At 48.4% G+C, this 71,041-nt stretch overlaps 2 protein-coding genes and 1 pseudogene across 4 annotated transcripts; 1 reads left to right on the top strand and 2 right to left on the bottom strand.

The window, feature by feature from the left end:
* Positions 1 to 16,323: 16,323 nt before the first annotated feature.
* Positions 16,324 to 16,456, bottom strand: LOC115893416 (annotated as a pseudogene).
* A 12,356-nt stretch (positions 16,457 to 28,812) lies between these two features.
* Positions 28,813 to 31,654, top strand: LOC104655181 (40S ribosomal protein S27-like). Its single transcript, XM_010354583.1, has 2 exons — positions 28,813 to 28,855; positions 31,343 to 31,654. The coding sequence occupies exons 1-2, from the start codon at positions 28,820 to 28,822 to the stop codon at positions 31,652 to 31,654; spliced, it is 348 nt and encodes a 115-aa protein (XP_010352885.1). The 5' UTR covers positions 28,813 to 28,819.
* Positions 31,655 to 37,775: 6,121 nt separating this feature from the next.
* Positions 37,776 to 45,124, bottom strand: NMUR1 (neuromedin U receptor 1). 3 transcript variants are annotated; one of them, XM_010354581.1, is made up of 3 exons: positions 44,993 to 45,124; positions 42,749 to 43,643; positions 37,776 to 40,047 (listed from the first exon to the last, which is right to left on the bottom strand). In XM_010354581.1, the coding sequence occupies exons 1-3, from the start codon at positions 44,993 to 44,995 to the stop codon at positions 39,665 to 39,667; spliced, it is 1,281 nt and encodes a 426-aa protein (XP_010352883.1). In that variant the 5' UTR covers positions 44,996 to 45,124; the 3' UTR covers positions 37,776 to 39,664. The 3 variants fall into 3 exon arrangements, with proteins under 3 accessions (XP_010352883.1, XP_030771833.1, XP_030771834.1); XM_030915973.1 differs by having other exon boundaries at positions 37,811 to 40,047; positions 42,714 to 43,643; XM_030915974.1 differs by having other exon boundaries at positions 37,811 to 40,047; positions 44,989 to 45,067.
* Positions 45,125 to 71,041: the final 25,917 nt, after the last annotated feature.

The following is a 71,041-nucleotide window of genomic DNA, read 5'->3' as shown; positions in this document are numbered from 1 at the left end:
AGGTTCAAACAATTCTCCTGCCTCAGCCTCCTGAGTAGCTGGGATTACAGGTGCACACCACCAGGCCAGGCTCATTTTTGTATTTTTAGTAGAGACGGGGTTTTGTCATGTTGGCCAGGCTGGTCCTGACCTCAGGTGATACACCTGCCTCGGCCTATCAAAGTACTGGGATTACAGGCATGAGCCACTGCGCCCGGCCAGATTTTGGTTTTGAATGCTGTTCTCAATAAAAGGCACCAAGACTCTGGGAGAAATGAATATTTCCAGGGCTATGGCAAGGAAAGTACAAGCTGAGCTTCCAACATCTTGTGGAGCCAAAAGGCAAAGCCTCTGACAAGCTGTGGGGAAAGGCATCAGAACATCAGCATGGAGGGGACAGCCTGCGAAGCCTTCAGAGAGGAGGGAAATGAGAAGAAGGAGACTTCAAGGGCGAGGAAAGGGTGGTGGTGTCAGATGTTGCTGAGAGTAAGATCAGATCTAAAATCCATCTTTCTAGAAGCTTTTGCTGCAGATGTCCCTGGTGTCCTTGAGAAGAGAGTTTTCATGGGGGGTGAGGAGGCACAACAGGTGTCACAGGTGCACGGAGTAGCTGTAGATGAAGAATGGCAGTCAGGGAATTGGGGGACTATTCCAAGACCTTTGGCTGTGAATGGAAGGAGAGGGCAGGATTGGAAGTGGGCACATGCTCAGGGAGAGTCTTGGTTCTGGATTCTCTTGAGAACATGGCAGCCTCAACAGGAGCCAAGAGCAGTAGAGACAGGCTAGCTGCTCAGCCAACCCATTCCCTCTTCTTCCTGGATGTGTAGCTGCAGCGCCTGCCCAGCCTCCTTGGGACTAGAGGTGTGGCACAGGACCATGAGTGGTGAAAACATATCTAAGCCTGGCGTGCACCAAGTGCTCCCACTTGTTCTCTCCTATCTACTTGCTGTAGTAGTAATTGACTCAGGGTAGAAATTTCTAGGGAGCAGGTGACAGATGGGCTGGGAAGACCAGAGATTTAGGGACAGTGGCAAGAGTGGTAAGTTGGTCCAAGTGGGATAGGATGCATCCTCCTTGTTCTCTCCTTTCTACTTGCTGAATGAGGATCTTTCCAATGACCCAGAACAGGACAGAGGAGCAAAACAGAGGAAGCCTGGGTCCCCAGATGACCACACAGAAGGCTGCCTGCCCAGGAATACCCCACTCTGAATGTAGCATGAGTGAGAAATAAACACTTACTGTGTTGCACTGCTAAGAATTGGGGTCCATCCACTATAGCAGGTAGAGTTAACCTAATAAACTGGTTAAGGACATTCTTGTACATCCATGCAATGGAGTACTACAGCTATAAAAACAAAGGGAGCAGCTGTTCATTACAGATACGAAATGATCTCCAAAATACTTTCAATGACAAAAAGCCAAGGTATAGGAAAATGTGTTATAGCTTGTTGCTTTGTGTCAAAAATCGGTAGGAAGCCAGGCATGGTGGCTTATGCCTGTAACCCCGGCATTTTGGGAGGCTGGGCCAGGCGGATCACGAGGTCAGGAGATCGTGACCATCCTGGCCAGCACGGTGAAACCCCGTTTCCACTAAAAATGTAAAAAATTAGCCAGGCGTGGTGACATGCACCTGTAGTCCCAGCTACTTGGAAGGCTGAGGGAGGAGACTCGCGTGAACCCGGGAGGTGGAGGTTGCAGTGAGCAGGGACTGCACCACTGCACTCCAGCCTGGGTGACAGAGCGAGACTCTGTCTCAAAACAAAACAAAACAAAATCGGTAGGAAAAGAATACATAATTCCTTGTCTTGAACAGTGGAAGACAAGAAGCCGCCAATAATATTGGCTCCTTCTATACAAAGGAACTGGGTAGCTAGATGATGAGTGGGAGACTTCCATTTGCACCCTGAATTTTGAATAGTGTCAATTTTATACATTTTTAAAAATAGAAATGTAAAGGGAGTGTGCCAGAGATGTGGGCATTTTATTACAAGAGCCAGTAGAAACAAAATTTCTAAAAACACAGAGAGAAAGCAGACAGCTGATAGAGGGAAGTCCTTGAGCCCTTGAGGGCAGGGGATGTAGAATGCAGCGTAGGCAGAGGGAGCTGCCATGGCCAGGAGGAAGGCCACTGAGGACAGGAGGCAGGCAAGCATGTAGGGTGAGTATATGGGAGCGGGAAGACGGTGGGGAGGTTTCTCTCAAATGGCTTTTATCAGGAGATAAAGTTATCTAATAAAAATGAGATGGTGGCTCTGACTCCAGGGAAGAACAGGAGGACAAGGGAAGTAGAAGCTTGTAGGGGAGCACTGCTGGCCCAGATGAGACTGGAGCTACAAGCTTAGAATGAAATCAAGCTGCCCCTGAGGTGGGGTATCTGCCAGCACCCCAAAATAGGGGAGGAGCATGGGACATATATTAATTGACTCAGGGTAGAAATTTCTTTTTTTTTTTTTTTTTCTGTGATGGAGTCTCGCTCTGTCGCCCAGGCTGGAGTGCAGTGGCCGGATCTCAGCTCACTGCAAGCTCCGCCTCCCAGGTTCGCGCCATTCTCCTGCCTCAGCCTCCAGAGTAGCTGGGACTACAGGCGCCCGCCACCTCGCCCGGCTAATTTTTTGTATTTTTAGTAGAGACGGGGTTTCACCGTGTTAGCCAGGATGGTCTCGATCTCCTGACCTCGTGATCCGCCCGTCTCGGCCTCCCAAAGTGCTGGGATTACAGGCTCGAGCCACCACGCCCGGCCTTCAGGGTAGAAATTTCTAGGGAGCAGGTGACAGAGGGGCTGGGAAGATCAGAGATTTAGGGAGAGTGGCAAGAGTGGTAAGTTGGTCCATGTGGGATAGGATGCATCCGAAAGGAGATTTTGAAGGGGACCGATAGATTTGGGAGAAAGTAGAGAAATCAGAGAGCTGGAGATGTTATTGAGGGGAAAAGAACCTAAGAATAGGGCAAGTAACTGAGTGAGGAGTTCCACGCACATTGTCACGGGAGAAGGAACACTTGTTCCACGCACGTTGTCACGGGAGAAGGAACACTTGTTCCACGCACGTTGTCACGGGAGAAGGAACACTTGTTCCACGCACGTTGTCACGGGAGAAGGAACACTTGTTCCACGCACGTTGTCACGGGAGAAGGAACACTTGTTCCACGCACGTTGTCACGGCAGAAGGAACACTTGTTCCACGCACGTTGTCACGGGAGAAGGAACACTTGTTCCACGCACGTTGTCACGGGAGAAGGAACACTTGTTCCACGCACGTTGTCACGGGAGAAGGAACACTTGTTCCACGCACGTTGTCACGGGAGAAGGAACACTTGTTCCACGCACGTTGTCACGGGAGAAGGAACACTTGTTCCACGCACGTTGTCACGGCAGAAGGAACACTTGTTCCACGCACGTTGTCACGGGAGAAGGAACACTTGTTCCACGCACGTTGTCACGGGAGAAGGAACACTTGTTCCACGCACGTTGTCACGGGAGAAGGAACACTTGTTCCACGCACGTTGTCACGGGAGAAGGAACACTTGTTCCACGCACGTTGTCACGGGAGAAGGAACACTTGTTCCACGCACGTTGTCACGGCAGAAGGAACACTTGTTCCACGCACGTTGTCACGGGAGAAGGAACACTTGTTCCACGCACGTTGTCACGGGAGAAGGAACACTTACAGACTTTTTTTTGTTTTTTTTGTTTTTTTTGAGAGAGAGTTTTGCTTTTGTTGCCCAGGCTGGAGTGCAATGGCACAATCTCAGCTCACCACAACCTCCACCTCCTGGGTTCAAGTGATTCCCTTGCCTCAGCCTCCCGAGTAGCTGGGATTGCAGGCATGCACCTTTATGCCCAGCTAATTTGTATTTTTAGTAAAGACGGGGTTTCTCCATGTTGGCCAGGCTGGTCTTGAACTCCTGACCTCAGGTGATCCACCTGCCTTGGCCTCCCAAAGTACTGGGATTACAGGTGTGAGCCACTGCACTCAGCTCCACCTATGGACTTCTTAAGGCAGGTAAATACCTGGGACCTGAGTATCCAGGACCAGCTGGGAGGTTGAGGTCCCAGGAGTAGGGATGGAGAGAAGCCCATAAGCCAGGGGTCCAGGCTCTTTAACAAATGCCAGATAGGGGGCCAGGTACAGTGGCTCATGCCTGTAATCCTATCACTTTGTGAGGCCAAGGCAGGAGGATCACTTGAGTCCAGGAGTTCGAGACCAGCCTGGGCAACATAGCCGGACCCCATTTCTACAAAAATTTTTAAAAACTAGCTGTGGAGGCACATACTTGTGGTTCCAGCTCCTTGGGAGGCTGAGGTGGGAGGACTGCTTGAACCTGGAAGGTCAAGGCTGCAGTGAGCTGTGATTGCACCATTGCACTCCAGCCTGGGCAAGAGTGAGATCCTGTCTGGGGGAAAAAAAAAAAAAAAGCCAGATAGGGTTCTAGATGACCACAGTTGAGTGGGGAAGGGTAGGGCCAGATGGCATGAGCCTCCGAGGAGCCAGGAGTTAGATGTGTGAGAGTGCAGCTGTGACACTGACTGCTTCCACTCCTACAGAAGAATGCAGCTGAAAGCAGAGCTCGGGCCTGTACCTCACTCACCCAGAGCCGAAAGGCTCAATCATAATGACCTGAAGTTCAGAGGCCCCTTGCCTAGCCAGTCTCCCCGTCCTTAACCCCAACTTTGATCTCCATGCCTGGACCCTCTTCCCACTGCCCTGCATTGTCATCGGCTGCACTGTCATCCTCAAAGTCACTCTATAACTTTAGTCACTCATCCTTTCCAAAATAGTCCCCAAGTTTCCTCTGCAGAAGAGCCTGGCCCTGCCCTGCCATCTCACTCATCCTCCAGAGGCCTGTTGTGAGAGCCCCCTGGTCCTCACCACCACACTCTCACCCACATTTATAGTCAAGTCTCTCTTATTAAAGGAGGGAATCTGAATCTGGGTTTGCCGTCTAAGTTGGCTTTCTCAGAGGCTACCAGAGCCACAAGACCTCACTGCCCTGCCCTAAAGCCACTCCGTCTTCACCTCTTTGCTCTGCTGCAGCTGTTGGAACTCAGTCTCACTCATTAGCAGTCCCAAGACTTCCGCACTGAGGCTGTCCTGAGGATCTCCAGAGGTAAGATCTGCCTCTCCTTCCCGGAATAGCTAGGGTTTTTTTCCAGCCTTCTATGAGCCTGGCAGAAAGGAAGAGGGACCTTGCATTGAGAAATCAACTCAGCCATGCTCACATGTTGCTGAGAGAACTCACCAGCTAGCAAAGCCCATCAGTGCACTCCTTGAGGAATCAAATAAACACAACCTGAGCCTGAAGACTAAAAGCTGTTTAGGGCTTACTGTTGAGTGGGAGAGGGAGGGCAGAGAGCAGGATACACTATGGTCCATCCACAATGCATTCAACAACATAAAATCGCACATCGAAAATTGAAAGAAGGCCAGGCAAGGTGGCTCACGCCTGTAATCCCAGCACTTTGGGAGGCGAGGGGGGCGGATTACCTGAAGTCAAGAGTTCAAGACCAGTCTAGCCAACATGGAGAAACCTTGTCTCTACTAAAAATACAAAATTATCCAGGCGTGGTGGCACATGCCTGTAATCCCAGCTACTCGGGAGGCTGAGGCAGGAGAATCGCTTGAACCCGGGAGGCGGAGGTTGTGATGAGCCGAGATCGCGCCACTGCACTCTAGCCCAGGCAACAAGGGCAAAACTCCGTCTCAAAAAAGAAAAGAAAATTGAAAGAAAGCATGCCTAAATATTTACAGGACTTTTCTCTGCTGAGATTACAAGTATTTCCCCAAAATTTCATTTTTGTTTTTTTTTTTTTTTTGAGATGGAGTCTTGCTCTGTCGCCAGGCTGGAGTGCAGTGGCGCGATCTCAGCTCATTGCAACCTCCACCTCCCGGGTTCAAGCGATTCTCCTGCCTCAGTCTCCCCAGTGGCTGGGAATACAGGCGTCCGCCACCATGCCCGGCTAATTTTTTGTATTTTTAGTAGAGACGGGGTTTCACTGTGTTAGCCAGGATGGTCTCGATCTCCTGACCTTGTGATCCACCTGCCTTGGCCTCCCAAAGTGCTGGGATTACAGGCATGAGCCACCGTGCCCGGCCCAAAATTTCTTTATAAAAATAGCCAAATATTCTACAACAGTATACATTCATATTTTTTTTTTTTTTTTTTTTTTTGAGACGGACTTTCGCTCTTGTCACCCAGGCTGGAGTGCAATGCTGTGATCTCAGCTCACTACAACTTCTGCCACTTGGGTTCAAGCAATTGTCCTGCCTCAGTCTCCTGAGTAGCTAGGACTACAGGTGCCTGCCACCACGCCCAGCTGATTTTCGTATTTTTAGTAGAGACCAGATTTCACCATGTTGGCCAAGCTGGTCTCAAACTCCTGACCTCAGGTGATCTGCCTGTCTCAGCCTCCCAAACTGCTGGGATTACAGGTGTGAGCCAACACACCTGGCTAGCCTAATTTTTTAAGATACGGCTTCTACAGTAGTGAGTAGTCATGTCACTATGTCAGTGGAAAAACACCGTTTGAGTCACAGACCTAAGACTCTGCTGGCGGCTACAGGCCTTGTCCCTGGAAAAATGCTCATCTGCTCTTTCACACATCGACACCCCATTTTGCACTCCCCTGGGTGCCCCAATGTCATGGGAACAAGCATCCCTGCCTGTAAGAGGCAGAATGTTTCTGGGCCAGCCACACTGATTATAAGCTGACCAACAATGTTGGAACTTCAAAAGAAATGTGTAAATCCAAATAGAAGCACCACAAAAAAGTCCAGAGGCTAGTAATGGCTCTGACACCCAGCCTGTACAGGGAAGGGGGTTAGTTACCCTGGCCTGAACCCCAAGATGACTGTGGCAGGTCTACCGTGCTTAGGGATAGGGTCACACTAGGTGTCCAAATATTCAGTTCATCCAGCTGACTCCTTTGTTCACATCCCAGGCTCATAAGTGCCTTTAAGAAAAATGTGGCTTCTTTTAAGGCAGAGGTTTATAAACTTGAATAAAGGCCAGAAAGGTGAGGTGTGAAAAACCACCAAAAGTATAATCCAACTTTATTTTATATGGTATAAGATTTAACAAACATATATAATGCCATAGATTGTACTCTAAATTTCATATTGAAAAAATATAATTTGAAAATAGAAATAATTATCTCAAGTTTCACAGTTTATTACTTCTCAGATTTGAAATCCAAAATCTAACATTCCTTTCTTATGGCCCAAGGTGTCAATCAACGTCAGGTTGTGAATCTTGTATAGCAACGTGCAGCAGAGAATTCATCTTTCTTTTAACTGGGAGCAATATTTAGTTTTACTTAGTTTCATAAGAGAAAATAGCTGCTCAGCCGGGCGCGGTGGCTCAAGCCTGTAATCCCAGCGCTTTGGGAGGCCGAGACGGGCGGATCACGAGGTCAGAAGATCGAGACCATCCTGGCTAACATGGTGAAACCCCGTCTCTACTAAAAATACAAAAAACTAGCCGGGTGAGGTGGCGGGCGCCTGTAGTCCCAGCTACTCGGGAGGCTGAGGCAGGAGAATGGCGTAAACCCGGGAGGCGGAGCTTGCAGTGAGCTGAGATCCGGCCACTGCACTCCAGCCCGGGCGACAGAGCGAGACTCCGTCTCAAAAAAAAAAAAAAAAAAAAAAAAAAAAAGAGAAAATAGCTGCTCATAAACATAGGTACTTCCAAACATGCACAGAATCTCTGCACAATGTTTTTTATATTTAGGGTAACCATTACCTAGGTATCTGTAGCATTCTGGGATTCCCACATCATCATATTTAGTTTTCAGTATAGTGTGGCACTGCAATTCAATAATTTCCATTTGCAGCTCTTCATTCACATGATTAATACTCATCGAGAAAGGTGAACTGAACAATATCAGTTCATTTTCATAAAGTTTGAAATCAGAGAATCTTTTTTGGAATTCAGTCTTCAATTCTTTAATTTTTGGAATATAGTTCAAGCCATCGCTTTCTTTTTCAGAAACTAATTTCAGGGTAGGGAAGTGGGCCAGATTGTTCCTTGTCAAATGAGTTTCCCAAAGACATAATTTTGCTAGGAATTAGTAAATTGAATCATGCATTTGTGTAACCACTTGTGAACGCCTTTGCAGAGAAATATCCAATGTATTTAGATGTGTTGTCATGTCAATCAAAAAGGCTAAGTCTTTGACCCAATTTTTGCTAGTGAGCTGAGGCACAGATTTTCCTTTAGAAGACATGAAAAAGTCAATTTCTTCCAACAGTTCAAAAAACTGCTTTAGCACCATACCACGACTCAGCCACTTCACTTCCATGTCACAGAACAGGCTTCCATATTGTGCATCTAACTCACTGAACAAAGTGTTGAACTTTCTATGGTTTGAGCCATGGGAATGTATCCAGGTTATGCTGTGAATTACTGTGTCCATGACGGGATCCATTTTTAACTTTTTAGCACAAAGTGACTCCTGGAGAATGAGGCCATGCACACACTTAAGTTCTGTGTTTTTGCAAAGCCCTGCCACCTTAGATTTCAGTTTTGTACCAAGTTGTTTAACACCAACCATTGCAGAATTACCATCTGTGCTAACACTTACTAATTTTGACCAGTCTACATTAAATTTTTAAAGACTTTTCTCAACACATAAAAATATGTCATTTCCTGATGCTGTGCCTGTTATGAATACCATATCTAAAAGTTCTTTGGTCACATCAAAATTTCATCATGGCCGGGCACGGTGGCTCATGCCTGTAATCCCAGCACTGGGAGAGGCCGAGGCGGGTGGATCACGAGGTCAGGAGATCGAGACCATCCTCGCTAACACGGTGAAACCCCGTCTCTACTAAAAAATACAAAAAACTAGCCGGGTGTGGTGGGGGGCGCCTATAGTCCCAGCTGCTCGGGAGGCTGAGGCAGGAGAATGGTGTGAACCCGGGAGGCGGAGCTCGCAGTAAGCCGAGATCACGCCACTGCACTCCAACCTGGGCGACAGAGTGAGACTCCGTCTCATAAAAAAAAAAAAAAGTTTCATCAACACCACGAATGAACACAGACAACCAGGGAGCATTATTTATATCAGTGTTCTCATGAGCTGTGATAGAGAAAGCCACAAATGATTTCACTTTTTCTTGAAACCTGTAAGTTTTCAGCCATATCATCAACAGGCTGAGCAACAATATTACCAGTCAGTCTTATATTTGCAAACGCTTGTCTCTGTCAAGGGCACATAATTTCTGCTGCACTCAACAAGCATTCTTTTATCAACTCCCCATCTGTAAAAGGTTTTGATGCCCGGGCAATTTTCTCACTTAATATACAGCTACACTTCATAGCAGCATCACCTATTTTATTCACATTCAAAAGCAAATCATGTTGAAATCTCAGTCTTTTTCTCAGTTCGTTAAGTTTTTTTGTCACACATCTTTTCTATATATCTATCGTGGTTCTTGCTATGGTTTGTTTCACAATGGTGTCTTAGGGTATGCTCTTTCAACACAGACTTTGTTTGCATATTAAACATGTAGGAACATTCTTTACCTCCACAAAAAAATAGTCTCTCTCCCATTTTTCTTGAAAAGTGTGGTTGTCTTGTTCTATACTTTGTCTTTCCACTTGTGAAAGAGACAAATGCATAAGAAATATCAAAATGTCATCTTTTTCTCTTTTTCCCCGAGGCAGAGTCTCGCTCTGTCACCTAGGATGGAGTGCAGTGGTGCAATCTTGGCTCACTGCAACCTCTACTTCCCGGGTTCAAGAAATTCTCCTGCCTCAGCCTCCCGAGTAGCTGGGATTACAGGTATGCGCCATCATGCCCAGCTAATTTTTGTATTTTTAATAGAGACGGGGTTTCACCATGTTGGCCAGGCTGGTTTCGAACTCCTGACCTCATGATCTGCCCTCCTAAGCCTCCCACAGTGCTGTGATTACAGGCATGAACCACCATGCCCAGCCATGTCATCTTTACAATATATTTTAAAAAGGGCCATTTTGTAAGAAAAAACTATTAACTCTATGTTTAAAAGTGTAAGTGTTGTGCTGTTCCCACCGCTGTTGGTGTGGTGACCCTCAGGAACTGTGGGGTTTACCAGCAAACAAGAGCAAAGGCCACACCTAAAAGGAAGCAGCTACTTCTCATCGCCAGCCAACTGCTGCCATGGGAATGCAGCCACGGCGCCACCAGATTTTCTTTCCTTTTTCTTTGAGACAGATAGGGTCTCACTCTGTCGCCTTGGCTGGAGTGCAGTGGCACCATCATGGCTCACTGTAGCCTCGATCTCCCAGGCTCAGGCAATCCTCACACCTCAGCCTCCTGAGTTAGCTGGGACTACAGGTATGCATGCAACACCACGCCCAGCTAATTTTTTTTTGTACAGACGGGGTCTCGCCATGTTGCCCAGGCTCGTCTTGAACTCCTGGGCTCAAGTGATCCACCCACCTCAGCCTCTAAAGTGCTGGGATTACAAGTGTGAACCATTGCACCTGTGCAGATTTTCTGTTGTATCAAAAGAAGCTGGAAATCCAGTGTTTTATGTGAAATTTTTTGATTTTTTGAAATACTCATAACAAATCCAATGGTCTCTTACTGTATAAGCCAACATGTTTGCCGATTAGATAAGGCAAATTAGGGACACTGGTTTGGGGTCACTGGTTTAAACCTGCAAAAACACTACTTGAAGAAAATTAATATCTGAAGAGAATTAAATAACTAATTCTGAAACCACAGGTATAAGAGCTTATTCAAACAAAATCCTAGAGGGTGACCAAAAAAGAAAAAATAAACTGATGAGTTTCCTTTTTTTTGTTTTGAGACAAGAGGTCTGGCTCTGTCACCCAGGCTGGAGTACAGTGGTGTGATCTCGGCTGGGCGTGGTGGTGGGCGCCTGTAATCCCAGCTACTCGGGAGGCTGAGGCAGGAGAATCGCTTGAACCCAGGAGGCAGAGGTTTCAGTGAGCCAAGATTGTGCCACTGCACTCCAGCCTGGGTGACAGAGCGAGACTCCGTCTAAAATAATAATCATAATAATTAATAAAATAAAAAATAAAGTGTTGTGTGGCCTTCCCATCTGTAGTTCAGCTACTCGGGAGGCTGAGGTGGGAGGATCATCTGAGCCCAGGAAATTGAGACTGCTGCAAGCCATGATTGTGCCACTGCAATCCTGCCTGGGCGAAGGGAGTGAGACCCTGTCTCAAAATAATAATAAAAGAATAAAGTGCCGAGTGCCCCTAACCTCATACCAGCCCCTTCCTTGGGATCCCCCTGTGACAATCCTGGTAAATCTCAAACCACAGAGCTCTGGGACCCCTCACCTCTCCAGGTACTGTTTTTTCTATCTCTATTTTCTTGCCCCTGGCTTTTCTCTCCAATATGGTCCAGAACTATGGCAAGCCCATCAATCTCTGTTCCCTGCTTTTCTTCCAAGGCTCTCTCTGCCTCAGCTTGTAACTTGAATTCAATATATGCGATTCTGCCATTGTGGCGATGAGGTGAGGGAGAGAAGAACAGTTAGCATTTAGGGCCACAGACTGTTATTTGTCTTCTGAATCAGTAATATACGAGATTCAAAATCCAAAAAGTAGAAAAGGATATGGTTTAGAACACGTAGAAAAAGGAAAAAAAAAAAAAAAAAAAAGGATATGGTGCAGTCTTCCTTATATTCCTATTCCAGGCCACCCAATTTCTAACCATAGAGGCAACATTCTATATATACAAAAACAAATGTATATACACATACAACTTTTCTTAAAAAGCTTGAGATATAATTTACATATCATAAAATTCACCCATTTAAACTTTACAATAGGCCGGGCGCGATGGCTCAAGCCTGTAATCCCAGCACTTTGGGAGGCCGAGACGGGTGGATCACGAGGTCAGGAGATCGAGACCATCCTGGCTAACACGGTGAAACCCCGTCTCTACTAAAAATACAAAAAACTAGCCGGGCGAGGTGGCGGGCGCCTGTAGTCCCAGCTACTCGGGAGGCTGAGGCAGGAGAATGGCGTGAACCCGGGAGGCGGAGCTTGCAGTGAGCTGAGATCCGGCCACTGCACTCCAGCCTGGGCGACAGAGCGAGACTCCGTCTCAAAAAAACAAAAAAAACTTTACAATGGTTTCTAATATGTTTACACAACTGTATGATCATCATTGTAAACTAACTTTGGAACATTTTTTTTTTTTTTTTTTGAGATGGAGTCTCACTCTGTCACCCAAGCTGGAGTGCACCGGCCAGATCTCAGCTCACTGCAAGCTCCGCCTCCCGGGTTCACGCCATTCTCCTGCCTCAGCCTCCCGAGTAGCTGGGACTACAGGCACCCGCCACCTCGCCCAGCTAGTTTTTTTGTATTTTTTAGTAGAGACGGGGTTTCACCGTGTTAGCCAGGATGGTCTCGATCTCCTGACCTTGTGATCTGCCCGCCTTGGCCTCCCAAAGTGCTGGGATTACAGGCTTGAGCCACCGCGCCCGGCCGGAACATTTTTATTGTCCCCAAAAGTACCCATCGGCAGTCACTCCTCATTCCTCCCAACCCATTCTCACTCCCAGCCACAAGCAAGTACTGCTCTGGTTTCTGTCTGTATAGATTTGGCTATACTGGACATGTCATATATGGAATGACATACCACACTTTATCAATCCATCAACTGATAGACATTTTGGGTCATTTCTACTTTTTGACTATTAAATAATGCTGACATGAACATTTGTAGGAAAGTATGAACATATGTTTTCATTTCTTTGAGGTAGATACTTAAAACAATTGCTGGACCATATGGCAATTCTATGTTTAACATTTTGAGAAACTGTCAAACTTTTCCAAAGCAACTGAACTATTTTACATTCCCACCAATAACATATGAGGGCTCTACCTTTTCCACATCCTTGTCAACATTTACTACTGCTTGCCTTTTTTATTCTAGCCATTCTAATGAATGTGAAGTGCATCACATCATGGTTTTGATCTGCATTTCCCTAACGACTAATGTTGAAGCATCTTTTCGCGTGCTTATCGGCCATTCATATGCTTGTTTGGAGAAACGTCCACTCGAATCCTTTGCCCATTTTTTAATTGGATTGCCTTTTTATTGTTGAATTGTACTATGAGTTATTTATATATTTGGACACAAGTCCCTTATAGAATATATGATTTGCAAATATTTTCTTCCAGTCTATAGATTTTTTCTTTTTTTTTTTTTTTGAGACAAAGTTTCACTCTCATTGCCCAGGCTGGAGTGCAATGGCGCAGTCTCAGCTCATTGCAATCTCTACCTCCCAGGTTCAAGTGATTCTCCTGCCTCAGTCTCCCAAGTAGCTAGGATTACAGGTGCTCACCACCACGTCTGGCTAATTATGTATTTTTAGTAGAGACAGCGTTTTGCCATGTTGGCCAAGGTGGTCTCTAACTCCTGACCTCAGGTGATCCACCCACTTCGGCCTCCCAAAGTGCTGGGATTACAGGCATGAGCCACTGTGCCCAGACAGTCTATAGATTTTCTTTTGACTTTTTAAATATGGCCTTTGAAACACAAACATTTTTTATTTTGATTAAGCCCAACTTCTCAATTTTCTTTAATCACTTGTGCACAAAGTGTGTTTTCTTCTAAGGATTTTATGTTTTAGCTCTTACATTTAGGTCTTTGATCCATGTTGAGTTATTTTTTGTGTACAGTGTGTTCTCCATTATGTTTTTACATAAAAAGCAGAATACTGTACACACTGTTTGTCTTTTTTCATTTAATATACACTTTGTCTTTTTTCTCTCAATGATGTATACTGGAGATTATTTCCCATCAGTACACAAAATGTGATTTCATTCCTTTTTACAGCTATATAGAAAAATATCTTATGGATCTGCCAGACAATTTTAGCCACCTGTTGCTTGATATTCAAGTTAATTCTAATTTTGCATCAAACAACTTTGCAATACATTATTTCACACTTGTCTGAGACTATCTGTAGGATAAATTCTTAGGAGTGGAACTGTAAGACAAAATGATAATTGCAACTGTAACTTTCATAGATACGGCTAAGTACCTAATCTCCATAGAGATTTCTCCAATTTCACTTCCAATAACAAAGTATGAGCATGCCAGTTTTTTTACCCTCTTCTCCACTGTGCTAACAAACCTTTTGATCTGTGACTACTTGATAGGTAAAAAGTTGTATCTCAGTGTAGATTTCATTTACAATTCTTTTACTACGAGTGAGGATGAGTACCTTTTCCTATGCTTAAAACTCTTTTTCTGTCTGTCCATAACCTGCCTACATTTCTCCTAAGTTGTTGGTATTTTTCTTACTCATTTGTTAGGTGCACTTTTATTTTATTTTATTTATTTATTTTTCTGAGACAGAATCTTGCTCTGTTGCCCAGGCTGGAGTTCAATGGCGTGATCTCGGCTCACCGCAACCTCTGCCTCCGAGGTTCAAGTGATTCTCCTGCCTCAGTTTCCCGAGTAGCTGGGATTACAGGTGCCTGCTACCACACCTGGCTAATTTTTTCTATTTTTAGTAGAGACAGAGTTTCACCATGCTGGCCAGGCTGGTCTGGAACTCCTGACCTCAGGTGATCTACCCGTCTCTGACTCCCAAAGTGCTGGGATTACAGGCGTGAGCCACCACGCCTGTCCTTCATAAGGTTTCACCACGGGGACACACTTTATTTTTATTTATTTATTATTTATTTGAGATGGACTCGCTCTGTCACCCAGGCTGGAGTGCAGTGGCGCAATCTCAGCTTACTGCAAACTCCGCCTCCCGGGTTCACACCATTCTCCTGCCTCAGCCTCCCTAGTAGCTAGGACTACAGGCGCCCACCACCACGCCCAGCTAATTTTTTATATTTTTAGTAGAGACGGGGTTTCACTGTGGTCTCAATCTCCTGACCTGCAACCTCCCAAAGTGCTGGGATTACAGGCGTGAGCCACCGCGCCCGGCCACTATTATTATTTTTTAAGACGGAGTTTCACTCTTGTTGCCCAGGCTGGAGTGCAATGGTGCAATCTCGGCTCACTGCAACCTCCGCCTCCCAGGTTCAAGTGATTCTCATGCCTCAGACTCCCGAGTAGCTGGGACTACAGATGCCTGCCACCACACCCAGCTAATTTTTTGTATTTTTAGTAGAAACAGGGTTTTACCATGTTGGCCAGACTGCTCTCGAACTCCTGACCTCAGGTGATCCACCTGCCTCAGCCTTCCAAAGTGCTGGGATTACAGGTGTGAGCCACCATACCTGGTCTAGCGTACTGTTGTCCACACTGGAGTGCAATGGTGAGGTCTCGGCTCACTGCAACCTCCACCTCCCCAGTTCAAGTGATTCTCATGCCTTTGCCTCCCGAATAGCTATGATTACAGGTGCCTGACACCATGCCTGGCTAATTTTTTGTATTTTTAGTAGAGACAGGGTTTTACCATGTTGGCCAGGCTTATCTCGAACTCCTGACCTCAGGTGATCCACCAGCCTCAGCCTCCCAAAATGCTGGGATTACAAGCGTAAGCCACCACACCCAGCCTCTGGTGCACTTTTATATCAGCAAAACCAGTCTTCAGTTTTGATGAATTACCAACATTTTTTCCTGGTTTGTCACTTGTCTTTTGACTTTGCTTATGGGGATTTTATTTCCCCCATGTAAAACTATATTTCTGCAGTCAAATATATATATATATATATATATATATATATATATATATTTTTTTTTTTTTTTTTTTTTAGACAGAGTTTCCCTTGCTCTTGTCACCCAGACTGGAGTGCAGTGGCATGATTTCGGTTCACTGCAACCTCTGCCTCCCGAGTTCAAGTGATTCTCCTGTCTCAGCCTCCTGAGTAGCTGGGATTATAGGCGTGCACCACAGCATGTAGCTAATTTTCTGTATTTTTAGTAGAGACGAGGTTTTACCATGTGGGCCAGGCTGGTCTCGAACTTCTGACGACAGGTTTTCCCCCTGCCTCGGCCTGCCAAAGTGCTGGGATTATAGGCATGAGCCACTGTGCCTGGTCTGAGTCACATTTTTAAACATAATGCACCACATTCTTTTTTTTTTCTGAGACGAGGTCTCGCTCTGTCACCAGACTGGAGTGCAGTGGCCCAGTCTCGGCTCACTGCAACCTCTGCCTCCCGGGTTCAAGCAATTCCTCTGCCTCAGCCTCCCGAGTAGCTGGGACTACAGGAGCACGCCACCACACCTGGCTCATTTTTTGTATTTTAGTATAGATGGGGTTTCACCATGTTGGCCAGGATGGTCTCAATCTCTTGACCTCATGATACACCGGCCTCGGCCTCCCAAAGTGCTGGGATTACAGGGATGAGCCACCATGCCCAGCCTGCACCACACTCTTTCCTGGCATAGGTACTATGCTTTATCTCACATGGGCGTGGATTCTCTGGTTTCTCGTATCTCCCCTTTACAATCATTCTTTTTTATTATTTTTAATTTAGGACATATCAGATATTAAACTAAAAAAACAGATACTACACTTGATCTTAGCCAAAAGGCTGAGAAGTGATATAATTCTTCAGGTAGAGAAATGATTATAAACATTTAAGTATATTTAATTAAAACCTAATTAAACTTCGAGAAATTATATAACTTTTGGCAGGAATTTGTTTGCTTGTTTTCTGGAGACTAAAGCAGAGTGTTCCCAAATTTCCTCCTGGTAAACACTGCTAACAATGGAATTTATTCTTTCAGATTTGTTTTCCTATATTTATCATGGCTTTCCAGGTCAATACATATAATTCTATCTTATGCTTGTTAGATCTGTAGTATTCTTTCTAGAGATTACGTTCATCAGAACATACTGCTACAGATTATTTTAGAGTTCACCTACACCAACACATTTAGCTCAAATGTATCTATAAACCCAATATTCAATTTTCACCTCAATGACAATCCCTTCAAAATACATTATACTCCACCCTCTCTAATTTCACCACATTCACTCTCTTACTCTACCAAAGCCTAGATACCTAAGGACAGTGTTTCATTAATTGGTTACAACATAAAGTTAACAATTCAATTCTACCTTCTCTTTCGGTACCTGTCCAAGCAAGTTACCAAGTACATTATTCTAGCAGAGTCAGCCCTGGAGAGAGAAGAATGAATGTACACAATCTATGAATAAATTACAATCTTCAATCTTGTACTTGGTAGCAGATTAAGTCTCTATTCCTCTATAGCACCACTACAGTTTTCTAGGAGTTTTGGCTGTCCCTTTATGATGTCTCCTTCGGCTTTGTATGCCTACTGGCAGAAATCTGGATAACTATACTCTTTCCTTCTCTACAATCAGGCATAAGAGATTTGAGAGAATGTAAAGAAATTCCATTATTTTGTATCCAGCAGACATACATTCTTATTCAGTACAAGGGGTAAAACATACCTTTTACTCATCCCATCTTTGCTCACTAATCTGATTTGAAAAGCATCCTCAAACACAAGAAGTGTTTCATGTGGAATGACTTTGTCAGGCAGGTTCTTGAGCAAAAGTGTTTTGGCATTTTGATCTACATAAAAACAAAAGAATATTTTTGGTGAGTTTAGATTTAGTAAGCATCTAAAGTCCCCTAAGATAGAAAAAATACCCCTCAGGCCAGGCGCAGTGGCTCAGGCCGGGTGCAGTGGCTCAGGCTGGGCGCAGTGGCTCACGCCTATAATCCCAGCTTTGGGAGGCCGAGGCGGGCGGATCACAAGGTCAGGAGATGGAGACCATCCTGGCTAACACAGTGAAACCCTATCTCTACTAAAAACACAAAAAATTAGCCGGGCATGCTGGCGGGTGCCTGTGGTACCAGCTACTCGGGAGGCTGAGGCAGGAGAATCGCTTGGACATGGGAGGTGGAGGTTGCAGTGAGCCAAGATTGCACCACTGCACTCTAGTCTGGGCGACAGAGCAAGACTGTCTCAAAAAAAGAAAAAAAGAAAAAACACCCCCCAAAGAGTTGTAAAGTGGAAACAACCACACATCTTCGTTCGTTTAACAAATATTTGAATACATACTCTGGGCTAGGGCCTGTGCTACATGCTCGCTGTGAAAACACAAACTTGGCCTCTGCTCTCAGGAATGCGTTCTTGTTGGAGAGGACTGGTAAATGAAGAGTCATGTAATTATAAACTTTGGTAAGTGCCAGGATGGACAAGTAAAAGGGGCAATGAGGAAGTTCAGTAGAGAAGACTTACCCTACTGTGGGTGTAAGGAAAGAGTTTTCTGATCTGAGGAAGTTATATTTAAGCTGAAACTGGATGGATGGGTTTCAAGTTGCCAGGGACTGAGTCCTGGAAAGAACGTTATGACAGAGAAGGGTGAGCCATGTAGCTCGAGCACAGGAGAGAGGGCAAAGTGCCATGGAAGCAGGTGGCCTATTGGAAACTGAGGACTACTTGCATCAAATTAGAAAGAATGTGATATTCCTGCCTGACCCAGAATCTTCTAGATACATCAATATCTTTGAACAAATTACCTTGTTTGCATACCTTTGTTTCCTTTCTCTTTGGTTTCTTAAATTTAATTTCAAACCCAAGGACTTTTGTATCACTTAGTTCCAGGGCCTTTTCTTGATCATCAGCAGACTTAAAATTCACATAACCAAATCTCCTACAGAGATGTAGAAGAAAAGGAAAAAAGCACACCCAGGTAAGATGAAGCGCCTATGCCTCTGGTTAACTAATCACACTAGCTGTTGGAATAGAAATTAGCACTAAGTCACAAGCAGCTGCCTAATTTAAAATTTAAAACCAAGGCTTCACAAACTGGCAGTCAGTACTGTGAAGTAACTATGGAGAAGTAGTTCTCACCCAAGGAGCAAGTTTGACAATGTCTAGAGACATTTTTGGCTGTTACAAATAGGGAAGCATCTAGTATCTAAAGGGTAGAATCCAGGGAGGTTGCTAAACATCCCACAACGAACTGGACAGCCACCACAACATAGATTGCCCAGCCCAGACCCGGCACGGTGGTTCATGCCTGCAATCCCAGCACTTTGTGAGGCCAAGGTGGGCAGACTGCTTGAGCTCAGGAGTTTGAGACCAGCCGGGTCAACACATATTTCCTGTCTCTACAGAAAATACACACACACACACACACACACACACACACACACACACACACAATTAGCCGGGCATAGTGGTGCACGCCTGTGGTCCCAGCTACTCGGGAGGCTGATGTGGGAAGATGGCTTGAGCTGGAGGGCAGGGGTTGCGGTAAGCCGAGACCGCACCATTGCACTCCAGCCTGGGTGATAGAGCCAGACCCTGTCTCCAAAACAAGAAGAATTGTCCAGTCCAGAATGTCAGTAGTGCTGAAATCAAGAAACCATGTTCTAGAGCAAGGATCGAGAATCAGTGCAGAGTTTGCCTACTGACATCTCTGTTAGTTTTCTGCTTAACAACTGACAAAATTTAACCAAAAGCTATAGCAAGTGTGGCTTGAAATTACCAATTTTGGCTGGGCGCAGTGGTTCATACCTGTAATCCCGGCACTTTGGGAGGCTGAGGTGGGAGGATCGCTTGAGCTCAGGAGTTCAAGATCAGCCTGGGCAACATGGCGAAACCCCATGTGTACAAAAAAGGCATGGTGATGTGTGCCTGCAGTCCCAGCTATTCAGGAGGCTGAGGTGGGAGGACTGTGTGAGCCCAAGTGGCAGAGGTCACAGTGAGCCATGATCACACCACTGCACTCCAGCCTGGGCAATGGAGTGAGACCTTGTTTCAAAAAAAGTTATTTATTTATTTATGTATTTATTTTTGGCTGGGTGCAGTGGCTCACACTTGTAATCCCAGCACTCTGGGAGGCTGAGGCAGGCAGATCACTTGAGACCAGGAGTTCAGGACCAGTCTGCCCAACATGGCAAAACCCCGTCTCTACTAAAAATACAAAAATTAGTCGGGTGTGGTGGCAGGCGCCTGTAATCCCAGCTACTCGGGAGGCTGAGGCAGGAGAACTGCTTGAACCTGGAAGGCAGAGACTGCAGTAAGCTGAGATCGTATCACTGCACTCTAGCCTGAGCGACAGAGGGAGACTGTCTCAAAAAAAAAATTTTTTTTTTTTGCAATTTTTTTTTTTTTTTTTTTTTTTTTTTTTTGAGGCAGAGTCTCGCTTTGTCGCCCGGACTGGAGTGCAGTGGCCAGATCTCAGCTCACTGCAAGCTCCGCCTCCCGAGTTTACGCCATTCTCCTGCCTCAGCCTCCCGAGTAGCTGGGACTACAGGCGCCCGCCACTTCGCCCGGCTAGTTTTTGTATTTTTAGTAGAGACGGGGTTTCACCGTGTTAGCCAGGATGGTCTTGATCTCCTGACCTCGTGATCCGCCCGTCTCGGCCTCCCAAAGTGCTGGGATTACAGGCTTGAGCCACCGCGCCCGGCCTTTTTTTGCAATTTTTAAGAAACAGGCAGGGCACAGCGGCTCACATCTGTAAGCCCAGGACTTTGGGAAGCTGAGGTGGAAGGATCACTTGAGCCCAGGAGTTTGAGACCAGCCTGGGTAAAATAGCGAGACCCTGTCTCTAAGACTCGGAAGATCTTGGGATTATTTTAATATATTGGTTGGGAAAATGGGGTAGCAAAGTTTAATATAACAGATTTACTAAACATGAGCCACTGAAGGATTTTACATATTCACTTTGAACTGCAAGTGACTGAGGTAAAATCCCACCAAAAGGTGAAGAGCAGTAACAAAAGGACCTGAGAAGACAGCAGCCTATGAACCATCATGAAGTAGCATAAAGCTACTGGAACTCCGGCCGGGCGCGGTGGCTCAAGCCTGTAATCCCAGCACTTTGGGAGGCCGAGAAGGGCGGATCACGAGGTCAGGAGATCGAGACCATCCTGGCTAACACGGTGAAACCCCGTCTCTACTAAAAAATACAAAAATCTAGCCGGGCGAGGTGGCGGGCGCCTGTAGTCCCAGCTACTCCGGAGGCTGAGGCAGGAGAATGGCGTAAACCCGGGAGGCGGAGCTTGCAGTGAGCTGAGATCCGGCCACTGCACTCCAGCCCTGGCGACAGAGCGAGACTCCGTCTCCAAAAAAAAAAAAAAAAACAAAAGCTACTGGAACTCCTAAATTCTCCAGGAATAGTAAGTGCTGGCTGATAAGCTCTTAAAAACCTTCTTAGTTTATTGGTACTTACCTGGACAAGCCAACTCTGACACCAACAACTTCGAGATCATTGTTAGCAAAAAATTAACTGAGACCAGCTTTTGGTCCAGCAGCAGTTTTGTTGAAATTCAGGTTTCCAACAAACAGCTGGAATGCTACACATGGTTCAGTTGCTACTCAAAAAGATTAAAAAAAACAAACAAAAACACTCAGTTCAGATAAAGTAGCACTGAAAGAAAACCCACTGAAGATTGTAACACCAAGCTTCTGTGGCAAATCCCATTGTTGCTCGTTTGGGCTAATGGAGACTAAGTTTTTGCCAACGTGACATTCTCCATGCATCTCCTGCGCTTTAAACCACGGCCAATAAGTTACCTTCTAATTTTTGCTTTTTGGCTCCAGGGGAATCTTTCTGATTGGCCATTTCCTTCTTTTGTTTATCAGGTGTTTCTTTGATAGGTTCTGTGAGTGAAAGCCAGAATATTGCATTTGTAATCATCTGCTTGGGCCACTAATGAGTAAACTGGAAACTTTTATATTCCTAAGCTACACTTAATTGTCACAAGACTCATGAGTTGAGTCTGGTCAGGGTACTTCTAAAAGCATTTCTAAATTAGTAAGAAAGTTATTTACATTAATCAAAGAAATACAACAGCCCCTTCTGATGGGCTTCACTTACAACTAGCATTCCATGATGTCAGTCACACTGCTTAACAGGGCTGATCCAGATCATCCGACCTTCCCCCGCTCTTCCTCACTGCCTTTGTCACTGCCACTGTCGCCATCCTGTTCATCATCTTCAACCCTCATGGGAAGGTCTTCTCTAACTTTGGTCCCAGCTTTATTTTTCCCCCCACCCCCAGAATCACAAGGGAAACCACCTAATCAATTACTGTTACACAGACTAGTTAAGAATGACAAATTCTCCTTTCCGAGAACAATTGTTCTTTTATATCCGGCTGTATATAAAAATCTAAGAAAAAATTCACAGCCACTTTAACTTTTTATTTTGAGATAGGGTCTCACTTATGCTGCACAGGCTGGAGTGCAGTGGTGAGATTACGACTCACTACAGCCTCAATCTCCCTGGCTCAATCCATCCTCTTGCCTCGGCCTACCAAGTAGCTGGGATGACAGATATGTGCCACCATACCTGGCTAATTTATTAATTTCTTACAGAGATAGGGTCTTGAACTCCTGGCCTCAAGCAATTCTCCTGCTTCAGCCTCCCAAAGTGCTGGGATTACAGGGTATGAGCCACGATGCCCAGCCTCATTTTAACTTTATTATGAAATAATTTTAAATGTATGGTTCTTGCATTTTAATAACTATAGTGAGAATTACTGCTTTGGTAGCAATACTTTAAATGTTACACAGACTCCATCAAGACAAAAACAAACCACTGAAAGATAAATCTGAGATGACCTACCTGCGTGGATCATAAGCACAAAGACAGAACTCATCAATGTATAGTATTTAAAGAGAAAATTTCTGGGCTACGCATGGTAGCTCATGCCTGTAATCCCAGCACTCTGGAGGCCAAGGTAGGCGGGTCACTTCAGGTCAGGAGTTCAAGACAGCCTGACCAACATGGCCAAACCCCATCTCTATTAAAAATTAAAAAATTAGCCAGTGTGGTGGCGCGTGCCTGTAATCCCAGCTACTCAGGAGGCAGAGGTTGCAGTGAGCCAAGACCACACCAATGCACTCCAGCCTGGGTGACAGAGCAAGATTCTGTCTCAAAAAAAAGAAAAAGAAAAAGGAAGAAAGAAAAAGAAAATCTCTGACTAGGGTCAGGCAGACAGCAAAGGTCAAACAAACATCCACTGAAACTCCTCATCAATGAGGCCAATCCTGAAGAATCAGCCAGGGATTGATTGCCAAGGCGTTTTTCAGAGGGATGGATTTTTAACAGAATCTCTCCCCGAGTGCTAGAATGGCACACACAGCAGCTTGTCTCTAACTCACAGCCACTCACCAGGAATCCCCTGCAGAAGGGTTCTTTACTTTCCTCATCCTGGTCCAATTCACTGTTCCGGTCGTCATTCTCCTGGTGGCTCTCATGGTCCTTGAGCTTGGCTCCCCTCCTGCTTGGTGATATTAACTTCTCAGCAAACACAGGAGCCAGAGACTTCCTCCCCTACTTTCTTTCCTGGGGCAGTAGTATTCTTCCCACAATTCTTATGAGGGACAAGAACCTGGAGGAGAAACAGCAACAATGAAGATGCCTCTTCATGAAGCTACAGTCACACTGAACAGTCGCTAAGTGCAAGATTTGGGTCAGGCATGTAAATCAACAACTATTTCAACTCTCTAAGATGGATTTCTCCTACAGAAATGTAGTAAAAAGTCTTCCAGCACCAGAATGACCTGGCATGCTTGTCTAAAGAAAAAAAAGAAGGCCAGGCCCGGTGGCTCACGCCTGTAATCCCAACACTTTGGGAGGTGGAGGCGGGCGGATCACCTGAGGTCGGGAGATCGAGACCAGCCTGACCAACATGGAGAAACCCCATCTCTACTGAAAATACAAAATTAGCTGGGCATAGTGGTGCGTGCCTGTAATCCTATCTACTCAGGAGGCTGAGGCAGGGAAATTGCTTGAACCCAGGAGGCGGAGGTTGCCGTGAGCCGAGATCATGCCATTGCACTCCAGCCTGGACAACAAGAGTGAAACTCTGTCTCAAGAAAGAAAATTAAAAAAACAGAATGCTGGGCATGGTGGCTCATGTCTGTAATTCCAACACTTGGGAGGCCAAGGTGGGCAGATCACCTGAGACCGGGAGTTCAAGACCAGCCTGGCCAACATGGTGAAACCCTGTCTCTGCTAAAAAAAATAAAATAAAAAATTGGCCGGATATGGTGGTGCACACCTGTAGTCCCAGCTACCCGGGCAGGTGAGGCATGAGAACTGCTTGAACCCAGGAGGTGGAGTCACAGTGAGCTGAGATCACACCACTGCACTCCAGCCTGGGCAACAGAGTGAGACTCTTATCTCAAAAAAAAAAAAAAAAAAGAAAAAGAAAGAAAGAAAAAAAGAAAAATTCTCGGACTTCACTTAGCACTAACAAACCAGAATCTCCACAGGGAAGCATTCAGATTTCTATGAGTACGGACGCTACTGCCCCAAGAGAATATACATCAATTATTCATGTCATTAGAGCCCCAATTCTGACTTTGTATGATAGGTCAGTGTCAAAATGCAGGTGCAAAACACGGTTTATTCAGTGTGCCAGAGGGAAAACTAAAACTACCTTTAGGCTATGTATATAAGGTATATATGAAACATAAATGAATTTTGTGTTTAGACTTGGGTGCCATCCCCAAGATATCTCATTACATATCTGCAAGTATGCCAAAATCCACAAAATCTGAAGTCTAAAACATTTCTGGTCCCAAGCATTTTGGAAGGAATACTCAACTGATAACAGTAAATGCTATCTTATGTTTCTCAACTTAACCAACTGGCTGGATTAAATGACTGTCTCAATTCCAAATAGGTCTTACTATAATAACTTAATGCTTACGAAATGCCAAGCATGAGTGGGCCACTCTGTGGTACCCCTACTAATGTGAGTGTCTCTATTCCTGTGAGCTGAACTGTATCTTTAATAAGAACCTGCTGTGTTGTTTGCTAACCTGTATATGACCATAGTATTTGCAGTTTCAACTGCAGAATTAACTAAACATTATATAGACCAATACAATCAACGCAAAAAGGGCTGGCCGCAGTGGCTCACACCTGTAATCCCAACACTTTGGGAGGCCAAGGCGGGCAGATCACATGAGGTCACGAGTTCGAGACCAGCCTGACCAACATGATGAAACCCCATCTCTTCTAAAAATAAAAAATTAGCCGGGTGTGGTGGCGCATGCCTGTAATCCCAGCTACTTGAGAGGGTGAGGCAAAAGAATTACTTGAACTCAGGAGCTGGAGGTTGCAGTGAGCCAAGATTGTGCCATTGCACTCAAGCCTGGACAACAAGAGTGAGACTCCATCTCAAAAAATAAAAGAAAATAAATGCAAAAAGTTACTGAGTCAATGAAAACAAACTTCAATGCTCTGGAAGTACCTGATAAAGTTTAAAAAACTGCAATCAAATTAAGTGTGCATGAGCAACCATAAAAGAATGGGAAAAGCCATAAAACTGTGGGAATCTGTATTCAAACTGCTTTACTTACTAGGGTGTTAGAATTTTCCTTTTCTTTAAAGAAACGAACTTTAAATTGCAGACAATGCATTATGTGTGTACTTTATGCAGGGAAGATAAGCTACTCCAGCAGCGAACTCGAAGACAAGGCCTTGGTTCCATATCAAAATATTGCCAAAGGAATACATAATTTGTCTTAAATGAAAATCAAAAGGTATGGATGGATGATTTTCATGATTTTCCTACTTTTACTTTTTAAAAAATTGTATATTTTTACAGCATACAACATGTTTTAATATACTTATGGCAAAATGGTTACTACAGTCAAGTAAATTAACAAATCCATCATCCCTAATAAGTGTGTGTGACAAGGGCACCCAAAATCCACTTTTACTTTTGATTAATTAAAACAACTAGACTGAAGAGGGTTGAAGAAAGTGTCTATCACACAACCAGGTGCTCAAAGTGGACAACAAATAAATGCTATCTGCCTCTCAGATCAAGCTGCTTAGGAGAAGACTGAAAAATGAATGGGAAAGGTATAGGGCGTTTGGATTCAGCAGACCTATGTATAACCCTGGCTGTCACTTATTAGTTCTGGAAACATGAGCAAGCTGGTTCATGGCTAAATCTGCTTTCTTGTCTAATTTTAGTATATGTGCTGCCGAAGCGAGCACGCTTTCTTGTCTAAAAAATAGAGCTAATGATGCCTACCTAACCTGGTCACTGTGAGGATGAAATGAAACAATGTGTAAAGCAGTGGTCCCCAACCTTTTTGGCACCAGGGACTGGTTTTGTGGATGACAATTTTTCATGCATCCAGTGGGAGGGAAGAGGGATGATTCAAGTACATTACATTGATTGTGCACTTTATTTCTGTTATTACATTGTAATATATAATGAAATAGTTATACAACTCACCATAGATGTAAAATCAGTGGGGGCCTTGAGCTTGTTTTCCTGCAACTAGACAGTCCCATCTGGGGGTGATGGGAGACAGTGACAAATCATCAGGCATTAGATTCTCATAAGGAATGTAAAACCTAGATTCCTCACATGCACAGTTCCCAATAGGGTCTGTGCTCCTATCAGACAGTATTGCTGCAGCTGATCTGACAGTAGGCGGAGCTCAGGCAGTAATACCAGCAATGGGGAGGCAGCTGTAAATACAGATGAAGCTTCTCTCACTTGTCCACCGCTCACCTCCTGCTGTACGGCCTGGTTCATAACAGGCCATAGACCAGTACCAGTCTGTGGCCCAGGACTTGGGGACCCCTGGCATAAAGCCCTTGAACAATGGCTGCACATATGAAGTATTCCATATTCATTAGCTGTGTACCCACTAACCTACCTTAATTCTTTCAGGACTCAACTTAAACCTATTTTCAAACTTCAAAGGAGAGGCTCTCAGAAGAACATAGTAAAGACTTCAATATTTGTCAAAAGAAGAAATACGAAAACATGTTTGGCAGGTACACAAAGTAATAGACTTCTTTTCTTTTCTTTTCTTTTTAATTTAAAACAGCCAGGCAGGGCTGAGGGAAAGCACCGCCCTCCTGGGCCACAAATGAATGGATTTTAATGAATCAATTTAAAGAATGAAGAGATTTTCTTTTAAACCAGTATTTCCAGACAACCAATATGACTTTACAAAGAACACCTTGGCATTCCCAAAATAGCCCACACTTCGTCACAAGGCATTATGATGTATTACTCTTTACATAACATTGATATTCAATTTGCTAATATTTCTGGAATATTTTTATCTATGCTCATTAAAAAGAGAGTGGTCTGTGATTTCTCAAAATGACCTGGTCAGGTTGTGGTATCAAGTTTAGTGTGGACTTGTAATACTAGTTGAAAAGTGTTTGCAATATCACACTTTTGAGGTTTATGTTGTTTTTTTTTTTTTCTTTGAGACAGACTCTGTCTCCCAGGCTGGAGTGCAGTGGCGCCCTCACTACAACCTCCGCCTCCCAGGTTCAAGCGGTTCTGCTGCCTCAGCCTCCCAAGTGGCTGGGACTACAGGTGGAAGACACCACGTCCAGCTAATTTCTGTATTTTTAGTAGAGATGGGTTTCACCATATTGCCCAGGCTGGTCTCAAACTCCTGGGCTTAAGTGACCCACCCTCCTCTGCCTCCCAGAGTGCTGGGATTACAGGCAACAGCCATCCAGCCCAGCCAACTTTTGAGATTAAACAATGCAGTTTAACTGCTTTACTATGGATTTTAATTGACATTAATAATAAATGCTACTCTGCTCAACTCTGTACATATAATTACCTCATCTCTACTGCTATTGTCCTTAGCTTCTGACATCTCATCTTCCCCATCTTCTGCCTGCTTTGGGGACTTATTTTCTTCAGTTCACCTTGATTTTTTTCCTGCTCAAAATGGACAAGATTATTATTAGGCACATCACGGGGCCTTCACACATTCCAAGCCATGCACGTTTTGCCTCTAGTATTTCCAACAGTAAACTGGCATTTGGAATAAACTTATGTTAGGCCTCATCTTAACTTTTTATTTTCATTTGGTATTTTACTCACACCAGCGAACAGAAAAACAAATAGAAAAGGTGATTTTTGATGTTGTAGGTGAGATCTCCCATACCTCTTCTTTTGCCGCAATCGACAAGAGGAAACTCCTTAAGGTTAAGAAAGGGGGGGGGGATGGCCGGGCGCGGTGGCTCAAGCCTGTAATCCCAGCACTTTGGGAGGCCGAGACGGGCGGATCACGAGGTCAGGAGATCGAGACCATCCTGGCTAAACACGGCCCCGTCTCTACTAAAAATACAAAAAAACTAGCCGGGCGAGGTGGCGGGCGCCTGTAGTCCCAGCTACTCGGGAGGCTGAGGCAGGAGAATGGCGTAAACCTGGGAGGCGGAGCTTGCAGTGAGCTGAGATCCCGCCACTGCACTCCAGTCCGGGCGACAGAGCGAGGCTCCGCCTCAAAAAAAAAAAAAAAAAGAAAGGTGGGGGAAAAAAGGCAAATTCCCAGGAATTCCTCCCTACTACTCTTTCTGCTCCATCACGTGTTTTCAAATAACTGTTTTTTGAAAAAAAAACAATAGTTCCACTACAGACTACTCAAAAGGAAGCACAAGGGGCCAAAAACAGTACCTGCAATTCAAGTACCTTTACCTCCCCAGTCAGGTAATTCTGTGAACTGGGGCAGCAGCCATCACTATCCCCACGAGAATTCAGAACACAAATGAGTCTACAACCCTCGCTGCCCACGGCAGCCCTTGTCCCTAACACGTTTTCCTTTAAGGCTGTCGCTGGTGTACGGCCCCGCCCTCCCAGAGCCCGGCAAGGGCCTGGGCGGTGCGCCCCTGAGAGCCACCACGCGTGACGGACGCGGGCACGACGCCTGCGGAGAGCCCTGAGAAAGCCCCCGGCGCGGACACGCTGGGAACGCCCTTTCAGCTGTTGCCCAACATCCAAGACCCGCGGGGAAGACGGCCACGTAGAGCGACGGCGCCCTGGCGACTCCGCCTCGCCCAATCAGAGCCCGCACCACCCCTGAACCAATCCTGAGCCGCGACGCTGGGAGGGGCGGGCGGTACGGGAGCCTGGGGGCGGAGTCTCGAGGCGGGGTGGAAGGGGATGCACGTGCTGCGCCTGCGCATGGGGCGGACCTTTTGCTGCGGTCTAGCGCAGGAGGTACTGGTTTGGGTTCGCTGGTCCGGGTGCGCGCGGTGTCCATGGTCTTCGCGCCAGGTTGGCGCGGGAGAAGGCTGAGGCGCCCCAGAGCTCGAGGAGTTGGTGATGGTCACGCGGTCCGACGCTCCTCTGGCGGTGGGGCAGTCGGAAAGTGAATAGCAGTCTTTCAAGCGACCGGTCCGTGAGGACGTCTGTGCCGGGATGGGTTCCCATCGCTCGGGGCCGTTAAGCAGTTCATGCTGCGTCCCGCCCAGTGAGGGCTGTGTTAGCGACCTCGTCGGTTCCAGCCGGGAAGGAGGCACTGAGACGACAGCTGAGGGTCACTCCGTTAAGGCTGTCGCTGCTGTAGGGGCCCTCGCCCCGCTGCGTGTTCGTGCCACCCAGCGTACTGGGTGCTTTTTCAAAATTTTATCATGGACGTCTCAAAACACGTGTGACTTAGATGGTAGTGAGTTTCATTTTTCATTTAAAGAAGTTAAGGCCCGGTAGTTAAGGTGTAATTCTCAATCACTTAATACTCTCCTAGTTTCTTTGAGTTGGACTGTCATGAACATGTGCGCTCACAAGGCCGCATGGCCATTAGCACCAGTAGCCCCAGTAGGAGGATCAAGCTCCTAGGAGTTAGCCCCACGTTGGAACTTGAACAGTGACACTTTGGGGATATTGTGTGTGTTTGGGGGATAGGGAAAGGTGATCTTGAGTAAGGGGCCCCTGGCCTTATCCTAGCTTCAGAAAGACCCAAATAGGGAAAGAATGAGAATAGAAAGAACAATCTGCCTACCTGTTTTAGATTTGGTACCTCACTAAACTCTTGTTACCTAGCTTACTTTATGAGATTAGCCCAAATACTTTAAGAAAAAATATATATCTGATCAAGAACAACTGAAGAAAAGGCAAAAGCCCATTTCATTTATGAGCAGATGCAAGGTTCAAATAAAGTATTAGCAAATTGAATCACCGCACCCTGCCAGGAAGTATTATTAAAATCAGTAACAAGGACAGGATAAGACACAAGCAAAATCCATAAATGTGCCAAAATATGGCACCTTGGCAGTTGAGAAAACCAAAGAAGAAAAGTCTCTGTGATCTGCTCCCGCCTTTCTCCCATAAAGCAGGGTCATAAAAGAATTCACTGGCCTACCTCATGTGAAGTAGGTCGTAAGACCCTCATTCCAGAGGAGTCTTGCTGCCTACCTGGGGCGGAGAAGTGTCATGCAGAGACGCAAGAAAGGATCTGAACAAATGGGCCATGCCAAAGTCTCCTCCCACCCCTATGTATGACCATTAAATGATGCTCCTTTTGTCCAGTCATGTTTCTGCACAACTATCTACTTCTTTCATGATACTTAGCATAAAAATACAGTTTTCTTTAGGTCATCGGGTCTTCGTTTCTGAAGGTTCCTATGTCACATAAGACTTTAAATTTGTTATGCCTTTCTCTCAATAATCTTGTTATAGGGGTGTCAGCCATAACCCTTAAGATGGGTGAGGAAAATATTTTTTCCCCTACCAATGAAATGGTGACAGATTTGACCACGTTACAATTTACAACTTGCAGGAGTTTTCTATAAACCAATTTAGAACACAACAAATTAGAAATATTTGTAACATATACAACACAAATTTAATATTGTAATATGAATGAAATACGAATCAAGAAAAAAACAAAAATGACTGAAGGATATGAAAAGCCATTTTCAGGAGAAATTTCAGTGGCAAAGATATGAAGACATGCTCAACTATACAACCATTAGGGAAATGCAACTTAATAAGATACTATATTTTATCTGTCAGAGTGACAGAAATTACGAGTGTTTTGCGATTGTGGAGAAACTGGTGAAACAGCAAATTGTTACAAACACTTGGAGAGAAGTTTGGCAGTTTTAGTAAAAGTAAAAATTCTCATTCCTTCCTTTAGCAAATCCACTTGCATGTATCTAACCTAGAGAGCATTCAGACTGCTGGAGAGACATATACATGAATCTTCATTGCAAACTTGGGGGTTTTTGTTGTTGTTTGAGACAAGATCTTGCTCTCACCCAGGGTGGAGTGCAGTAGTGCCATCATGGCTCACTGCAGCCTTGACCTCCCAGGCTCAAGCAATCCTCCCGCCTCAGCCTCCCAAGTAGCTGGGACCACAGGTATGCACTGGTTAATTTGGGGTTTTTTTTTGGGGGGGAGTTCTGTAGATAGAGATGGACTTTTGCCATGTTGCCCAGCCTAGTGTTGAACTCCTGGAGTCAAGCGATCCTCCTGCTTGAAGCGAGATCTCATTTCTACCAAAAAAAAATTAGCTGGGTGTGGTGGTGTGTGCCAGTAGTCCCAGCTACACAGGAGGCTGAGACAGGAGGATCACTTGAGTCCACCAGGAGTTTGAGGCTACAGTGATCACACTACTGTGCTCCAACCTAGGTGACAAAGTGAGACCCTGTCTCTAACAAACAAAAATAAAAAGTGTCTTTTAATTGTTGGTTTGTTTTGAATTAGGATTTTAAAATATCTACACATTGCTTTCCGGTGGTGACGAACTACCCACACGAGAACATGCCTCTTGCAAAGGATCTCCTTCATCCCTCCCCAGAAGAGGAGAAGAAGAAAGACAAGAAGAAACTCCTGGTGCGGAGCCCCAGTCCCTACTTCATGGATGTCAAATGCCCAGGATGCTGTAAAATCACCACGGTCCTTAGCCGTGCACAAACGGTAGTTTTGTGTGTTGGCTGCTCCACTGTCCTCTGCCAGCCTACAGTAGGAAAAGCAAGACTTACAGAAGGATGTTCCTTTAGGAGGAAGCAGCACTAAAAGCACTCTGAATCAAGATGAGTGGGAAACCATCTCAATAAACACATTTTGGATTAAAAAAATATATATACACACACACACACACACACATTAGTTGATATGTCTCTTTTTAAAAAAAAAAAAATTGAGATGGAGTCTCCCTCTGTCACCAGGCTGTGCAGTGGCACAACCTTGGCTCACTTCGACCTCCTAGACTCAAGTAGTCCTCCCACCTCAGCCTCCCAAGTAGCTGGGGCACCACCACATCCGGCTAATTTATTTTTTATTTTTTGTAGAGAAGAGATTGCCTTCTGTTGCCCAGGCTGGTCTTGAACTCCTGGGCCCAAGTGATGCTCCCACCTTAGCCTCCCAAAGTGCTGGGATTACAGGCATGAGCCACGACGCCCAGCCAATAAATCTTTTAAAAATCTGTAAGAGAGAACCTCACCTTTAAAATTGCCTTTTATTTGTTGAAGAAACTGTTAGTTGTCCTATAGAATTGTCTCTAATATGGACTTGGTTGACGCCTTGTGGTTTTTTACCATATTCCTTCATCAGTGTTTCTGTAAACTAGAAGCTTGGTTAGATTCAGATTCAGCTGTTTTGCAAGAATTCTTTTTGGTGCTGTGTACTTCTATAATGTCCCTCTAGGGGGCACTTAACCGCTGCAGATCTGGTTCCACAGTCAGTGGTGTGAAAATGGATCAGACCGTTTGAGTGTTGCCAGCTTGATCCATCCAGGATAACTATCAACCTTCCAATGGATGGTTTTAGGCAGTGTTTTTTTTTTCTGTTTTTGTTTTTTTGAGATGGAGTTTCCCTCTTGTTGCCCAGGCTGGAGTGCAATGGCACTATCTTGGCCCACTGTAACCTCCGCCTCCCAGGTTCAAGCAATTCTCCTGCTTCAGCCTCCTGAATAACTGGGATTACAGGCACCTGCCACCACGCCCAGCTAATTTTTTGTATTTTTAGTAGAGATGGGATTTCACCATGTTGGCCAGGCTGGTCTTGAACTCCTGACCCCAGGTGATCCACATGCCTTGGCCTCCCAAAGTGCTGAGATTACAGGCATGAGCCACCATGCCCGGCCAGCAATGTTGTTTTACAAAGCAAATGATTGGGGATAATCTGTTACTCATTAATTTTTTTTTTTTTTTTTTTTTTTTTGAGACCGAGTCTTCCTCTGTCACCCAGGCTGAAGTGCAGTGGCGCGATCTCAGCTTACTGCAACCTTTGCCTCCTGGGTTCCAGTGATTCTCCTGTCTCAGCCTCCCAAGTAGTTGGGATTACAGACGTGTGCCACCACACCCGGCTAATTTTTGTATTTTTAGTAGAGACAGGGTTTTGCAATGTCAGCCAGGCTAGTCTCGAACTCCTGACCTCAGGCAATTCGCCTGCCTCGGCCTCCCAAAGTGCTGGGATTATAGGCATAAGCCACCGCGCCCAGCCTATTCATTAAATTGAAGGGGGGTAATATGCAGGAAAATGATGGAATCAAATTGCCAGAATGTTAACAGCAGTTAATTTGGGTGTTGGGAATGGAAGCAATTTTTTTTTGGTTGTTTTATTGTACTTTTTTCAAATTTCCTAAAATACAAATAAAAGAAATCCTGCCCGAACACATCTAAAGGAGATGAAATGAACAGGAAGAAAGACTGGAGGGAAGGTTCCAAATCCAAGTTCCAGGAAGGGTAGCCAGGGAAGTCCACACGCCACAGTGATGACAGTGGACCTCAGTTGCTTTGCTTTTGTGTGTGCATGTCCAATGTTCATTCTGCCTTTTGACATCCCTCATTCCCTTTAGGCTCTCCCCCTCCTCTCCGGGATTCCATTTTGGTGGAACTGCTCCCTGGCCAAAGCTCAGGGGCCAGTCAGATCTTTCTCCCCAGGACTTTATGAGCCTTGGGTGCATCACCTCCTCCTGGAAGCCTTCCCTCAGCTGGGGCAGGTACCTCTCTTCGATGCCTGAGTTCCAGCTGTCAAAACATGCCAGCATGTTTATCTGCCCTGTCCTTCACCCCGCCTCAGCCTTGAACAGTGCCTGGCACATGGTTGGTGCTCAATAAATGTTGGACGAATGATGCCCATGTTGCTTAGAGCTGAAGAAGGGGCTTGAATGTTAGATTAAAAGATTGCAGAAACTCTTGTAGATGTTCCATAGGATGTGGCTGCAGCTTCCAGGTTCTCCAGTCTAATTCCAGCCCATGGCCTCCTCTTATTGACCAGGGCACATTACTTACCCAAGTCCCTGAGTCCCCACCGTCCCGCACCTAGGCATCAGGCCTTTGATCCTGCCCAGTCCCCAGTTTTCCTGCCCTGCCTTGTGCAGAAACTTGAATGTTAGGTTGGGGTATTGCCTTGAAGAGGCCACAGAAAGAACATTTACTTTAGAGAGTCACCGCCATCCTCAGACTACACCTTGTAGATTTAGAAACCTGGACACCATTTGGAACGATGTTGCAGACTGTCAGTGTTTGCCTCTGAGTCTCTTATTTGTGTGCAGGCAGATTGTACATTCTTTCTTTAGTAATGTCAGTACCTCTCAGTCCAGTCTGACTTTGGCCTAAGGTCATTCTGACATGTAAGGATGATTAGCAGCAGAACCAGGAGTCACAGCTGGGCATCCCGACCCCAGAGTCCTTACTCACCACCTCCACACTCCACTTTACTAACTCAGTGTGTTAGTGGAAGCACACTGGGGTTCTTTTTGTGCTGAAGAGGTTTAGACCATTAGAAAAATGTAAGTATGAGCCAGGCACAGTGGCTCTTGCCTGTAATCCCAGCACTTTGGGAGGCCACGGCAGGAGGATCATTTGAGCCCAGGAGTTCAAGATCAGCCTGGGCAACATAGACCCTGTCTCTGTAAAACAAGATAAAATAAAAGTGTACGTATGTTTCTAGGGTCAAATTCTGAAATCTGTCCTCATTTTTCCTGCCAGGAGGAGGAGGGGGATGAGAATAATTATGGAATATTACAGACTGTAGTTTGCAGTTTAAAAGAAATCAATAATATTTGCTAATCTTAGAAACTGTAAAGATAACTGCTAGTAGAACAAACAGAACGTATAACCTTCAAGCCAGTGGATAGATCTGTTAAGGTTCTTGGTTGCAAATGACTCCAGCCAACTTCAGCAGAAAAAGAATTTATTGAAAGGCTCTCAGTAGCTCAAATATCAATAGGAAGGCAGGAAAACCTGGCTGAGAAAAAGGGCAGAAACCAAGACAGACTGGGCAGGATACTGCTGTCAGTGCTGCTGCCCCTGGACACGCCTGCCCCTCTTGTTGTGCGTCTTAGTGTCACTTGCTCCAGATAAAGGTCCCAGGCTGGGTCACCCAGCTGGCTTGGTCCATCATGTACCAATAGATGTCAGCAGTGGAGAGTGTCCAGAACTCTTTCACCCCTGTAAGTGGGAGACTGGGCTTGGTCTTCCATCAAGTCATACAGTAAGAGATTCTCCCCAGTAAGAAAGGAGTTCAAATGCTAGAGTGTGCCCCCTCTCCCCCACAAGGCAGCTCCTCTCTACAAAGAAATTTGGTATATGTGCTGCTGAAGCGAGCATGCTGCAAGGAAATTTGGAACAAGAACCTGATGGATCCATTAGAAGACAAAAATAGGGAAAAGGGGAGACTTGGAGAAGCGTACAAGAATGAGATAGGCTCCCAGATGCCAGGAATGATCTGGAAATGCCATCTGGTAATGAAGAGAACAGACATGCAGTGCTGCACACTTTACTTTTGCTGAGTAGATACCTAACAGAAGTAAGGGTAGGCATATGCGGCTTTATTTATTGATGAGACTAATCTTGGACTTTCCATTTTCAAGGAAATTAAGCCTTTTTCTGAGAAGGGAAGAATTATTCCAGTATACTCACCCTCAGGGTCGCTGGCAGAGTAGGGTAGATATAACTGATGGTGGGGTCAGAAAAGAGGTGAAGCTCAGGAGGCTGATGGATTGGGAGAAAGCAGTGTAGAACCTGGAAGTCTAGATGAGGTTAAAGAATACCTATGGCCGGATGCAGGCTCGTGCCTGTAATCCCAGAACTTTAAGAGGCCAAGGGTGGGCGGATTGCTTGAGCCCAGGAGTTTCAAACCAGCCTGGGCAACATGGCGAGACGGTGTCTCTACAACACAAGAGAAAACAGTCAGTCAGGCATGGTGATGTGTATCTGCGGTCCTACTTGAGAGGCTGAGGTAGGAGGATTGCTTGAGGCCAGGAGGTTGACGCTGCAGTGAGTCATGTTTGTGCCACTGCACTCCTGTCTGGGTGACAAAGCAAGACCCTATCTCAAACAAAAATGAAAGAATAAATGTGTCATAGGAACAGAGAGCAGGATGGAGGCAGTAGCGGTCAAGAGCTCACACTTTCTGAAATGGAAAGCTCCTGGAGGCACTAGGAGTAAGGATGTGACCAGGGGGCTAGGAGACTGGGGTGGGGTCTTCAGAGCTGTAGGAACCATCAGCTGGCACCCAGGGTGGCAGTGGGGTCACCCATGGACTCTGACATCCCCTGGGAAAGCAGCGGGGCTGGAGAAGAGGAGAAGTAGAAAGGGCCTAAACTCCGCAGGAGGAGGGATGTGACCGCAGTCCGAAGGGGAGGTGACTCGAGCCCCAGATGAGCTAGACACTTTGAGAAGCATGGAGGCCTCCTGGCCTGGGAGTAGCACTGGGGTCCCAGGAGAATGCAGCTGCAGCGTGACCGGTGGGGAAGAGCAAGCAGCACATCCTAAGAGGGCTGCAGGGGGTGCCGCTTCCAGCTGTCGCTGTTGCCAGGTACTTGACAGGCAGGAACCAGTGCCTTCGCCAGGTCTTGCTTCTGCCCTTTCCGTTGCCATCCCTGTTTCTCAAGGATTGAGTTCAGAGCTGCTCTTCCTGTTTTCCATGGGAACCAGTGACTGACAAACAGGACTTGTTGCTGATGTGTTGCGGAGACATACACGGTGTTCACAAAGAGACACCCTTCTTTTTTTTTTTTTTTTTTTGAGACAGGGCTTCACTCCAATTTGCCCAGGCTGGAGTACAGTGGCACAGTTTTGGCTTACTGCAGCTTCGACCTCCTGGGCTCAGGTGATTTTCCCACCTCAGCCTCACAAGTAGCTGGGACCACAGGTGTGTGCCACCACACCTGGCTACTTTTTTTTTTTTTTTTTGTATTGTAGAGACAGGGGTTTCACCATGTTGCCTAGACTGGTCTCGAACTGCTGAGCTCAAGTGATCCACCTTCCTCAGCTTCCCAAAGAGCTGGGATTACAGGCGTGAGCCACCACGCCCAGCCCAGAGGGGCACCCTTCTAACAACCCCACTGCCCACCCGCCCTGCTGCCTGCACATGGAGGCCCTTCATAGTGCTGTCCAGGGTGCCCCGAGCATGAGGCGCCTCTGACTGTGGCCGAAGCAGGCCTCTGGGAGTCCAGAACTGGTCTTGGGAAACAACTTCAGGGTCCAGCCTGCAGTTGGGATCCAGCATCTCCCCCTCCCACCCCAAGGCTACTTCCCTGGGAGCTCAGGGGCACCGCTTAGGTGCTCATGGCTCTGCACAGCTTTTCACAGGCTCCTTTCTCTGCAGAATCCACCTGTCCCTGCAGTCACTCCCCTCCCCTGTCCCCCACCCTCCCCCAAGGCCCACTTCTTAGGCGCTGTCCCCACTCAGGGCTTGACTGTGTGCATTCAGTTAGGGCAGGCTCAGGGCCCACTGAGGAAACCACCTCCCTCAGCCAGCCTCCCCTCAGCTCCCTCATCCACTCTCTGGCCTCCACGAGGTCCCCACTTCTCCCATTGTCTCCCATTGTCCTCAGTGTCCCCCACTCCCCACCCCCAGCTTTTGTTGCTCTCTGGGAGCCCCTGTACTTCTCCCAGAACTTGTCCACTGGGCAGGACTGGCAGGCAGGATGGCTCTTCCTCCCCCAAGCCAGGGATTTAGTAGGCAGGGGACATCCAGGCCTTCCTGGCCAGCATCTGGGAATTCACCCAGATGGTTTGTGTGAGTCCCACTCCCCTGGGGCTGGCCAAGCCCTATCAGAGTGGAGCCCATGAGTCAAATGAGTGCAAGCGTGAGCTTGGATAGAACATCCACTGGACAAAAGGCCAGATACAAAATTGTGTATGTGTATTGTGTATATAAAATAAAACAACCACATGAAACATCATTAGGAGGAAACATGCCACTGTTACTGCTTCAGAGTAAAGTTATGGGTGGTTTTAATTTTTTCTTTCCTTTAGATTTAATCCTTTTTACAAAAATTGTGGCAAAATATACATAACGTAAAATGTACCATCTTAACCATTTCAGTGTATAGTTCAGTATTGTTAAGTATTTTCACATTGTTGCACGACTGATCTCCATAACTTTTTCATTTTGCAAAACTGAAACTCTGCACCCATTAAACAACTCATCACTTCCCCTTCCCCCAAGCCCCTGGCAAGGGAGGTTTTACATTTTTTTTAATGTTTTCATTTTTGCTTATTTGCACTTTCCAAATTTTCTATGATGAGCATTTATTATTTTTATAATTGAATTTTTAAAACTAAACATTATCTGCAACCCTGTATCATGTCTTCCACTTTCTCGGCAGGGAGCATGAGCAAGGGGCATGAGCTAGGAAGCTGTCTACAGGGAGAACCCAGACAGATAGACCCCAGGTCATCCTCCAGCTCCCAGCCATGGAAGCCAGGGCTTCCCCTCAGGAGAACAAGACTCAGGGACTGCAGCAGGACAAGCTTCCTCCATGAACTGAGTCCTGGCTGAGCACTGACTTGGCCTGCAGGGATTCAGGATGGGTCTCAGTTTCAAGGATTACTTGTCCCTGTACCTCCCCTGTCCCTCTTCTCACTGCACTGAGTTCGGCAGAACCCTCCACAGGGTCGCTCCTTGCCCTTGGTTGGCCATGTCTCTTGCTCTCAGAGACCCACTGGCCAGCCAAGTCCAATACTCTGCTCACTGGACCCCCAAGCCAGTCTGCACGTATGTGAGGACGGAGGTGGGCTGTGGTGGTGAGGTCAGCATCCATGCTGGCTCTGCCCCACTTGTGCTGGGAGACGTTGGGGAGGGCATGTGGAGGTCAGGGAGGAAGTAGGGCTTGGGGTTGATAAAGATGCAGATAATAATTTCCACTCTGTCAATCTGAGGGTATTGTTGGTTTCATTACAAGCGATGGCTTACACACACAGAGAAAGAAAACCACAGCTAAAGTGCCAAAGCACGACACTGTGGAAAGCCAGCGCCTCTTTCATTTTTCAGGCTAGGAACTGAGGCCTAGAAAGGTGGACTGATGGGCCGGGTGCAGTGGTTCACGCCTGTAATCCCAGGACTTTGGGAGGCCGAGGTGGGCGGATCACCTGAGGTCAAGAGTTTGAGACCAGCCTGGCCAACATGGTAAAACCCTGTCTCTACTAAAAGTTAAAAAAAATTAGCTGGGAGTGCTGGGGCTTGCCTGTAGTCCCAGCTACTCGGGAGGCTGAGGCAGGAGAATCGCTTGAACCCGGGAGGCGGAGGTTGCAGTGAGCCAAAATCGCGCCACTGTACTCTAGCCTGGGCGACAAGAGTGAGACTCCATCTCAAAAAAAAAGAAAGGTAGACTGATATGCTTGATGGCACATGACAAGGTGGTGACAGCAGGGCTGAGACTGGAACCAGGTCCCCTGGATCCCTGGGCCCCTGCCAGAACCTGAACAGGAACTGGGAAGGACAGCAAGGACCCAGTGGGACCGTTTCAGAAACTGGCAGGGAGTCCCCAGAGAGAGGACTGCTGAGCTCCAACTAACTGTGATATTTCTGCAGGGGAAGGACTGGAACTGGGGGAGTGGCAGTGGAGGCATCAGAAGCGCACGGTGTGGCATCTGGTCAGTGTGAGTCCTCAGCAATCAGGGATCCTTCCTCCTGCTGTTTCCCTTGGAGGGAAACTGAGGTGCTGGTCAAAGTTTCTAGGCTGAACTAGGGACAGTACGTGAAGGCATCCCTGCAAAGGAAGGCAGATGTGTCTCCCCAGCTCCAGGTGACCCTCTGGCCCCTCCAGGTGAAGCCACTTTGAGGCTCCACTCAGGATGGATCAGTCTCTTGCTGCTCCTCCGGGCCATCGTCCCTAGCCAGGGGGTGGACCCTGCTGCCTGGGGAGCCCACGTCACACAGGGTGCTGCCTGTGGTCACCCTGCTGAGGCTGTGGGAGCTGTGGCGGGGTCTGAGGCGGTGGCAGTGGGCCCCGAGGCACAGGGCCTCCTGGAAGGTCTCTCGGAAGCGGCTGGACATGAGGCTGTAGAGCACGGGGTTGGCCGCCGAGCCGAGGTAGAAGAAGATGCCGGAGATGACATGCACATGCTGAAAGGCCAGGTGCAGGCTGTCTGTCCACTGTGACACGATGCTCCACATGACGCGGTCGGCGTGGAACGGGGCCCAGCAGATGCCAAACACCACAACCAAGACAACTGCAGGGACAGACAAGGGAGGCAGAGTGCCCGCCGGAGCCCCTCAGCTGCCTTCCCGGGCTTCAGTTTGGGTCACCCATTCTCACATCCTCTCCTATCCCACAGGCCACCCTCACCTATCACCCAGGTGGAAGTTTCTGGAAATTTGCCTGTTCTGGCCATGCCTCTCAGAGAAGCTGCCTTCACCACAGTCACTGACTGTAGGCAGTGGGGCATGTCCCTGCCTCTGGCCACAGCCGACTAGACCAGGCATGGACACCTGAGCCCAGCCGGCCCAATCAGATTCTCACCCTGGAATATGAAATTGGGTGAGCTACTGGGGTGCTACAGGCTGTGGGGCTAGGGTCACTCTGGATGCCCACCTGGGGACCGTGCTTGCTGATGCATAAGTACAGAAAAGAAGAAGAATGGGGCACGTGCTCAGAGAGCAGCAGACCGGAGGTCATGGGACCAGGGAGAGTGAGACACATGAGACACACACATGCATGCACACACAGACACACACGCATGCATGCACACACGTATGCACACACACACACATGCACACACACACACACACTGCCTGCCTTGGCCCCTGGCCTTTTCAACTCCAGCCCCCAGCTCCCCAAGGCCCATCTGAATGTCTGGCCCTGCACTAACCTGCCCCCCTTTACTTGCCAGGCCCTTGCCCACCCCCTCCCTAACAAAAGGTAGGACCGTTTGGCCAAACCTTCACTCTTTCTCCCCAAATCCCTGCTGCCTGTTCTTACCCAACGATGCCCTTCCTTGGGTTTCTGCCACAGGGCCAGGCATGATTTTTGTTTCTTGTTTCTTGGGTTTGCTGCTGCAACTCACTAGCTTTCCTGGGCAGTGTCTTTCCCATCATACCCTAGCATTGTTTTCCTCATAATTCCAGATTTCAAAAAGGACGTTGCTCACAACCTCCCTGGCACCTGGCCTGGTGCACAGAGGGCCATTGGACAGTGGACGAGGGAGGGAGGGAAGGAAGAGAGAAGGCCAGCAAGCAGGAAGCCCACCTTCCAGGGGTGAGCCATCCAAGCTGAGCACCTACTGCAGACTCTGCCCACCCATGTTTTCAGGGAGGGGACGGGGTAGCAGGCAGGAGGCAGGGTGGCAGCGGGCAGCTGGTCCTGAGCACGGTTCCACAGTGCAGAGCTGGGAGGCATGCACACAGCTCTGGGGTCAGCCCCACCTCAGGAGCTGCACAAAGACTGGGCCCTGGGACGGTGCCTGAGGGGCGAGAGGAGCGAGTCACTCTGGGGATGGGGCGGCCCCCAGTTAGCTGGCTCTGTCTAAAGTCTCAGTGGCCCTCTGCTGACCTGGCTCACCCCACTGGCCTGATTCAGGCTCTGCTGAGGTGGGGCTGAGCTGGGATGCAGGTAGGTGGATGGGGCGGGTCTTTGAACAGCTTAGCATCGGTCTGCCTTGCTTCCCCAGGGCCACAGCTTTTGAAAAAGAGACAGGTCCAGGCCACAGAGATCCAGAGCCTCATCCCAATACACTAGCCTCCCCTAATCTGCACATCTCCGGCCTGATCCCCTGTGCCTTGAGCCTGGCCTTTACTGACTCGCCTCGGACTGGGGTTCCTTAGATAAATGGTCACTCCTGTGGTTCCCAGGGAACCGCAGACATGGCATGGGGGAAATTTGGCACCTGGCCTCTCCAACACCCTCCTCCCCTTCTTTGGGGGACTTTGCTCCCCCAGATCCCACTGTATAGTTCCACTGGGGGCTGTGCACCTTGGCATCCTGCCACTCTGGCTCAGGAGGTAGGGCATGACTTAGGCCCCACCCATCAGAATCCTTCTTGGGACTTTTCACTCATCTCTAAGGGAAGAGGGCAGTTCCTCAGGAAAGAAGGCGACGTGCAGGTGGCCATGCCTCGCAGGCTGCTGCCGAGAAGAACAAGGCCAAGATACGTTAATAACCAAGAAAAGCCGGGTGCAATGGCTTATGCCTGTAATCCCAGCACTTTGGGAGGCTGAGGTGGGAGGATCGCTTGAGCCCAGGAGTTCAAGACCCGCTTTGGCAACATAGTGAGACCCCACCTCTACAAAAATTAGCTGGGCATGGTAGCACATGCCTGTAGCCCCAGCTACTTAGGCTGAGTGAGGTAGGAGGATCGCTTGAGCCTGGGAGGTTGAGGCTGCAGTGAGCCATGGTCACACCACTGTACTCCAGCCTGGGTGACAGAGCGAGACCCTGTCTCAAAAAAAAAAAAAAAAAAAAAAAAAGAAGACGATGAGAGACCTGAGACTTGGAGGGTCCAGATCCCATTTTCTGTCATCCTGGAGCCCAACCACATGCCCTGCCCTTTCTATGTTTTGGTTCCAGAGTCAGGGCCCCAAGCTTAGCAGGGTCCTGGGCTTGGTTTAGTGCTGTATTGTTGCTGTCTTACTCGTTTTTGAAAAAGGGACCTTGAATTTTCATTTTGTACTGGACTCCACAAATTACACAGTCAGTCTTACATTTAGTCATTAATAGGTATTTTTGGTGTAAGATTCTAGTAGGGTAATCTAAAAGAGTACACAGGAGTGCAACTCAGACACATGTACACATGTACACACGCACACGCACACGCACACACACACGAGACTAGAGGAGTTCCTCGCCCCCTGTAAACCCAGATACTCAGCCCCTTCTCCCAGACCCCAGGAGCCCCAGTACCTGGTTCAGCCCCTGTTCCCAGCTGTGACACTTACACAGCATCTTGGTCACTTGTCTCCGGCCCCGATCGCGCCGCTGGAGCCTGTAGGTGTCTCTGGACATGGCTGCTGCAAAGCCCCTGCCCTTAGCCTCCTGCATGAGCAGTAGCCTCTCCCGCCGCAGTCGCAGCCCAATGAGCAGGTAGAGCACGCTGATGATAGCCATGGGCAGGCAGAAGAAGAGCAGCGCAGTGATCTGCACTGCCAGGTTGTAGAGGGCCCGTGGGCGGACCAGCGTGCAAAGATCTGAGTCCGGCACTGGGCCCCGGCAGGGCACGTACAGCTGCTGGATGCCATGCAGGCTGGTGTTGGGCAGGGAGCAGAGGATGGCAAGACCCCAGACAGCCCCAAGCACTCGGCGCACGTGGGCCTGTGTCACCATGGACCTGGCCTGGAGTGGGTGCACCACGGCCACATAGCGTTCCACGCTCAGGGCAGTGACGTTGAGCACTGAGGCCAGGCAGACCATCTCGAACAGCAGTGTGCGGAAATAGCAGCCACCAGCACCCAGCAGGAAGGGGTAGTTGTGCCACATCTCATAGAGCTCCAGGGGCAGGCCCACCAGCAGCACCAGCAGGTCCGACACGGCCAGGCTGAAGAGGTAGTAGTTGGTGGGCGTGCGCATGGCCTTGTGGCGCAGGATGACCAGACAGGTCAGCCCATTGCCCACAGCGCCCACTGTGAAGATCAGCAGGTACGTGGCACAGATGGGCATGAACAGCTCTGTCTGCCGGGGCCCCAGGTACTTGAGTCTCAGTGCCTCATCAGTCAGGTTCAAGTCCTCAGGGTCAAAGTGCCCCCTGGCCGCACTGCCATTGCAAGCCATGGGGCTCCTTGCATCCCCTGGGTACAGGTCTCCAGGGAGGACCGAGCAATTGAGGCAGGGAGGAGTCTGTGGAACAGAGGGGAGAGATGCCCAGAAAGGTTATTCAGGGAATGCTGGCTCTGTCCTAACTCATCAAGCCAAAGGTGACATTAGCACTAAGATGACCATTATTTTAGGCACCACTGAGAGAAAAAACTCTTCCATCCACAAGTCAGAGATGTGAAAATAAGCTTGGTACGGTGGCTCACACCTGTAATCCCAATACTTTGGGAGGTCGAGGCGGGTGGATCACTTGAGGTCAGGAGTTCAACACCAGCCTGGCCAATATGGTGAAACCCCATCTCTACTAACAATACAAAAACTAGCCAGGTGTGGTAGCACACGCCTGTAATTCTACTTGGGAGGTTAAGGTGGGAGAATCGTTTGAACCCAGGAGACACAGGTTGCAGTGAGCCGAGATCATGCCGCTGGACTCCAGCCTGGGCAACAGAGAAATACCCTGTCTCAAAACAAACAAACAAACAAAAAGTAAAATTCTACATCAAAAAAAAACACGTGGGGTTTTGATTTTAAATTTCAGGATCTATTGGAACCTTTGAATAAATAACAGATCTTGGGTGTCTCCCCTTTCAAGCAATGATGCTAGATGAGGCACTCGTTTGGGCATCTGTAAAATGGGCACAATGCCTGGTATTGCAGGGTCTTCAAGAGCAAGCGCTCTAGAAGCAACTGCCTGGATTCGAATCCAGCATCCCCAGTTCCAGGCTGTGTGACATTCAGCGAGGTAACCTCTCTGAGGCTGTTTCCCTATTAGGAGGATCCAGGGAGTTTAATCCATGAAAGACATTAACACAGGGCCTGCCTGGCATACGGAAGGGCACGGGGATCACCCCTTTGCTCTGGGGACCTAGTCACTATGAGGGTCAAGTGAGGGAGTGTCAAGGCTAAACACTACAAATACTTGATCCACAAGTTGATTCTTTTTTCTGTTTTCTGTCATCTGAACTGTTCAGTCTCCATATTTGACGCCCTTGGCACTGCCAGTTCTGGGGTTCCCTCTCCCCTACTGAGCCCCACACCGTTCCTCCCGCCCGCCCTCACCCCAGCCGCACAGTAGCGCGAGAGCCTCGGGGACCAGTTGAGAACTCGCAGGCATCAGCCCGGGTTCAAGGGAGGCGCCCTGGTCCTCGAGGGAGGCGCCCCGGTCCTCGAGGAAGGGTCGCAAGCCCGCAGCCCCGCGGCGCCCCGGGCCGGAAGACACAAATGACCCGAGAAATTGCGAGGCTCCCCAGTGGCGGGGACGGTGGGCGCCCCGACGGAGCCCTCGGACCCTTCCCGCTCTAGGACGACCCTGCCCGCACCAAGCCCCGGCCCAGCCGCCGCGCCCTAGCTCACGCCGGCGCCTGCGCACCTACCATCGGCGTGCGGCCCGCGAGACCCCGGCGTCCACCCTCCGAGCGACTGACACAGACGCGGCGCGGGAGCCGGTGGACTGACGGACGGCTGTCCCAGCCCCACTACGCCCCGCCTGTCCGACCCGGAACGCCGCCAGGGGGCAGTGCAGTCCCTGCAGCCCGGGCGGCGCCCCCTCCCGCACCGGCGAAGTACGCGGCTGTCGCAGGCGATGCCTTCACAAGCAGCGTTATCTCGCGAACCCATTTTACAGATGAGAAAACCGCGCCTTAGAGAGCCGCAGAGGAGGAGCCCGAGCGACCTGGGGCTCACATGAGGTTTCCGCCCTCCAGCGTGCTAAGTTTAGCATAACCCCGTGTCACAGTGTCCCTGCGACCTCCAGCTCCTCCTGCCCCACATTCAGACCCACCTCCAAAGACAGGGACGGCCCACTAGCCCCTTGAAGTCGACATGCGCCGGTGGGGTTCATCCTCCCAGGCTCCAGCCCTCTTCTTCCGTCCCAGGGCCCACGATTGCGGCCTCCGCAGCCCCTCCCACCCGCCGCTCCCTTCGGGGCCTCCAGGCCCTAAGTCCAGGGGCTCAGCCCTGCGGGACTGGGCAGGAGCCCCCATCTCCCTCCAGTCCATCCTCCCACAGCCACCAACGACCATCACGCCTCAAAACCCTTCCTTGGGGCCCCCCGCTGCCTTCTGAAAAAGAGCACACCCAAGTCTAGCCTGGTGGTGGACCCCCCCACTCCTCACCTGCCTCCCTGGGCCACCCTCTCCTCACCATGGTCCTCAGCCCCAAATACTGTCCCCCTTATCCGTTCAAATGTTCTTCTGCCCCCTTCACTGTACAAAGGGTGGGGGTATAACAAGGATGGAGGGAATTTAGGGAAGGCTAAGGATGCCCAGCCACAGCCTTCTGCTCCCCCACACTGCCCACATGCAAATCCCAGTGCCTCACCTGCCCCTACTCCCTAGTCCTCAATCAGCTCCTTAGCTGGAAGCTGTTTCATCAGGAACTTCTAGGGACCCTAGAAACGACGGATCACGCAGACTAAAATGCTGGTTCCGGGGCCTTTGCCCAGAGTTTGGTCTCCTTAGTCTGGGCAAGGCTCAGAAATCCTCATGTCTGACCAACGCCCTATGGAGAGCCCATGCCCAGGAATCACACTTTGAGGAGCGCCAGGAGAGGCTACAAAGTCGCAGGACCCCGGGAGCCACTGTGAGCTGCCAAGCTCTGTGCCTCAGTTCCCCTTCCTGTAGAATGTGCTAACCACCATCGCCACTATTGTGAGGATGACATGAGACACTGAGCATCAAGATTCAGCACAGAGGCTGGCATATGGCCAGCAATCAAGAAATGTGGGGTAGGATTGTCATCATTTAGTGGTGGGAGGCTCCTTCTTCCCCCAGCTTTCCTGCACCCTTCTCCTCCCCACTGCCGCCCAATTCCATAAGTCACTGTCTGGGCTTGGGGATAGGAGTTAGGCCCTCAAGGCGCCGGCACCAGGCTGGCCTTCCCACGAACTCCACATGTAAACAGAGTCCTAGGCAGGGGACGGTTGTGGGAAGTGCAGGGGCACATGGTCCCCAGGGCCTTGGGAGAAAGGATTCTGTGGTGCCCTGAGAATTCACTCTTCAGCCCCAGATGAGCTAGTTCAGGAGAAATTCTCAATAACGGGTCTGCCAACACAAGAGACGGGCAAGGAGGGATGACATCACTCAGCAACAGAGCCCACTGTGGCATCACAGGCTGCTCATAGCAAGTGATGAGCATTTGGACCCCAGCCCTTCACTGGAACACACACACGCACACACACGCACATGCATGTACACACACATGCATGCACACATCACTCTGCACATACCACCTCACACACGCATGCACACGTACCACTCTGCACACACTCTGAGCAGTCCGAAAGTCCCTGTGGACCCTTTGGTGCACACAGCCCGGGAGGGGCTGAGGAAGGACCCACCCAGCCTTGCAGAGGCAGAGTGACTCTTGCCAGTCAGAAACTCCTACAGCAGGCTGCATCATTCGCACAGCACTAGCAGCCATCAAAGGCTAAAGAGCAGCCCCCAAAAAGGAGAGGCTCAGTGGCCACAATGGCTGTGGCCCTCACTTCTGCCACTGTGCAGAGGGCCCTAGGGGTCCTGGCCTCTGGGCCTGAGCTCAAGGCCACCACAGTAGTGTCCCATCAGAAATGTATGACATCCTGCTGCTCCTACTCCGTCCTGAGGTGGCGTCCCCCGGTTTTCTGGGTGTACACATCCATCTCCTAAGCTTGGCTGGTGGGCGTCTGCCCAGATGAGGGGGTCAAGGACCCAACTCTACACAACAGCAAATGCACTTGGGGGGGGGCCATCAGGACCTCCAGGAGCTGCTGAGATACCACCCAGGTCCCAGGCATGTGCAGGACTCATGAGGGCAGAGGCATGTGAGTAGCTCCGTACCCCCTCCTCACCCTGCTGATTCCCTGAGAGCCAAGAGGGGCTGCTTAAACCCAGGCCAGGTTTAAACCAGAACCTTCTCAGCCTTGGGGTGACCAGCAGTTCCTGGCAAGCCCATGGTTCCCCTAGAAACGCCCCACCCCCATCCCACTTTACTGCCTACAGAGGGGAGGATGAGATGAGCTTGGGGACACTATAGCTCTGGACACAAGGGAGGCACTGTTCTGCAGCCTGGGCAGTGGGGACCACCCAGGACCCCCCATCACTGGGCATCATCGGGCAAACATGGAGAACCAGAAAAGTAAATATCCGAAGCAAGGGAGAGTCACTGTACCCGTCTGGGCACCTCCCAAGGTCAGAGAGCTCCCCACCCAGCTCTGCTCTGCGGGGTCAGCCTGGCCATGGCCAGGAGAGAGAGGAGGAAGGTCTGGGCCCCTCAGGTAATGGGGCTCCCAACTTGGGGGCTGGGATTGCACCTCAGGGAGCCACGTGGCTTGTGTGTGATCATCCACCTATGCTCCCTGAGCCACCAGCCCTGGTCTGCTCATAGAAACTGGTGGGAGAGATGGTCAAGCTAGGCAGGGAACACAGTGAGTACAGGCTTTGGAGGCTGTGAGGCCAGAGTGAGAATCCATGTTCTGCCAGTGTGGCCTCAGATAAGCCACTTTGCACTTCAGGCCTCAGCTTCCTTGCCTGTAAAACACAAAAATAGCCCCTGTCCTTCAGGGATACCATGAAGATTAAGAGGGATAATGTGGGTTTAAACACTCAGTGCAGGGTTGAAGAGCCTGGAATTCTCTGGAAGACACTAGAAAGCTGCTGGGAGGCAGGGCTGGGGTGGGAGCTGTCCTTAGCAGGGTTTGGAAGAGCAAGGTCCCCAGCACCCCGGGCAGGAGAGCTGAGTCCCAGTGGAAAGGAACATACAGGCTTGCAGGGAGTCTGGCCACAGTGTAGGCAGCCAGGGCCCTGCAGCCAGGTGGGGACCAGCAGTGGAGGAGACCTCAGGGGAGTGTCACCCCTGGCTCTCCTGCTCCTAGAGGGGACTACTGGGGATTGTCTAGCCCCTTGCCCCCTGAGGGCTGTGAGGCCTGTTCCTGAGCTCTCCCAGAGACAGCCAGCCCACAGGCTTCAGGAAGGGTGCTGGGCACAGGGAACTAGCCACCTCCTCCCAGGGGCTCAGCCTGTGTACCAGGCCCCAACCTCCGCTTGTGGCCAAAGGGAGGACATGTTCAAGTCACACAATGAGAAGGCCAGAAAAAGCCTGGGTCTCTCATGTTTAGGGCCTGTGTGTCCCTCATGCCACCCTGGACTGGGGCCAGATCTTACTGTGAGCCCACAGGGTGCTCGTGGCACCTACTCCTCCAAGCAATAAAGGCCACCCTCAAGTCCACCAGCCTTCCCAGCTAACAAACCACACTTGGGTGTGTTACAGAAGCTCCTCTTGGGGTCTTCCCATTTATAAATGCTCGTATCATAGTCATGATCAGAGGGAGGTTTAAGAACAAAAGTTTCTCCCCCAGCAACAGCTGACCGGCATCAGGACTCAGGGACTTGTTAGTCTGCAGCAGTTTGCTGTGCTAATGTAGTAGTTTTGTTTTCTTTTCCCTTTTAACTTTTTTTTTTTTTTTTTTTTTTTTTTTTTTTTTCTGAGACAGAATTTCACTCTTGCTGCCCAGGCTGGAGTGCAATGGTACAATCTCAGCTCACTGCAACCTCCACCTCTCCAGTTTAAGCAATTCTCCTGCCTCAACCTCCCAAGTAGCTGAGATTACAGGTGCATGCCACCACACCTGGCTAATTTTGTATTTTTGGTAGAGACGTGGTTTCACTATGTTGGTCAGGCTGGTTTTGAACTCCTGACCTCAGGTCATGCATCCACCTTGGCCTCCCAAAGTGCTGGGATTACAGATGTGAGCCACCGCGCCCGGTCCTGACCGTTTTAACCTTTTATATTAACATTATTTCAGACCTGCAGGAGAGTTGAAAGAATAGTACAAAGGATTCCTGTATTTTGGGGGGAACTATGAGAATCAGCTGCAGACATAATGCCCCCTTACTACTAAATGTTTCTGTTTTGGTTGAGTTTCGAAGTGTTCTATGAATACCATCAGTTCCTCCTGTCCAATAGGCAGTAGCCTACCAGGGAGTGGGTGTTAAGGCGGCAGTCCGCCTGGCAGGAGTAATAATTTATCACCGACAATGATTCGAATCACCAGCACATTGTGATACTAAAAAGCAGGCCACTTTTAGTCAGTTCAATTACTCTTTTCCAAACCTTCTCCATTACTGCCTGTTCCCAAGGCAGGCTGCTGCCACAGCCAATAGATACTAAAGCAGTAAATATTCAGAGTGCGAGGAAGGTCAGCATTACAAAGGGAATAACACTAAATTGGGGGAAATATATCAAAGAACCAGAAAGTGGTAATGAAATGACAGTGGTGCATGCATACGGAATGCGTCTTTCTAGGGTTGGGGTGTTCTTAGGAATAAAGACCGAATCAGGAGGTAAGTAAACAGTGCTGGGCATATCAACAGCAACTGTTGGACACAGGGAAAGGGGACGAAAGGCAGGCGCACTGAGGGTGTGTGATGGAGGAGCGGGCACCAGCATGGGTACAGTTGGCCTAAAGCTAAGAGAAGGCCAGGTGTGTGAAGACTGAGAGGTGCCAGAAGATGTTCCTGTTGAATGGTTTGTTGCTGTTGTTGTTGTCGTTTTGTTTTTTGAGGGTCTCGGTCTGTCACCCAGGCTGGAGTGCAGTGGTGTGATCTCGGCTCACTGCAGCCTCAACCTGCCTGGCTCAATCAATCCTCCCACCTCAGCTTCTCAAGTTAGTTGGAACTACAGGCACGCGCCATCATGCCTGGCTAATTTTTGTATTTCTTTTTTTTTTGTGAGACGGAGTCTCACTCTATCGCCCAGGCTGGACTGCAGTGGCGCAATCTCGGCTCACTGCAAGCTCCGCCTCCCAGGTTCACGCCATTCTCCTGCCTCAGCTTCCAGAGTAGCTGGAACTACAGGCGCCCGCCACCACACCCGGCTACTTTTCTGTATTTTTAGTAGAGACAGGGTTTCACCGTGTTGGTCAGGATGGTCTCGATCTCCTAACCTCATGATCCACCTGCTTCTTCCTCCCAAAGTGCTGGGATTACAGGCATGAGCCACCGTGCCCAGCCTAATTTTTGTATTTCTTGTAGAGATGGGGTTTCACTATGTTGTCCAGGCTGGTCTCGAACTCCTGGCATTAAATGATCCACCCATCTCGGCCTCCCAAAGTGCTGAGATTACAGGTGTGAGCTACTGCAACAGGTAAGGATCTTGGTTTTCAAAAATAGAACTGGCTCTGGCTGATTTAGGCCGGATTTCCTGAAGAACATCCGGCAGCTCACAGGATCAACAAGGCTGGAGGGCAGGGAGACGGTGGGGCTGCAGCTAGAAGTGTTGGCAGTGTGGCCCTGCATCCCGTGGACACTAGCCCCAGGCTGGGACCATGTCCCCGCCTTTTGAAGCACTTGCCCTGGACCCCCTGCCCCGGGGTGAGAGACAGGATGCCACAAAATCAGGTTCTGCTGCTGCACTCTTGCTGCATAGGTGGGGTGAGCAGGGGTCTTGCAGCCTTCTGGAGGGGAGGAGGGCAGATTACCCACCCAGTGGGTCATCCACAGCCCCTGGCAGACAGCCCAGGTGCCAAGCAGCCAGAACAAGCCACAGATGACCCTGCCACTCAGGGATTCAAGCCCTCGTCAAAGACACCCTCGTCAAAGGCACCCTCGTCAAAGGCACAGCTGGTGTGGGCACAATGGAGTCACAAGGCATTGTGAGACCCAGGGTTGGGGCACAGCTTGTCCCAGCAGGCTCATAAGGTTGGCAAAACCGTTTTGCAAAAAGATGCCCAGGAGAATATGTGTCTGCGAAGAAGATAAGAAAATCCAGATTTTAAAACTCTGAAGGGCCGATTCGCGTGCCTATTTGGGGAACCATATCTGGGAACTGGAAGTTCAAACACTTCTTTCTCCATTTGGACTCACAGAACTCACAACGGCTCTACACAGCCTGTTCTGAAGCAAGACATTTCAGCTACCCCTCCCAGCTACCCTGAGACAGAGTTTATGTCAAATTGGCTTTAAACACAAAGAAGCAACAAGTCTTTAATGTTAAGTAACACACCCAAGAGCTCACAGCTCACAAGTGTTGGAGCTGGGATTTTTTTTTTTTTTTAATTGAGATGCAGTCTCACTCTGTCACCCAGGCTGGAGCACAGTGGTGTGATCTCAGCTCACTGCAGCCTCTGCCTCCCAGGCTCAAGCAATCCTCTCACTCCAGCCTCCCAAGTAGCTGGGACTACAGGCCCGCGCCACCACGCCTGGCTAATTTTTTGTATTTTTGGTGGAGATGGGGTGTCGCCATGTTGCCCAGGCTGGTCTCTGGGATTTACATTGAAATGTATCTAGGTACAAAGCTTTCTGCCTTTTACCCTACAGCTCTGACTCTGGTGCATGTGCATATTTATCACTCTCAGAAAGCAGGATTTTTGTAGACTTGTCTGGCCTCATTCCCCTCTGAAGTTCATGTCCCCTTTCTCTCACTGGGTTATGTTTGCTCCAAAAACCGCTCTGCCTGGGTGCTGTTCTTAACTGCTCCTGAACGGCTTGTGGGCAGCACCTTCCATGGACCAGCCTGGGACCTCCCATGGCCAGCCTAGCACCTCCCATGGGCTAGCCTGGCACCTTCCATGGGTTAGTCTGGCACCTCCCATGGCCAGCCTGGCACCTCTCATGAGCCAGCCTGGCACCTCTCATGAGCCAGCCTGGCACCTCCCATGGGCTAGCCTGGCACCTTCTGGCCCAGGGGCAGCTACTCTGGGGAGAGCAGTCAATCCCCTTGAGTACCTTTCCCAAGGGACCTAGTGTTTGTAGTAAACTGGCTCTGCAGCTTTTGGTAAAAATTCAAGTTCCCTGATTAGAGCTTAGTGCCTTCCAAGAGGCTTCCATGTGTGGTTGCAGCTCAGAGAGGCTGTGAGATGCTCTCCAGGAACAGCAGTTGTTGTTGTTGTTATTTTCTCCTTTTTTCTGGTTTTAGAGAACTAATTTTGTTTTAAAGCGACAGCAGTTTTAATCCCCTTCATCCTTTAGGGGAGCATGCTGTTGGGGAAATGCTGCTTAGATTTTCTACGCCTCAGTTTCTCCATCTGAAAAGTGGGAGTGACAACAGTACCAACTTCATGAGGTTATTATGAAGATTAAATGAGTGCCCAGATGGCACTTAGTGGGCATTCATAACAATTTTTCAAATAAATGGGAATAGGTCTCAGAGATTGCTACAAGGAAGTAATTCTCAATAAGTTTCTTCCAAGGCAACAAGTGAAAATACCCTCGAGGTTTCTCTCTTTAGCCCCCGGGAAGGGTGGGTAGAGAGAGTGAGGCTGCAGGACAAGGAGGCCACAGACCGAGCCCAGGCTCCGTCAGCCACAGAGGCTGGGCTGTCCTTGTCTTCCCTTGGCAGGGGTCTTGCTAGGATCCTGCCTTCCGGCCACTCATAATTCCCAAGAAGTGCTCAAGTGTGTTTGTGTAGAGGCGCCATAAACAAAGAGGGAAGAGTGGGCTCCATTAACAGGCCTTTATTAGGGCTGACCAGCGCTCGGCAGGCCTGCACGGAGCCCCAGCTGCAGGAAAGGGTCCCAAATTGTTGCAGGGCACTGAAGGACCCCAGGAAGATTCTGTCCCCTCCACCCTGCTCCAGGCCCTGCTCTTTCCCTGAGCAGACGTCACTCCCGAGCAGGGAAGGGCTCTGCTTTCAGGCGAAGCCTCCTTGCAGTGAGGGAGGGCTGCTGGGGCAAGAGTCAGCACTGGGACAGGGCAAGCCTGTGACCTGGGGGTACATTCTTTCCACTGCACCCCAAGAAGAAGCACGCAGTGTCCACCCACACTATACTGAAGACATTTTCTCCTCTGGAGAGTTACTACTTTCCCTTTGGGAATTAATAGGTGGGTTGTGGGGAGGAAGGTACTTGAAGGTTATGTCAATATCCCATTTTTCTTTTCCTTTTTTTTTTTTTTTAGACGGAGTTTCACTCTTGTTGCCCAAGCTGGAGTGGAATGGCGTGATCTCGACACACTGCAACCTCTGCCTTCTGGGTTCAAGTGACTCTCCTGACTCAGCCTCACAAGTAGCTGGGATTATAGGCATGCACCACCATGCCCAGATAATTTTTTGTATTTTTAGTACAAACAGGGTTTCACCAAGTTAGGCCAGGTGGGTCTTGAACTCCTGACCTCAAGTGATCCATCCGCCTCAGCCTCCCAAAGTGCTGGGATTACAGGCGTGAGCCACCGCACCTGGCCTATATCCCATTTTTCTTTAAAGTTTAGCATCTGTTTATGTTTTTTGTTTGTTTGTTTGTTTGTTTGTTTGTAGACAGGGTCTTGCTTTGTCACCCAGGTGCTGGAGTGCAGTGGTGCAATCATGGCTCACTGCAGCCCTGACTTCCCAAGCTCAGCTGATCCTCCCACCTCAGCCTCCTGGGTAGCTGAGACTACAAGGACATACCACCATGCCCACTAATTTTTCTATTTTTTTGTAGAGATGAGGATTCACCATATTGCCCAGCCTGGTCTCGAACTCCTGTGCTCAAGGGATCTACCCACCTCGGCCTCCCAAAATGCTGGGATTATATTCAGGAACCATCATGCTTGGCCTGTGTATGATTCTTGTATGCATAAATTATTACTATGATGGGCCGGGCGCAGTGGCTCACACCTGTAATCCCAGCACTTTGGGAGGCCGAGGCGGGCGGATCACGAGGTCAGGAGATCGAGACCATTCTGGCGAACACGGTGAAACCCTGCCTCTACTAAAAAAATACAAAAAAAATTAGCCGGGCATGGTGTCGGGCGCCTGTAGTCCCAGCTACTTGGGAGGCTGAGGCAGGAAAATGGCGTGAACCCGGGAGGCAGAGCTTGCAGTGAGCTGAGATCGCACCACTGCACTCCAGCCTGGGGGACAGAGAGAGACTCCATCTCAAAAAAAAAAAAAAAAAAATTATTACTATGTTGGCTGCCAAATAGTGATTCTAAACCCCATCATCCCTTCATTTATGAGCTGACTTTGACTAGAAGGAGAAAATTCCTCTTATCACTTTTATTTATATCCATGTGGACCCATGATTTCTTATTCTATTCAAAGGATAATAATTCATTATCATTGTTTGTGTTGATGTTCAAATTTGTCCCAGATTTGACCAGTGGGAGCCCCTTCAAGTTGGATCCTATATCCTTTCGATGTGTCGTTATGAATATTTTGTATTTTCTGGCACAAGACAATGTTCTAGGCTTATCTCCTATTTCTCTGGGCTATCCTGGAATAAGCCATTTTCCAAGGAGCTCTGGCTCCTTTCAGTGGAGAATGATGGAAACCAAGATCGACTGGGCACGGTGACTCGCGCCTGTAATCCCAGCACTTTGGGAGGCCAAGGCGAGCAGATTGCTTGAGCCCAGAAGTTCGAGACCAGCATGGGCAAAATGGCGAAACCCTATCTCTACCCAAAATACGGAAACTAGCCAGGTGTGGTGGTGCTTGCCTGTAGTCCAAGCTACCTGGGAATCTAACATGGAAGGATCACCTAAGCCCAGGAGGTCAAGGCTGTAGTGGGCTATGATTGTACCACTGCACACAAGTGTGGGGACAGAGCAAGACCCTGTCTCAATAAATAAATAAAGAAATAAAGGCCAGCCGTGGTGGCTCACACCTGTAATCCCAGCACTTTGGGAGGCTGAGGCAGGTGGATCACCTGAGATCAGGAGTTCAAGATCAGCCTGACCAACATGGTGAAACTCTGACTCTACTAAAAATACAAAATTAGCAGGGCATGGTAGTGCTTGCCTGTAATCCCAGCTACTCAGGAGGCTGAGGCAGGAGAATCACTTGAACCCTGGGAGGCAGAGGTTGCAGTGAGCTGAGAGCGCACCATTGCACTCCAGCCTGGGCAACGAGAGTGAAACTCTGCCTCAAAAAATATGTATATATAATAATAGTCATGAGATCTGGGTCAGAACTGGTGGTAATGAAATCAGTGCTCAAGATCTGTGTGCTGAGTGTGCTCATTACTGTTGGGGTGTTGCTGCTCCCAGGCCCTCTCAGTGGGCTGAGCTGGGGAATATATGTATGTATAAATATATAGATATATATACACATACTGTATGTACACACACATATATATTGATACTTTTTTTTTTTTTTTGAGACGGAGTTTTGCTCTGTCACCCAGGCTGGAGTACAGTGGCGTGATCTCAGCTCACTGCCAACCTCACCTCCTGGGTTCAAACAATTCTCCTGCTTCAGTCTCCCAAGTAGCTGGGATCACAGGCACCTACCACCATGCCCAGCTAATTTTTTTTTCTTTTTTTGTAATTTTTGTATTTTTAGTAGAGACAGGGTTTCACCGTGTTGGCCAGGCTGGTCTCAAACTCCTGACCTCAGGCTATCCGCCTGCCTTGGCCTCCCAAAGTGCTGGGATTACAGGTGTGAGCCACCGCACCTGGCCTGATACTTATATTTATATCTATCTATAAATGTTGAAAAGCATGCACTGACATCAGTACCTCTAATTCCAATTTGATACCACAGCATTCATCCCTACAACACCTCCCTGAGAGGAAGAAACTGGTCTTCTGTTATTTTTGGCATATTTCCTCTTCGGGCCAACTTCCTCAGTGTGTAATTCACCTTCCATTGCTACCATCACTGCCCCTACCAGACCCCTCCTAACCCACTCTGCATCCTCACTCCGAGCTGTCGCCCACTCACTGCATTGACACCCTCCTCACAGCACCCAGGCTCCCAGGTAGAAGGAAATACGCTCCATCAGTGTAGATGGCAATGACAGCATTTCTAGAGGACAAGTTTAGCAACAGGTACCAATATATAAAAGTCTATCCTTTTGGCTCTGAAACTTTTCCTCTAGAAATTTATAGAAAAAAATAGTAGCTCAAGCCAGGCCCAATGGCTCACACCTGTAATACCAGTACTTTGGGAGGCTGAGGCCGGTGGATCACTCGAGGTCAGGAGTTCGAGAAAAGCCTGGCCAACATGGTAAAACCCCAACTCTACTTTAAAAAGTACAAAAATTAGCTGGGCATGGTGGTGCATGCCTGTAGTCCCAGCTACTGAGGAGGCTGAGACAGGAGGATTGCTTGAACCAGGGGGATGGAGGCTGCAGTGAGCTGAAATCATGCCACTGCACTCCAGCCTGGGTGACACAGCAAGACTCCCATCTCAAAAATAAATAAATGGTAGCTCAAATATAGAGAGATAAGTGGTACTAGTTATAACCTTGTCGTGATAAGGAAAAATTGGAGACCAGATAAATTTTCCTTGTCTTCGGTCCCTAGAGACTTGTCTTTGTCTTAGCTTCTGAAAGCAGAGTGTCCTACACGCCTCCTAGGACCATCTCCCTGAAAGATCAGATAATTTGTGGATAATTGACTTCCTCCAGAGATGTTAACTTTGCAGCCCTTTCTGACTGTGTTTGTACAAGGGTCCAGAGGGCTTGTGTGTCAGAGAATTGGTCCTGGGGCAGAAAGCAGAAGATGCAAGGCACCAAGCTGAGTTGGGACTCCTCCTCCATAGATGCAGCTGGAATCAAAGTCCTGCCAAGGGGAGGAGACAGGGACCCCAAAGGCCCCTGCTATCTTTATCAATAGAGAACAGACAATAATGGGACGCCAGTGCTGTGGAATGGTGCGCAGCCATTTGAAGGAGGGAGGTCAGGCCACACAGGCTGTCCTGGAAAGGCATCCAGGCAAGGTATGTTGCCAAGAGAAACCTGTAAAGAACATAATGACATGGAGGGTTGGATTTCAGATATGTCAATTACAGGGTGGGCTTTTTCTTGTTTTTTTATTTTGTTTGTTTGTTTTTTGTTTTTTGTTTTTGAGACAGAGTCTCGCTCTGTTGCACAGGCTGGAGTGCAGTGGTGTGATCTCAGTTCACTGCAACCTCTGCCTCTCAGGTTCAAGTGATTCTTCTGCCTCAGCCTCCTGAATAGCTTGGATTCTAGGCATGTGCCACCATGCCCAGAGAGTTTTTGTATTTTTAGTAGTGATGGGGTTTTGCCATGTTGGCCAGGCTGCTTTTTTTTTTTTTTTTTTTTTTTAAGAGACAAAGTCTAACTCTGTCACCCAGGCTGGAGTGCAGTGGAATGATCATGGCTCGCTGTAGCCTTGAACTCCCAGGCTCAAGCCATCCTCCTTCCTCTGCCTCCTAAGTAGCTGAGACTACAGGTGCACCACCACACCCAGCTAATTTTTCATTTTTCACAGAGATGGGGTCTCACTATATTGCCCAAGCTGGTCTCGAATTCCTGGGCTCAAGTAATCCTCCTACCTCGGCCTCCCAGAGTGCTGGGATTACAGGCATGCACCTGGCCCTTAGTCACATTTTCTTTTCTCTAGCTAGTTTTATTGTAAAAATACCGTACATAATACACATAACATATAAAATTCATGTTAATCTACTGTATGTGTTATCTATAAGGCTTCCAGTCAACAGTAGGCTATTAGTAGTTAAGTTTCAGGGGAGTCAAAAGTTATACATGGATATTCAAATGCACATGGGGTCATCATCCCTAACCCCCACTTTGTTCAAAAGTCAACTGTAGCTAAAGACGTCCTGGAGGGAGTGTGAGGCAGGAGAATGGTGTGAACCCGGGAGGCGGAGCTTGCAGTGAGCCGAGATCGTGCCACGGCACACCAGCCTGGGCGACTGAGCGAGACTCCGTCTCAAAAAAAGAAGTCCTGGGGCATCTGCAGAAATAGCTGTGGACCAACTACAGGAGGAACAGATAAGAATTAGTTTCAGCCACAGGATTGGGAACAGATCAAGGGCACGGCATATTCACGCAGAGGAGGGGATGGATATTGGCATCAGAGCAAGTGTTGAGTTGTGGTGGCCTCTCAGTGAGGACAGAGGACGCAGGAGACCCACTCTGGGACTTCATGTGATCACTGGCCTCCCTTAGACATCTGCAGATATGGCTTGAACGTACTGACAGCTACTCTCTCTGCCTGGGGGAGCTCTTTAGCACAGTGGAGTGTCTTCTGTGTGTGCTGATTTAGGCCAGAGTGCCAGGGAGTTAACACCCAGGAACAACGCTCCTTCTAGGGGTGGCACTAGTAGAGAAATGTCCCATGAGCAGCCAGCATCCACGATGGCCCCAGCGATCCCTGCGTCCTGATATGCACACCCTGGTGTAGTTGCCTCCCACATTGAACAGGGCTGAACCCTTCTGCAGGATATTGAGGAAACGACAGCATATACCATCCAAGGCTAGATCATAAAAGCATTGTGAAAACTAAATTGAGCAAAGGACTTGAATAGACATTCCTCCGAAGAAGTTATACAAACGACCAGTAAACACGCGAGTGGGTGCTCATTATCACTCATCATTAGGGAAATGCAAATCAAAACCACAATGAACAATGAAATACCACCTCGCATTCATTAGGTTGACTACTATTTTGTAAAAATCAGAAAACAACAAGAGTTGCTGAGGATGTGGAGCAATTGGAACCCTGATGCACTTGTGCGCTGTCATTGGGAATGCAAAATGGCATCACTAGAATGGAAAACACCATAGCAGTCCTCCAAAAATTAAAAATAGAATTATCATATGATCCAGCAATTCCACTTCTGGGCATATACCCAAAAGATTTGAAAGCAGGAACTTGAAGAGATGCTTATACACCCACGTTCATAGCAGCATCATTAGCAAAAGCCAAAAGGTGGAAACAAGCCATTCATCTGTCCATTGGCAGATGAATGGATGAACAAAATGTGGTATATATATATATAATGGAATATTATTCCGCCTTAAGAAGGAAGGAGATTATGACATATGCTACAATGCGAATGAAGCCTGAGGATATTATGGTAAGTGAAATAAGTCACAAAAGGACAAATACTGTATGAGACACCTAGAGGATCTCTGTCGCCCAGGCTGGAGTGCAGTGGCGTGATCTCGGCTCACTGCAACTCCGCCTCCCAGGTTCACGCCATTCTCCTGCATCAGCCTCCCAAGTAGCTGGGACCACAGGTGCCCGCCACCACGCCCGGCTTTTTTTTTTTTTTTGTATTTTTAGTAGAGATGGGATTTCACCATGTTAGCCAGGGTGGTCTCGATCTCCTGACCTCGTGATCCGCCTGCCCCAGCCTCCCAAAGTGCTGGAATTACAGGCGTGAGCCACTGCGCCCGGCCAGAACGCACTTCATTTTCTCCCTTCTCTTCGTTGTCTCTCTTCCTCCACCCCGTCACCATGCTGTCTGGGCTTACGTATCAAATAAACAACTTCATCCAGTTCATGCCTCCAGGTCTTCATTTTGAAGAAACCCAAGCCACAGCTGTCCCCCTTGTTGGGCTGGAAGTCAAGGCACCCCTTGGGGTAGAGCTGAGCCTGAGCCCTGTCTGTAGGGAACCTATGGATGACTGCCCAAGGCGTGGAGTGAAGTCGAGAGCAGCCACAGAGCTGTCCTCAGCCTGCCTGGCATCCACCTGATGTGATCTGCACACAGCCTGACACACATTTTCAGGCCTGGAAACAGTGGCAGGAACAGTTAAACCGTCAGGCCCCGTCACTGCCCCTTACCCCAGAAGCAAGCTGTGTGGGACGTGTTCACTTCCCCTGAAGCTTATTTTGCCTCTTCCTGTGGCTGGCCTGTAACTGACCACACAAACCACCAACACTGAGAAAGAGGAGGTTACGGAAGGGTGTGGGGCAGAGTTCAGCAGGGTCTGTGGGAAGGGTCAGACTCCTTGACTGTGATCTTCAATTCTCCGACTAAGAGAAGGCAAAGATTGCACAGCCAAGACTCGAAATTAGGGAACCAGGAACACCCTTCTGGCCCCTCAGAGAAGAGGTGTATTCATTTGCCAGGGCTGCCACAACGAAATACCACAGGCTGGGTGGATAAACAACACATCGTCTCCTAGTTCTATAGGCTGAAGTCCAAGATCAAGATGTCAGCAGATTTGGTTTCTCCAGAGGCCTCTCTTCTTGGCTTGCAGGTGACCACCTTCTCTCTCCCTGGGTCTTCTTAGGGTCTTTCTGTGCACACACATATCTGTGTCCTAATCTCTTCTCATAAGGACATGAGCCATATTGCACTAAGGCCCACCCTTGTAAACTTATTTTAGCGTAATTACCTCTTTACAGGCCCTAGTTCCAAATAATAGTCATATCCCAGGGTACTGAGGGTTAGGACTTCAACACAGGAATTTGGGAGTGATGTAGCTCAGCCCACAACAAGGAGAAAGGAGGCACAGGGACCAATGCAGTGAGGCGTCCTCTGTCTTCACATTTTGGCTGTGAACTCACTGACCACCACTCTAAATCAAGTGATCTGCCTGCCTTGGCCTCCCAAAGTGCTGGAACTAGAGGCGTAAGCCATTGTGGCTGGCCAGTACCCAGTTATTAATTCAAACACTAATCTAGGTACTGCTGTGAAGGTATTTTGTTGATGTAGTTACCATCTACCATGAGTTGACTTTCTTTTTGCATTTAATTATTACTTTATTTATTTATTTATTTAAGACAGGCTCTCACTCTGTCACTCAGGATGGAGTGCAGCAGCGCAATCCTGGCTCACTGCAAACTCGACCCACTGGGCACAAGCAATCCTCCCACCTTAGCCTCCCAAGGAGCTGGGACTACAGGCACATCCCACCATGCCCAGTTAAGTTTTGTATTTTCTTTGGTAGAGACAGGGGCTCACCATGTTGCCCAGGTTGGTCTCAAACTCCTGAGCTCAAGCAATCTGCCCACCTCGGCCTCTCAAAGTGCTTGGATTACAGGTGCAAGCCACCATACCCGGCCTATTTATTAATTTTTAAATTTTGTGGGTAGAGAGTAGGTGTTATAATGAGTTGGCTTTAAGTAAAGCAGATGACTCGCAAAAATGTGGGTGGGTCTCATCCAATTGGTTGAAGGTTTGAAAAGCAAAACCTGAGGCTCTTCCCAGAGAAAAAACTCGGCCTCGAGACTGCAACACTAGCCAGGTGCAGTGGCTCACGCCTGTAATCCCAGTACTTTGGGAGGCCGAGGTGGACAGATTGCTTGAGCTCAGGAGTTTGAGACCAGCCTGGGCAACATAGTGAGAACCTGTCTCTACTAAAAATACAAAAATTAGCTGGGCGTGGTGGTGCGTGTCTGTAATCCCAGCTGCTCAGGAGGCTGAGGTGTGAGAATTGCTTGAATCTGGAAGGCAGAGGTTGCAGTGAGCTGAGATCACACCTCTGCACTTCAGCCTGGACAACAGAGTGAGACTCTATCTCAAAAAAAAAAAAAAAAAAAAAAAAAGGCTGAAGCATCAACTCCTGCCTGAGACTCCTGCCTGAGACTCCAGCCTGCTGGCCCCCACAATCACATAAGCCAACACCTTGAAATAAATAATATATGTAGATATACACAAATGTATACATACACATGCATATGTATGTGTCCTGTTGGTTCTGTCTCTCTGCAGAGCCCACAGGGATACATCTACCCTTCATGGAAGGCAGGCATGTGAGGTGCTGTGTGTCAATGTGCCAAGGGCATGGAGTCCACCATTCGGAGGGTATGAGTGTCTCCAGGGGAGATAGCCCTCGAGGTCATGGAGAAGCAGGTGGGGCGTTTGCTGAAACGTGCCCTGCTGCTCCATGCTTGGAAAATGCATTCTGCTGTTGGTTTGACCAAAATGGCCAGAGAACCAAAAATAACCCCCACAAGCTATCCCAAGGCCACACTATAAATGGAAAATTACAGAAATCACTTAAAGGACTTGCAACGTCCAACTCTCCCATAAATCAGACCAGATCATGCCACTGTCTACTGAAAATCCTCCTGAGGACCCTCAGAATTAACCTAATGTCCAGCGCAGCCTGTGGCCCAGCCCTGCCCACCTCTGCTCCTCTTCTCCTTTCTTGTGCCCCTGCCAGGCCAGTCTCTGACACCTCAGGGCCTTTACATGTGCTGTTTGCCCTGCTGAGATTCCCTTTCCCTGGCTCTTTGCCCAGCACCTTCTCATCCATTAGGGCTCTGACCACATATCCTGACATCTTGCCCCCATACCTTCTATAACATCTCCTGCATATGTCCTTTTGGAACAATGAACATAAGAGAATGAGATGAGCCTGTTCTCCTACAACAGTAGAAGAGATGAGCATCCATCTCCTACTTCCTTTCTGGAATACAGATGTGATGGCTGGAGGTCCAGCAGTTATCACAGACCCTGAAGTGATCTGGAGGCTAGACATCACACCCTAAGAATGGCAGAGCTGAAAGGCAGAGGAAAGACAGTGTGAAACGATCTTTTTCTGTTTGCTTATTTTCCTATTTATTGTCTGTCTACCCCCTCTGGTCTGTAAGTTCCAGGAGAACAGGCCCACCTTACTCTCTTGTGTCTCCCCAGTACCAGGCTCCCAGGAGGTAGCACCTGATGTATGTCGAATGAATGAATGGCTCCTCAGCTCCTAAGCTCACGTGCATCTGGGTCACGGTCCCTCCCCATTTACCCACGGTGGCCTAGGCTGGCCCCATTGTGTCCCTTAGTGGTTGATGGCATTGACATGCAGCTGTCTGAGGGTTTTAGGCTCCTGACTGGAGGGAGGCAGACTCGGACACATAGAGGTTGGGGCCCGAGGAGAAACCTCGTCACTGAACAAGGTGAAACAGAAGTGAATCAGTTAGAACTGCGGTTTTACTGAGCTCTGAAGAACTGAGGGAGAGTGTTCCAAGAAAAGAGGACAGCAGGGAAAAGGCCACTAGGCAGCATTGCAAGGAACCCCCTGAAAGCCACGAACCCATCACGAGGAACCAGGGGGACAGCGGCCTGAGCCGAAGGCAGAGGGGAAGGCAGGACCCAGGACTCAGAGAGTCATGGAAGCGATGTGGTCTCATCCTCACATGGAAAATTTAAGAGATTGTTTCTAGGTTGAAGGAGACCCCGTTACTATAAAAAAAATAAAAAATAAAGAGAGGGCTGGGGACAGACAGCTGATGAAAGCTATTTTTACCTTCTCCTTAGCCTCCATCTCCTACTTCCTTTCTGGAATACAGATGTGATGGCTGGAGGTCCAGCAGCTATCATGGACCTTGAAGTGATCTGGAGGCTAGACATCACACCCTAAGAATGGCAGAGCTGAAAGGCAGGGGAAACATGAGGGTGGGGAATGGGATGAAAAGGAGATGCATTTTACCATCATATCAGCTACACTGCTAGATTTTTTTAACGATGTACATGTATTGCCTTAAAATTGAACAATCACTGTGGCTGCTCAGTGGAGCCTGGACTGCGAGAGATGAGAGGAGATTTGGGTTGGGACCTGTGGCACAGGCTGCAGGCTGCCCACCCAGTGTCGTTTCCTCTCTCCCTATTTCCTGACTGACAGATCCTAGACGGTTTGTTTGTTTTTCCAAGTGACCATTTACGCCGTATGTCTCAGCTACATGACTACATTTCCCAACTAGAAAAGGCCATTCAGAGGTTGTAGAGTGGGACTTACGAGGAAACGGTTTAAGAGAGACACACACGGTTGCTTGGAGGATTGCTTGAGCCTAGGAGTTCTGGGCTGTAGTAAGCTAGATCACGCCTGTGAATAGCTGCTGCACTCCAGCCTGGGCAACAGAGGGAGAGCATGTCTCTAAAAAAAAAAAAAGAGAGAGAGAGAGAGAGGCTGGGCACGGTGGCTCACGCCTGTAATCCTAGCACTTTGGGAGGCCAAAGCAGGTGGATCACCTGGGGTCAGGAGTTCGAGACTAGCCTGGCCAACATGGTAAAGCCTCGTCTCTACTAAAAATACAAAAATTTGCCAGGCATGGTGGCAGGCACCTGTAATCCCAGCTACTCGGGAGGCTGAGGCAGGAGAATCGCTTGAACCTGGGAGGCGGAGGGTGCAGTGAGCCAAGATCACACCATTGCACCCCAGGCTAGGCAACAAGAGCGAAACTCCATCTAAAGAGGAGAGAGAAAAAAAAAAGGCCAGGCATGGTGGCTCATGCCTGTAATCCCAGCACTTTGGGACGCCGAAGTGGGCAGATCACCTGAGGCCAGGAGTTCGCAACCAGCCTGACCAACGTGGAGAAACCCCGTCTCTACTAAAAATACAAAATTAGCTAAGCGTGGTGGCACATACCTGTAATCTCAGCTACTCGGGAGACTGAGGCAGGAGAATCACTTGAACATGGGAGGCAGAGGTTGCAGTGAGCAGAGATCACACCACTGCACTCCAGCCTGGGCAACAAGAGTGAAACTCCATCTCAAAAAAAAAGAAGCTAGCCGGGCACAGTGGCTCACACCTGTAATCCTAGCACTTTGGAAGGGTGTGGCAGGCAGATCACTTGAGCTCAGGCCAGCCTGGGCAACATGACGGGACCCTGTTGCTATAAAAAAATAAAAAAGAGAGGGTTGGGGACAGACAGCTGATGAAAGCTATTTTTACCTTCTCCTTAGCCTCCATCTCCTACTTCCTTTCTGGAATACAGATGTGATGGCTGGAAGTCCAGCAGCTATCATGGACCTTGAAGTGATCTGGAGGCTAGACATCACACCCTAAGAATGGCAGAGCTGAAAGGCAGGGGAAACAGGAGTCTCTGGTGATACTATGAAGCTTCTAGACCAGCCCTGAACACAAGAAAAGTTTCTTTCTTTCTCAGGGTCTCTGCAGAGAGACAAGAGGGGTATTATTCTTATCTATGTCACTGATGGGCTGATGCTGATGGAGTAACCACCATGTTGAACATCAGTCTATTAGAGCCCTGGAGGGTACTGGAAACTAAGTATTTAGCATGGATGTCAAATCACTTCTGCTCATTGGCCAGAACTAGCTAGCCACATGGCCCCATGGCCCCGTGGCCCCGTCAAATCAATGCTAAGACAGCCAGGAAATGTCATCCTGCCAAGCGCCCAGAAGACAGGGAGCAGAAGGAGGTGCAGTGATCATCATTAAGAAATCAAGTTGGGGCCAGGCATGGTGGCTCACGCCTGTAATCCCACCACTTTGAGAGGCCGAGGCAGGCATATCACCTGAGGTCAGGAGTTCCAAACCAGCCTGACCAACATGGAGAAACCCCCTGTCTACTAAAAATACAAAATTAGCCAGGCATGATGTTGCATGCCCGTAATCCAAGCTACTCAGGAGACTAAGGCAGAAGAATCGCTTGAACCCGGGAGCTAGAGGTTGCAGGGAGCTGAGATCACACCATTGCACTCCAGCCTGGGCAACAAGAGCGAAACTCCATCTAAAAAATTAAAAAAAAAAAAAAAAAAGAAAGAAAAGAAAAGAGAAGAAAGAAGAAAGAAATCAAGTTGGCCAGGAGCGGTGGCTCACACCTGTAATCCCAGCACTTTGGGAGGCCAAGGCAGGTGGATCACCTGAGGTCAGGAGTTCGAGATCAGCCTGGCTAACATGGTGAAACCGCATATCCACTAAAAATACAAAATTATCCAGGTGTGGTGGTTCATGCCTGTGATCCCAGCTACTGGGGAGGCTGAGGCAGGAGAATCACTTGAACCTGGAAGGCGGAGGTTGCAGTGAGCCAAGATCACACCATTGTACTCCAGCCTGGTCAACAAGAGTGAAACTTCATCTCAAAAGAAAAAAAAGAAAAGAAAAGAAATCAAGTTGAGTTCAATATTCATTCCTCTTGTTACAGAAGGAACCCATATGTAAACATATTAAAATCTCCATATTTGGCCGGGCGCAGTGGCTCAAGCCTGTAATCCAGCACTTTGGGAGGCCAAGACGGGTGGATCACGAGGTCAGGAGATCGAGACCATCCTGGCTAACACGGTGAAACCCTGTCTCTACTAAAAAATACAAAAAACTAACTGGGCGAGGTGGTGGGCGCCTGTAGTCCCAGCTACTCAAGACGCTGAGGCAGGAGAATGGCGTGAACCTGGGAGGCGGAGCTTGCAGTGAGCTGAGATCCGGCCACTGCACTCCAGCCTGGGCGATAGAGCAAGACTCTGTCTCAAAAAAAAAAAGAAAAAAAAATCTCCATATTTTTCTCAAATAATATAATGAACTTAGAGTATTTTAATGCCAATTTCCTCTCATCTTTTGTGGTATTATCTTTTTTTTTATTTTAAAAAACTTTTTTAGAGACAGGGTTTTGCTTTCTGTCAACCAGGCTAGAGTGCAGTGGCATGATCATAACTCACTGCAGCCTCAAGCTCCTGGGCTCCCACCTCAGCCTCCGAGTGGCTAGGACTACAGGCAAGCACTACCATGCCTGGCTAATTAAAAAAAAAAAAAAGGCCGGGCGCGGTGGCTCAAGCCTGTAATCCCAGCACTTTGGGAGGCCGAGACGGGCGGATCACGAGGTCAGGAGATCGAGACCATCCTGGCTAACACGGTGAAACCCCGTTTCTACTAAAAAATACAAAAAAACTAGCCGGGCGAGGTGGCGGGCGCCTGTAGTCCCAGCTACTTGGGAGGCTGAGGCAGGAGAATGGCATAAACCCGGGAGGCGGAGCTTGCAGTGAGCTGAGATCCGGCCACTGTACTCCAGCCTGGGCGACAGAGCGAGACTCCGTCTCAAAAAAAAAAAACAAACAAACAAACAAAAAAAAAAATTGTAGAGACAGGGTCTCACTATGTTGCCCAGGCTGATCTCAAACTCCTGGTCTCAAGCAATCTTCCTGCCTCAGACTCCCAAAGCCCTGGGATTACAGGTGTGAGCTACTATGCCCAGTCCTGAGGTATTATTTTCTAGAAAATAAGTTAATACATGTAAAGTGCTTAACACAATGCCTGGCATATAGCAAGTACTATATGGGTCTTCTATTATAAGTGGTTGCATTAAAGTGAAATTGGTCTTTTTCTTTTCTTGTTTTAATTACATAACACTTATTTATATTATTTAGCACAGGTTTGGCCATTTCTAGCTCCTCAAATATGAACTCTCTTTCATTCTGTTATTCTCTTCCTCGGAACTCTTGTTTAATGACTACTGCATCATTTCATTCTCTCCTCCCAACTCCATTTCTTTACCTCATTGTGCTGCATTCTGGAAAATGTCTTCAGCTTTGTTTTCTAATTCACTAATTCTTTCTTTGGCTGTGTCTAAAATGCTGTTTAACTCATCCAATGATGTTTTATCCTGTTCCGTAATTGTATTTTTATAGCTATAATTTTTGTTTAATTATTTTTCAAATCTGTCTATCCTTTTTTCATTTTATTCAGTCCTTGCCTTATGGTTTACAGCTCTTTTTTTTTTTTTTTTTTTTCTGTGAACACTTTAAACACTTTGCATTAGAGTACATATTAGATTTTTCTATTAATTCTATTCCTTGGGTGGCTATTCTTCCTATTTCCTTCTGACTGTTGCTTTTCTAATTTTTGACCCCTTGTGAACTCAACTCAGTAGGGGATGCTTTCCATGGGAGTCTCTCATTCCTAAATTGCAGAAACAATCGTATAGAGAGGTTTTGCATTTGCCTCTCTCAAGCTTCCGAGATGTGCCAGTTATGCTAATTTCTTGGCCCCCTTCATCATTTCAAAACCCCTGCCCAAAGCATTGAAGGCCAATATCTGGCTCCAAAACTCCATGAACCATTTCAACTTCTCCTCCCACTAACTCTCTCATTTTATGTTCCCTTTTTATTCCCGACACCCGGGGATTTTCTGCTGTTATTTAAAGCTGGTTGAATGTTCAAAACATATTTTCTTCAGTGTCTCCATGTGTAGTCATTTCTTGTATAATTATTTCTTATATACTTATTTTTTCATTTGTTTATAGCACACAGTTTAGCAAATAACTGTACACTATCTTGTCCATTACTTAAGTGTGTATATTTTGTTGCCCTGACAATATGCTCCTCATTATGGGCAGAATTATGCTCCCAAAATTCATAAGCTGAAGTCCTAACCCTCAATTATTATGACTATATTTGGACATAGGATCTTTGAAGAGGTAGAGTTAGATGAGGTCATGGGAGCAGGCTCTATCCAATATGACTGGCGTCCTTATAAGAAGACAAGATCAGGACCAGGCATGGTGGCTCATACCTGTAGTCCCAGCACTTTGGGAGGTGCGCGGATCACCCAAGATCAGGAGTTTGAGACCAGCCTGGTCAACAAGGTGAAACCCCATCTCTACTAAAAATACAAAAATTAGCTGGGCGTAGTGGTGTGCACTTGTAGTCCCAGCTACTCAAGAGGCTGAGGCAGGAGGATTGCTTGAGACCAGGAGGTAGAGGTTGCAGTGAGCAGAGATAGCATCATTGCCCTCCAGCGTGGGCGACAAGAGCAAGACTCTGTCTCAGGAAAAAAAAAAAAAAAGATCAGGACACACATAGAGGAAAATCCAAGTGAAGAAGCAGAGAAGGTGGCCATCTGCAAGCCAGAGAGAGGCTTCCAAAGAAGCCAATCCTGCTGACACATTGATCTTGGACTTCAAGCCTCTAGAACTGTGAGAAAATTAATTGCTATGTTTTGAGCCCCCCAATCGGTGGCACTTTGTTACAGCAGCCTGACCAGACTCACACATTTCCTTCCTTCCTCTGTGTACTCAGCCAGCACATACTCAGCCCTCATACCGAGCCGACACACCCATACTCAGCACTGACTGCGCACAGGGCTCACTGGAGACGCACTGACACCTTGACTCCTTTTCCCACCCACTGCCCCCGTGGGGCTGTAGGCCAAGCTGGTCCCTGTCCGCTATTTGTAAGCTTTCCCAGCCCTTTGTCCCGCTCCTCTGCCTCCATCCCCTAAATAAAGCAGTCTTCATGCTGAGGCCTGGCCCTCTGCCCTCCCTCTGCAGACTCCGTTCTCATTCCCCAGGGTGGTCCTTACCAAGGCTGCCCCTGCCCTCCCTCCGGGCCCAGCACAGGCTCAACTCTTCCCCTGGCCCTGCTTCTTCCCACCCCCGTCCTTTCCATGGTCCTCTGGACACGCCCATGGGCAAGGCCGTGACTTTCACTTTCCGCATGAAGAGGACAGCTTCTTCATGTCTCCAGTTTGGACCTCCTGGCCTCCCTGGCTCGGCTTTGACGTCTTTCTCTTCTCACCATCCACAGACAGCAGGTCCTGTTGATTCAGCCTCCCCGTTGTCTCTGCCTCTGCCCTCTCACGCCACCCCAGGCCACCCGCTCTGCAGGGCCTCTTCCTCCCTGAAGGTCCTTCTGGCTTTTGTTTTCTTAAAGCTGAAGGTCTCAGGAGAACTTGGAGGGGTTACTGAGCAAGTAGAAGGAAAGATGGGCAGAGTGTCTGACTGGAAGCAGGGAACAAGGTCCTCTCCCCCAATTAGAGGACAGGAGGGAAAGATGGGGGGACAGGTAAGGGGGAGAAAGTCGGAGGGCAGGGGGCCTGTTTCCTGGGTCCTGCTCCTGGACATGAAGCGAGACCAAGAGAGGGATGCCCTGAGACATCCAGGAAGAGGACCCAGGGCCGCGTCAAAGGAGTCCTGAGGCCGAAGGGCAGCCCCGCTGTGGGGAGTAGCTGGCCTTCCAAAATCTGGCACAAAGACAAAGAGAGGCCGGGCGCAGTGGCTCATGCCTCTAATCCCAACACTTTGGGAGGATGAGGTAGGCAGCTCACTTGAGGTCAGAAGTTCGAGACCAGCCTGGGCAACATGGCAAAACTTACAAAAAGTACAAAAATTAGCTAAGCATGGTGTTGTGCACTTGTAGTCCCGGCTACTTGGGAGGCTAAGGTGGGAGAATTGCTTGAGCCTGGGAGGTCGAGGCTTCTGTGAGCAGAGCTCTGTCACTGCACTCCAGCCTGCCAGCCTGGGTAACGGAGTGAGACACTGTCTGAAAATAAATAAATAAATAAAAGGCTGGGTGTGGTGGCTCACACCTGTAATCCCAACACTTTGGGAGGCTGAGGTGGGCGAACCACAAGGTTAGGACTTTGAGACCAGCCTGGACAACATGGTGAAACCCCATCTCTACTAAAAATACAAAAATTAGCCAGGTGTGGTGGCGGGTGCTTATAATCCCAGCTACTCGGGAGGCTGAGACAGGAGAATTGCTTGAACCCGGGAGGCAGAGGTTGCAGTGAGCCAAGATCACACCACTGCACTCTAGACTGGGCAACAAAGAGCAAAACTCCATCTCGAAAAATAATAATAATACAAAAATTAGCCAGGCGTGGTGGCACGTGCCTGTAGTCCCAGCTTCTTAGGAGGCTGAGGCAGAAGAATCACTTGAACCCAGGAGGCAGAGGTTGCAGTGAGCCAGTATCACACCACTGCACTCCAGCCTAGGTGACAAGGGTGAAACTCTGTCTCAAAAAAAAAAAAAAAAAAAAAAAAAAAAGCTGGCCGGGCGCGGTGGCTCAAGCCTGTAATCCCAGCACTTTGGGAGGCCGAGACGGGCGGATCACGAGGTCAGGAGATCGAGACCATCCTGGCTAACACGGTGAAACCCCGTCTCTACTAAAAAATACAAAAAACTAGCCGGGCGACGAGGCGGGCGCCTGTAGTCCCAACTACTCGGGAGGCTGAGACAGGAGAATGGCGTGAACCCGGGAGGCGGAGCTTGCAGTGAGCTGAGAGCCGGCCACTGCACTCCAGCCTTGGTGGCAGAGCAAGACTCCGTCTCAAAAAAAAAAAAAAAAAAAAAAAAAAAAAAAA

This window comes from Rhinopithecus roxellana, chromosome 14, assembly GCF_007565055.1.
Source record: "Rhinopithecus roxellana isolate Shanxi Qingling chromosome 14, ASM756505v1, whole genome shotgun sequence".
Lineage (NCBI taxonomy): Eukaryota > Metazoa > Chordata > Mammalia > Primates > Cercopithecidae > Rhinopithecus > Rhinopithecus roxellana.
The sequence above is the reverse complement of the archived record's forward strand: the minus strand, read 5'-3'. Positions and strand labels throughout refer to the sequence as shown.

Coding starts and splice junctions, on each gene's coding strand:
- LOC104655181 (XM_010354583.1), top strand. CDS start 28,820: ATGGGGCGGACCTTTTGCTGCGGTCTAGCGCAGGAG. Junction 28,856..31,342: donor GCTGCGGTCTAGCGCAGGAG/GTACTGGTTTGG, acceptor GTTTTGAATTAG/GATTTTAAAATATCTACACA.
- NMUR1 (XM_010354581.1), bottom strand. Junction 40,048..42,748: donor ACAAGTGACCAAGATGCTGT/GTAAGTGTCACA, acceptor CTGTCCCTGCAG/TTGTCTTGGTTGTGGTGTTT.